Here is a 72089-nt window from a genome sequence, read left to right as displayed (position 1 = left end):
TGCATGGCTTCTGAGCCTTGCTGAGGCATTTCTTCATCAAGATCCTGCAACAAAGAAAAGATGGCACAAAGATTAGACCAAGTGCTCTTCTTGCAACTGTACTGGGCAGGCCTGTGCTTCTGTTTTTAATTTGCATGTGTGTGTGTGGGGGGGGGGGGGCCTTTCCACTCAAGAAATGTTTTCTTCTGAAAAAAATACTGGCTACAATAGTTAACAACTGATTCCTTTGCAATCATCCATCCTCTTCCACTTATCCTTATCAGGATTGTGGGGTAGCAGTTTTGGGGCCTATACCAGCTACCATAGGGCAGTACAACCTGGACAGATCACCAGTCTAACATGGAAGGACAAGCATTTGCATTCACACCAAAGGGCAGTTTTGAATCACCAGTTAACCTAACCCCATAAGTTACATCTTTGGACTGTGGGAAGAAGCCAGAGTACACAGCGAGAGAGCCCATGCACTAAAGCAGTAAAAAGTGCCTAAAACAAGTTAAGTTGTATAGTACTATCTATCTTAATGTTCAAGCCTGAGTTTCAAACCACATAGAAACAAAGCACATGCGGTCAGTTCTGCATGCTGTAGGTCAAACTGTCAAGAAATACGAGAAGACCCCTCCTAAAACCAGAGTGATGTCACCATGAAGCAAACTTTGACGGAGTCTCCCAATAACAGTGTGGTCCTCCTAAGTCACATTTGGGTGGTTAACACACACACACACACACACACACACTCACTCAGATGTTATCCAGACTTGCACTTTGAAACAATGAAAAGGACCTACAAGCCACGGTCCATGTAAATCACATCACACCCAGGTGACTGCCAAACACACACACACACAGCATCCATAAAGAATGATGATAGATTAAATTATTAGTTCATTAAGTGGTACACTGGATTATATTTACCCTTTCAGGCTCTGGATGTTTCAGGTCCAGATCATTGTTTGGAAAGCTGTTTGGTTGCGGCTTTAGGCAGCTCACAGTCTTCTGAATCTGGCTGGTCTCAGTCTTCATGTGTAACAGATAGAGAATGAAGACAAAAGAACAGTAATCTGACAGTTACTAAAAATGCATCACTCAAGAGGATGAATAGACCATTTCACTATTGGCAAATAGCGTAAGGTACACATCGTGCATGAGAAACATTCATTAAAATCAGATCATTGTTTGGAAAGCTGTTTGGTTGCGGCTTTAGGCAGCTCACAGTCTTCTGAATCTGGCTGGTCTCCGTCTTCGTGTGTAACAGATAGAAAATGAATATACAGTGCATTTTTGAAGAGGCTTTTGAAACATTAAATAAACTGTATGAGAAAGATAAGTTTCAAGCTATTGTCTTTAAAATATTCACTGTCATGTATAGAGAATTTAAGGCCCTATGATTAAGAGACAAATAGTCAGTGTGATTTCTTTATTTTTTAAGCCATTGCTAAAGGAGTAAAACAATCACCTGTAGCAGCAACGAACTGTCACTAGGGCCCATTTATCTTCGAGGGACAAAATTTAAAATGAATCTAACTAAAGAGGCTACACAGCAAAATCTCCAGTGTTAAATTAACACTAGAGAGTGTCTATATGGGTCCACACAACACTGTTGAGTGTTGAATTAACACTTTTGACAGTGTTATATGTTTAAAAGTAACCTAGTCAGTTTTGAAGATTAACAAAGACTAACACTGAGCAGTGCTGATTTTCTAACACTGGAATATTTCTAACATTTTGAGTTATTTTCCAGTGTTAGAAAATCAGCACTGCTCAGTGTTAGCCATTGTTAATCTTCAAAACTGACTAGGTTACTTTTAAACATATAACACTGTCAAAAGTGTTAATTTAACACTCAACAGTGTTGTATTTAACACTCAGAGGTGTGGACCCTTATAGACACTCTCCAGTGTTAATTTAACACTGGAGATTTTGCTGTGTAGAATCACATTAAACATCAATCACTGTTAAAATTTAGAAACCGAAAGCCATTTTTTATTTCTGCATACCTGCTGATATTTTTTTAGTGCTTTTAGAGGGCTTTGATGTGGCAGCCATCACAATTGCCTGTTTTCCATTAGTACCTACCCCTGTTTTTCCAGTAGGTTATAGTACCATGTAGTTTTTCAGTAACTACTGCACCAAGGTTCCAAGTGATCCAAAGTGATCAGAAAATTTGACATAGACTGAATGCCACCAGGTGGCTGGTCAATGGTGTCACTCGATAAGTTATGAGTGCGCCTCCTTCGTGAAAATCCAAGCCATCATTTTTGAAACTCTGAAATGTTTGAAATAGCGACCAAAATTAACAACGTGATCCCTGAATTGAACACTAAAGTATAGACTGAGCAGCAGGCATTTTGTCACCTTGACGTCCATGCTTGCTGTGGCATTTATATCACTGGATGCTCGGCTGCATTGCTATAGTTACCCCAGGCACAGTAGGTGATACTCAATTTCAGTGAAAAACTAGATGCCCTAAGTCACGTTAAGCCAATTTGAGTAGGTACAAATGTAAAAATGGCTTAGGGTATGCAATTTATCAGTTCCAAAAAGTACAATTGTAGAAATACCTTGCATCTCCAGAGCCAATCCGAGTCACCATAATTATAGTCTATTTCTTCACCTGGACTTATGTCTCTGCTTGCAAATAAGCATAGATGGGGCTTTCCATTGATATTTAATATTTTCATCTTAGCACTTGTCAACGACAACCACATCAGTCCAAGTCTGCCTAATGACCCATCTTCTTGAGATGCATCCACACTGTGGGGTTAGGCAAAAAAGTATTAGCTTAACTAGTTAGGAAGCTTTTTTTTCATAAATCAAAAGCAATGTGTAATTTAATCTTAATCAAACTACACTGATATAATACGCACCACCAGAGTTTTCCATCAAACTTGAATTCAAACATGAACACCTTCAGGCTGTCATGATAAACTCTGTGTCTCCGCTCACATTCTTCTTTTGTTATGAGTTTACGTCTGTATTCCAAAAGAAAGTCTCCTTTTTGGAATGGAACAGTCGTGAAAATGCCCCGACCTGAATTGCAGAGGCATACCAAGTGAGTGACAAAAGACAGTGACAAACTCCAAATCTAATCCAAACTAAAGACCAACTTACCTTTGAAGGCATTTATGTAGTGGATATCAAGTCCCAGTTTGTCCCTTCCAGCAGAAACATGACAGACTGCATCCTCCCGTGGAGGAATGAGTCTCCTTCGCATGTTCTCCTGTACGATTGGCTGTATTACCAAAGCATATAAAGTATTACGATTATCGTCATCATTGTCATCATCATCAGTAGTAGCAGAACTAGCAGTAGTGTAGTTTACAGCATAAACACAGCTGACTTATTCATAGTGCTAATTTATGCCTTCTTTTAAAATGTTAAAGGCCTAGTACTCAAAATGGCGACATGTGACATTTCTGTAATGGCGACTGCAGAGAGTGATACAAGTACTGAGAAAGCTTAGGCATCAAAACTGTAAGAAGTTTTTTCTTCAGGCATATAAATAAATACACGACTAAATACACTTATACCCTTGCTTTTATTTTAGGGCTGTCAGCAGAATGGACAGACATTGGACAAACTGCCCGAAATTAGCTAACAGCGACATCAGGGATTTTGACTCAGACTGCGCTGGTTTAATTGTTAATCGCGTTAGTCGCGATGTCGGCATTAACACGTTTAAGCCACAATAATGCTTTAACACCGAGTAAATCCTAACACGGGTTAGCCCGCTTTATCGCGTTGACGCGGTTAGTCGTCAGCCCTATTTTATTTACTCAATGACAAACGCTGGGGCTGTTTTACTTCTTCAAAGACTCACTAACAGTCCATAAAGCATAAATTAAACCAGTTTAATATAGGCCTGTGCACCTATAATTTCATATAGTATTAAAGTCATGGTGCATTTTACATTAAAAAAGGCTTACCTTTGTGTTTTTAATCCGTCTTCGTATTGCCGTCGACATACACTTGTTAAAGGGCACGCGCGCGAAAGTTGTGGCGCCGTTTCCTGTAGGTACCGCCTATATATATAGCCTACCAATCACAATGACTTCCGGCCGTGTGTATTGAAAATGTGTATTAAATTGCAGTACCTACACACATCCACTCTAACTCGAAACGTCGCTGTGCAATACACTGGAATACACAAAAATCAGGTGAGGGGTATAGGTGGACTTTTAAGAAAATCAGAAAATCTTTTAATTATAGTTTAATAAATGAATTTACACTACAGTTTAAGCAAATACAGGTCAAAAGATAAATAATGACCTCATAAGAAGTAGAAAAAATTATTATTTAGACACTTAAAAATGCATTTACAAGTCATGTTTTAGGGGGACACATGAATACACAGCAAAAAGTCGAAATGTCCCCGGAGCCCAGGTACAGCGCAGGTCAAATGTCAATCCATACCACATAGACGCACTCACACACACACACACACACACACACACACACACACCTCGGGGGGTCACCACGACCCACGCCCCGAGAACAGGCGGGCGCACAAGGGTTAAGCCTCAGACCTTCCCGGCTGACGCTAGCAAATGCTAATGTTAGCTTCTGATTTGGCATGCTAAAGTAAAGACTTTTAGCTAGCTGACCAGCATAGATTATTTCGGTGGTTAACAGACTGTAGTGGTAATATTATTGAAAGTATAGTTTCACCTCAGCACATTGTTACGTCCCTCTGCAGCCCCTAATCTGCTCAGTGTGTTCAGCTGGTGCTAATTGGCCACACCTAGTCAGGTGTGGATAAAAGCATACCTGAAGCAAGCTTTCCGGGGAGCTCACTAGTCTTTGCCTTGGTGGCACCAGCAATTTTAGCCAACCTGATAGTCCATTTTAAGATAAACCTCTTTTCACCTACACTCTGGTATTCGTCTCCTTTTTTTATGTTGCGGCTTTTGAGCCGGGTCGTAACATAAGTGGGGGCTCATCCAGGAGCTTTGGACATTTTAGTGGAGACTGGATGTCAGTTTGTTTTGCTTTTAAGTGGGTGAGTGATGGTGGTCACTGTAATTGAGCAAACTCCCTTTTAGTAAGTGTGTTTCAGCTGGGTGGCTGTGCTGCCCTTCCATCGAAGCACTTGTTTGTTGTTTTGCTTTTTTTTTTTAGTTTATTGTGTTTGGTGGTTATCCTGGGTGGGGGTACGCTTCAGGGTTTGGTGAGAGACTGTACCCCGGTCTGCTGCCAATCCTTGAGTTTGCGTTTAAAGGTGCCTCGAGCCCGGTACACCACTGAAGACTAGACAGGTAAAGTTTTATTGTTTTTTAGCATTTTACAATTATGTCTGTTTTGTAGCACATAGAAATGTTTAGTTAATATTTACAGACAGACACATTTTCCCTGTAACTGTGTTTTTACTCCAACATTTGTTGAAAATGTAATTTATGAAATGCTGAGCAGCATTTCTAGTATGTGGAATATTTTTGTCACCCCACTGTGCTAATGTGATTAAATACTAATAATTATTACTAAACAAATTCAATAATAAATCAATAATAACTATTTGTTGATTGAACTATAATGTAAGCGCAGTGCTGGTGTGCAGGGGCTTTATATGCCTTGTGGGTAGGGTTGCCAACCGTCCCTTAAAATACGGAATCGTCCCGTATTTCGAAACAAAAGTACACGTCCCGTATTGAGCTAATAAGGGACGCACTTTGTCCCGTAATACAGTGAGAATCAAAAGTAGTCTATAAATGTTTATGGAATTAACACTTTGTTTGAAAACATAATTCCCAGCCCCTCTCCTGCTTTGTGACCAATGAGCTGACAGCACACTTATGACAATTCGAGTATGACAATTCAGATTACCGCTCATCTCATTGGTCGAGGAAAGGTTGCTTGCGGAGAAAATACCGGAAGACAACAGATGACCACAACAACAAGCATGGCCAACAGGGAAATAAACGCCGACACTGCGGTGCAAGTCTCGGATGACAGTACACCTAAAGCTGGGCAGACACTGTGCGATTTTTTTCAGTCACGTTATTCAGCTCCTGCTCAAACTGCACGATTGACTCGCAGGGGTTAGAAGTTCGTAGGTCACGATGTACTCTCACACTATACCGCCCGATGCTCTGATGCGACCTGAGTGCTCACACTGTGCCTCCATAAAATGAAGGTTATAACAGATAATCTGTCGCTTGCTCTCTCTGTCTTTCACTCACACAGACACACCACCACCATCAACTTTGTTAAATTGCTAATGAAAAACAATGATCAGGCAGCTGTGATTGAGCAGCAATGTAAATCCAACTATTTTCACGGTTTTTGTGGTCGTGATAATTTTGTGATGCCACATCGAAAAGGCTCGGATGAACTTTCCAAAGTTCTACAAGTTGTGCCTCCATCGCTTGTGTCCAGATCACAGGCTGCACTGCCGTGCTGCTCCGTCTTTTTCACCGACGTTTACGTTTGCGCGTGAGCAGTGTGAGCGCCTGTGGTGACACCCTCACGAGCGATTGATGATCGGGAGCTGGTCGTGAGGTGTTAATCACTTCTCTTTACCCCACGTATACTACACGACGCACGATGAAGGCCAAAATCGGTCCGATCACTCAAAAATCGGCTCAAAATGGGCCAAAAATCGCACAGTGTAAGCCCAGCATTAGAGCAGCAATGTTTGTTCCCCTCAGAGAAAGGGAAGAATGGGAAAAGGAAAACACCTGGCTGGAAAAAGTTAATATGGGCATGTGCAGTGAATATCAGCGCTATGTGGCCAGAAGTGTGATAATATAACTTATTTTGTGTAATAAACAACTGCAAGGATAGATGATTACAACAAATTGATGACTAATACGTAAAAGTAATACATAGATGAATAATGATGATGAGTTATGATGCGTAATCATGGGAACAAGCGGGTTTACAAACAGGAGCAGCTGATTAGAAAAGCTGAAATAATACCTCAACTGAAGCCAATTGTACTAAATGCACTAAATGTGCACTGTTATAAGAATATTTTTCTTTCTATTGTTTTCTATTATTTTAAGTTAAGCAGGACAGAGTTCTTTTAAAGAAAGATTTACTTATATTCTCAAAAGTTAAGCATGACATTTTAGCTCAAAATGTTGTCATTTTGAGCTAAAAATAAATGGCTAAATGATCATTTGTTTCACATGTATTCATATCACAAAGAATAGAATATGCATCTACTTAAATCAACTTCAAGTCAAATGGTTAAAAAAATAATTTCACACACAAAAAAAGAGCTAGAAAATTCACCAAACTGGGAAGGGTGAAGACAACTGGGTAGCCCGGCCCTGGCCACGAGGTGTCCCTTATTTATTTTTCAGGGAGTTGGCAACCCTACTTGTGGGGGATGCTGACATATTATAAACTGTTGTGTCTATATCAAGCTTTTAGCCAAATATAAGCAGAGATATTTGTATTAGGGCTGGGCCATATTATACCGTTCACGGTAATACCGGTATAATGTTAGGAAACGATAGGAAAATGAAATATCGCGTTAAAATATGAGTAAAACGCGCATGCGCCAGTGCCTTTGTTTTCATACGCACATGGCCGATTGTTGAGTGAAACAGATGAACCAGAATTGGTTTGTAAAAATGGTGCAACTTCAGTGATGTGGAACTGGTTTGGTGTTTGTCTGTCAGATACACGACAAAGCACATTTTTTTGCAGTACATGCAAGCGGCCGTCGTTATTGTCGTATTTGTCGGACTAAGATGCTCTTAAATCTGGGAGTAATCTGGGTCCTAAACCCCCCTCTTCAGGTCAAACGAACACTGCAGCATCACTGAGAGTTAAAAACTGTCTAAATTCTATCATCTTTAATAAAACGATCAGCATTGCTGCTTTACCAGGTGTAACTATGAAGATTAACTTCCAGGCATCCATGAAAACAAAATGTATTACATTTAACGGAGTTAGAAGTTAGCAGGAAGCTAGCGGAAGTTAGCTCGCTAGTTTCGCTAGTTACCTAAGCATGATATAGCATGTTCTGACTGAGAGATTTCTGAAAAAAATCAAACGTACAGCTCTGCTATCACTTCCAACATAAATGAAGACAGGAAACTAAACAGCAGTGACGTTTGTAGGGTTACTGAAGTTGGGCTAGCTGGTATATAATGATGTGCTACGTGATCGCTAGCGACACAGCTATGTTAGCATAACATAAACAGTGACGCTGGAGGACGAACACTAACACTTTTCCACTTATAAAAGTTAACGTTAAGGTAGGGCTGCTCAATTAATCGAATTTTAATCACGATTACGATCTGGGCTTTCAACGATCATTAAAAATGACTGAGCCGATTATTAGCCCCTCCCTAATTTATCCGCGACACCTTAAAGGCCGGTCCGTGAAAATATTGTCGGGCATAAACCGGTCCGTGGCGCAAAAAAGGTTGGAGACCGCTGATTAAGAGGACCCGAGGGAAGCTCGGAAAGCTAAGCAGAAGTTATTTGGAGAGTGACTGCCGTTGGTTGAAAAGAGAGTTTAAAAAAAAAAAAACTTCAGTGGTGTTGCACACTATTTTGTATTATTTTTTTAAAGTCATTGTTAACCCTTTAAAGCCGGTCAGAGCTGCATGCTTCGTTTTGCGTAACTATTGTTAAATCCCTGTAGAACCTGAACCGTGTAAGCTAGCGCAATAATTTGTTTTGCATATGAAACCGGAGGAGTTGTACTTACATCTGATGCCATCAGCTTGTCCTCGGTCACGGTTTCGTTCCACATATAGCTTTGCAAAAATTGCATAAAAAGCATTTGCAGGAACAAAAACATAATATTCCAGAAACACGCTTTGCCGTTCCTATCAGCTGTTCGTAACACTTCCCACAGTGAAATGATGCACATGCTGTTTTCTTTGCAAATCTGCATCATAGGATTGTTTTTTGTTTTTCCTGCAGTATATAAAAATTGCTGTATCTCCAAAATAAAACTATGAAGACACTCAAAATAAATTTCCTGTTGTTGTAAACTATTTTTTTCAACTTTATTGTATTTAAAGTTTTGAGGGATAAGCCTCTTAAATTTCTCCAAGTAGAAATATATGTAAACAAAACAAAAGCGATTTTCAATTTTTTTTGTAGTTTATTGCACTTTTTTGCAATTTATGTAATTACTATGGACTTAATGCATACATATTATTAAAATATGGGCTATAACAGTTGTATTGATGTATAGCAACTTGAAATGCTCCCACAAATGGCACTACAGCATGTAAAAAAATAATATAAGCTCTGGTGGACTTGGTTCTATAGTAGGTCTTAAAGAGTTAAATAAATATCGTCAAATAATCGTGATCTCAATTTCAGTGAAAATAATCGTGATTATCATTTTTGCCATAATCGAGCAGCCCTACGTTAAGGTTCCTGATAGTTAGAGACAAATGCAGTCGCATGGCAGGATGCTGTAAACGGACCAAACTTCAGTCAGGAGAACAACTGAGATAATCCATCTACAATACAAGGTTAGTCATTAATATACTGCAACAACATGGGAATAGAGCAGCTGCCAGAGAATTCAACATTAATGAATCAATGGTACAGAAGTGGAGGAAGCAAGAATGAGTTGAATAAAGTTTGATTTATCTGACTGCTTTGTTTCGCTTAATGTGCCTTATAATCCCGTGCACCTTATGGTCCGAAAAATCCGTACTGCACACTGCAGTTCAATGGTGCAAAGCACCTCTTTTTAACTTCAGTAGATATTATACATGGTTATGCTCAGGATATGTCAGCCCATTTCTACTGGAAATGCCTTTTGGTTAAACTTTCAGCAAGGAATTTGCATTTGCACTGTTACATTTTTATAAAGCTTTAATGTACATAAAAACCAGCTTCTTGTTTAAGTGAAAATAAATGGAAGGTTGTCTTTTTGCGCTAGTAATGTTGTGGAGTTGTATTTTGTCTCGCATCAATTATATCGTCAGTTATATCGTTATCGTAAATTTTCAAATGTATATCGTGATAAATATTTTTGGCCATATCGCCCTGCTCTAATTTGTATCTTTCTTAAAAATCCAGATCCTTACAGATTATTTGAGAAATGGATCAACAGCTATCACTACTTGAAGCACTCTAAGTCCTGCAGTGGAAAATACCCCTTATTTCACCTGTGATCACACAATTTGGTTTTCCAGTGCAGAGCAATGAAAGACTTCCCCAAGTGAAAAAAAAAGATGAAGATACAAGCTGGTGATGATCCAGAGCAGCTGGTCTCAGGAAATGAAGAAAAACCCTGACCACCTTCTCAACACAAGCTGAGTTTAATGTTGTGGTTGATTTCGTTTTTCAAGGTATGTATGTTACTTTAATTATAAACTGCTTTTGTTGCAACAGAATGGTGTTATGTGTATGCAACTCTACGTGAATTATAATCCTTTGTAGGGCTGTGTGATATGACCAAAATCTCATATCCCAATATAAGACATTTCTCTCCTGATAACGATATATATCACAAAATAGTGCATTTTCTGTAAATTCTGTGATTCTCGGGCAACTCGACTTATGTGAAATGTTTTCAGTTGGGCGTCGTGTACCTGGAGTCGAGTGTTTTTACCGATGCATGAAACTATACATTTTTAGACACGAGTTTAAATGGCCACCATTTTCTTTCTGAGTATTTATTACACGCCGTGCTGCGAGGAAAAGCCTGTTCTAACGTTTGAGTCTAAGGATTATTTTGAGCACCTGACAGCTCTTTTTTGCTTTTCATTCGTAAATTCTCTTGAAACTCTTTCATGTGATTCTTGTGTAGGTGGTTAAAGAGGTTTGTCGTTTTTGATTGGTGGTGGGGACCAGTTTGTGGCATAATTTGCATAGTACAGTTTTCTGGGGCATGTCAGACTCTTCATAACCAAACCATGTCCATGCTACAGAGGTAGCCCCTTGTTTAACAATAAGGTCCTCGATTTGTTTTGACTGGTCCTTCTGTTTGGAGCTAGCTGGTTCTGCCTCATCCTTGCTGGCCATGCTGGTATTCTCTGAGAATAATGTATATCATTTCAGTTTATTTTGAAAAGTCTCAACAGACACTTGAGGTTTATGTGGAAAATAAACAAGCGGACGGCGGAGCCACACAATGGTTTTACTGTCATTGTTGTTAATGAAAGTACGCGTAAAAACAGTCACTTGTCCGTGTGGTTATTGTAAGTATAAGAGAAAGAGAGAACTTTAAGAAATAATATAGCCACTACAGTGACCATCAAAATCATGAAAAAAATATTGCCGTAAACAGTTTATTTTGTAACACCACAAAACAAACAATATTGTATAATATGAAACGATAGACATTTTTATATCGTCATCTGATATATATCGTCATATCGCACAGCTCTAATCCTTTTTTTGTTTATGTTGTTTGTTCTAGGTAAAAAAAATTATAAAAATACAAACTTTTTAAAAATGTCTTGTTGTTTCTCTTTTTTTCCTCAGAATAAATTGCGACTAGTCTCAATGGCTGAGATGGAGGAGCAACACAGCGACACGTTAACCCCGACTGCTGCAGTTCCTGTATGAACTGAGCAACTCTGAAAATCCAAGGAAAAGCTGAGTGTATTTTATTCAAAGCTCAGATGGACCTACTTCCGGGTCTAAAGTAGTCTGCGTTTAATATGGCTTTTGTGTTGTTAACATGTTTAATGTTATGTATTTTCTTCTATTTAATCTCAAAAAGCTCCTAAAACAGTCAGTGATCACTGTTGACCTCCCTCGGCTTTTATTACCGCTAATCATTTATTTAAGCTCAGTTTTTAAAACCTTAGGATGTAACTACAACCCAGCCCATGCAGCAGTATATGAATGACTAACCTCGTATTATGGATGGATTATCTCAGTTGTTCTCCTGGCTGAAGTTTGGTCCTTTTACAGCATCCTGCCATGCGATTACATTTGTTCCTGACCACCGAGAACACTCACGTTAACTTTTATCGAGTGGAAAAAAAGTTAGCTTGTTTATATTATGCTAACATAGCTGTGTCGCTAGCGGTCTTGTAGCGCATCATTATATACCAGCTAGCCAAACTTCAGTAACCCTACAAACGTCACTGCTGTTTAGTTTTCTGTCTTCATTTATGCTGGAAGTGATAAAACAGCTGTACGTTTTAATTTGTTTCCAAAACCCCGCAGTCAGGACATGCTATATGTATTTAGATAGAAGCTAGCGAGCTAACTTCCTGCTAACTTCTAACTCCGTTAAATGTCATAAATTCCGTTTTCATGGATGCCTGGATGTTAAACTCAATTGTTACACCTGGTAGAGCAGAACGCTGATCATTTTATTAAAGATGAAAGACTTTAGACAGTTTTTCAACTCTCAGTAATGCCATAGTGATCGTTTGATATATGGACCTGCAGCAGAGTTTAGGTCCAGACACGGCTAGTGACGTCAGACTGTATGACCGGATTGTCTTATTTGTTGTGATTTAGGGTCTGTGCGCACAAGCAGAGGTTTTTGTTTGTAACCGTAACCTTGTTTTCAGAGCCTTGTCTAACATTTAATGGTCATTGAAATATGTCAGACTTTTTCCTCTATTTAAACAGCTAAGAGCATTTGAACACCGTGGAGAAAAAGGTGTGCATTAAGGATTTTGAACTATGATGTTTAAGTGTTGTCACTGCTGAGGAGTTGTGGACACAGATCCTTATTCACTATGCTGCTGTTTACAGTTTAACTTTTCATCAGAACAAGCACTTCTAATTGTACTTTGCTCCTCACTGACAAAACAAGTCCAGTAAATACACTTTTATCTTTAAGTTTGGGACAGTAATCTGTCTTAATTTATTTTGTGTTTTAGTTATCATATGGGGAAAAGTCCTGTGGTTATCCATCCGTCCTGTTCGAATAAACCCAAAGTTCAGGAACATCTTCTTTAGATCTGTTCAGTTTTATTCACGTAGCACCACTTGAACAGTCAACAAATTTTGACTCAAGTATGTTATATTGTAAGGTAAAGAGCCCAAAGAGTTAATCTCAGACAAATGTTCACACAAATGTGAATTACAGTCACTTCATTAATGAAGTGAATGCAATTCAGTAATCAAAGGTGTTTGGCTATAACTGACTACATGTGTATACTGTATCATAAGTGGACAGACATGGATGTAAACCACACCTTAACCATTTGGCTGAGGCAAAACTACCACAAGGCAGTGATTCTAACTAAAAGGTACTCTGGATATTATTCAATGTGAACATATCGTTAAATATGACATTTTTTGTTTGTCAAGTGTCCTGTTTGAAGAAAACACTTGGTAGCCACTTGAATGAATGTAAATAAACACATTTACATGAGGGAAACCTGATTTCAAGGAAATAAAAATGCTCAAATTTGAAAAGCTTGTGAGTTATTTTGTTCATGTATCAGCTATTCAGTCATTTTATGACAAGATGGATGCTGTCGTTATATTTTAGTATAGTTTTAGAGTTGAGGAGAATAAAAGAATATTTAACATTAATTGTACCAATGTTATTGTGTACGAAGCACAAATTAATTTAAGTTTTAATTTATGAATTTTTGAGTACATGGTGTACTAGGTTGTAATTGCATAGAAATGTACGTTTAAGGATATAAAGAACTATATTTAATGAGTTACAGTGAAAAGAAGTGCTTGGAAATAGTAATATAAACAGAAATGTCAATTTTTCTATTAACGGAAAATATCAGTTAATGATACAGAAAATATACTGTGAATAAACGGAATTTTCCGTTTTATAGCTGAAGGAAATGTCCGTAAATAGTACAGAGAGTATACTGTAAATCTACAGAATTTTCCGTTTTATCATTTACAGAAAAGTCCGTCAAACTTCCGTAAAAAAACAGAAAATGTATTGGCAGAAAATTACCAGGACATTTTTCGTTTTTCTGCGGAATATTTTTTTACAGTGTGGTTAAATAAAGGTTACATTTTAAAAAAAAAATGTCTAGTGGCCAACCGTCTTTTAAAGTAACTCATGCGCAGTGAACCACTCCCTGTGTGGACACAGCAAAATCATTATTAAATATTAAATATTAAATTCCTCTTCTCAATCAGTTTTTAAGTACATGCCTTGGAGCAAATGTGTTGGTTTGAATGTTACGTGTGCTTTTTCTCACATCAAGTAATCTACTAAACTTTACTCTTCTTTAATTGTTGCTGCCACATTCCAGAACTTTTTAGAACACCCTGGTTTGATTCTTTCTTCAAAGTGATTAAACTATCCACCTACTCTATCTCTCCTACTCATGCTCTAAAATCTTGAACCAAAGGCAGTAAGGGCCTCTCTGTCCCTCTGGGCTTTGTCAGCCAGCTCCTGGCTCCCACGTTACAGACAGTCCAGCATTTTCCTAGAACTGCCCCGTGGGCAGAGATGCTAATTTGAAGTGTTCCTGGATGAGACAGCTCTGCAAGAATATGAGCCGGAGTCCACAGAGAAGCACCTCCATGCTTTAAATGCTTTACTATCCCAAGCACAAGTGTGAGAGCTGATGTTAGATACTAAAAATACCCTTGTACCTACAAAAAGGTAGCTTTGTGGGTTGTGGCTCCCGAAAACAGCTTCCCAAGGAACTGGGTTGATACATTTTTAATTCGTATGTGTTCTATGATGAGAAAGCTTGTATCTAACTGTCATGTAACAAACTGTTACTTGAGGAATTCACAGAAGACCTTTAAGTCTGTTGACAACATTCAGACGAATTTGGAGGTGAGCTAACTATATCTATATATCTATATATAATCTATTTTTATAGCATAAATAAATAGAACTGGAATTTGGTTTCTTGGGCTGAGCTTTTTAACCAGCTGCTTAAAGCCCATGTAACCGCATCAGTAATTTCCATCCACATTTGATCTTCATGTCATATGGAGTGCTGCATTGAGGCTTGGTGGAGTCATACCTTTACATTTGGGTCACACGTCACCGCTTGTATCTCCTTCTTCGTACTCTGGTTGTTCTTCACAGTGTATTTAACTAATTTGTTTTTTCCACCTTACTGGGAACAGTTTTCCTACATATTTTGCAAAGTGCTGTGCTATGTTGGAGGTTGATGAAGTAGCTCCTCATTGGAGGAGCCGACATGCCTTGTGGTTCTCTCAGACATGCCTGGATTTATTTCGTTTGTGCACTAGGGAATGTAAACACATGGTATTGTGTGTATATATACTTAAAAATTCTAAATATTTACAAAACTTCCTGTGGCTGGTCCGGGTATTACCGGGTATTTAGGATGTTTTCATATGTACACTGTTTAGTCTGTCTCGATATTTGGATTGTTAATTAACTTAAGTAACAATAAACAATGAAATAAACAAATATGTTTTAGGTATTAACCCCTTGTTTTAAAAAGATGAGTTTTAACTGTTTTCAAACAGTCCTTAAACACATCTTATGAAGTGTCTCTCATAAATTTATGACCTTAGAATTTTAATATTAGAACAGTTTATCATTTTAAGTTGTGAGTTTCTTCTTCCAGGAGTTGAAGCTGTATGATGACGTGCCTATTTCAGGACGTCAGTTGGGCAGTTTGAACTGTTGTTGGCAGAGTTGAGACCACATCTGAGGACTCAGAGAAATCATTTCAGAGAGCCGATTGACCCAGAAAGGCGTCAAGCTGTGTCTCTGAGGTACCATTTCCATATCGTTGTATAATCAGTACTGGTGCACTAATGCAGAAAATATTTGCACAACATTTACGTATCCAGTTTGTAAAGGCAGAAAGAAAAAGATTAGTTGGTTGACCATTTGAAATCAGTTTTTGTCTTTAAATATCTTTGGTGCATCAAAACTGCGATAAAACATCAAGACAGAATCAGTCTGCTGTCAGTTTGCTATACGCTTGGTTCATTGGCAATAATTGCCACATGTTCACTACTCTGTCTGAGAATCATTTTATAGTCAGTCTGAGTCAGTCTACAATTATTTGGTGACAGGTTGTCTCCCACCGAGCAACCTGTGTAATCACTGTGTGATTGAATGGGCGACCAGTTGGTCAATGCAACTTCTTGCAGTTAGAAAAAAAATGCAATTGATGGGAAACCATCAATTTTTCCAAGTCACAAAGAGGTTTCCTCTATTGTACTCTTGTGACTGAGGCATAAGAGACAAAATAATACATTAAACAGTTTTACAAATATGTCCACAAAGAACAGTTTCATTCCATTTCTCATACGAAACTGATATAAAGGCACTGATTTTACAATTTATTTAGAAAAGCCCAACTTGACTTAATTACTTTAAACAGGTCAAGCTGCAATCTAAGCATAACCATTTTTTGTATAGGTAGCTATATTCAAGCAACTCTCTCTCCATCACAAATTGCATGTCTGTGCAACTGAAAATGTTCAGCTAAACGCTAATAACAGAAACACATACCTCTGTTCTCGAACATAAAAATACATTCCTAAAAGTCTAAAACTTAATTGTATTTTTCAACCAAACCAACAGAAACACAGAAAGTTGTAGTTTTATTAAAGGCGAATGGGTGGATTGTTTCTTGGCTGGTGCAGCAGCTTATCATAGTGTTATCTATACTGGTCTTCACAAGTCAACTAGCATAGTATCCTTGGAGAGTGAAGCTGACCAGCCATTAATGGACATGGTAAATGGACAGATATGAAAGTGGTATTGATTTTTCATGTAACTTCTAGCAGAAATGTGTAGCTGCATGAAACTGGGATACAGATACGTACAGATATGTCCTAGTGTGTTCTCCTGGTTACCAGCATTTCCTCTTAACATTGCTGAAGAGCACTGAAGTGTGCATGGACACCACTGTATTCATTACACTTTCTCTCCTATCTGGAAAAAATGCTGCACTTTAAACACAACAGGGAAAAACTGGACCCAACATTACTCATAGTAAAAGGGGATCAGGAAGTAGTAAGTGACATGTCAACAATAATATATATGAAGGGGTTGCATGTGTTTTAACAATTACATTATGTGCTGGAAAACAAGGCACACAACAGTAGATATGACACATTCTGTAACACATCAATGTAGTCACATCCTCAGGCTTTTTCCCCATGTGATGATTTGATGTAGTATGACTGGGAAATGATGTGAACATTCTATAGTAATACATCTTCCATGTACTGGTGGTGTTGTCCTCATTACTTCAGAGTACTCTACAGGGGATGGTGACGACAGTATGTGACTTCACTATTTTGTTGAATATTGAATTACTGCACATAGTGTCCCTCTAAGGAAAACACTTTTGACTAATAATAGAAAAGGGAATGAGATAATCCAGACTATCAATGAAGATAAATATCATTGCAGGAAAAAACAAGAAGCGTTGTGAGAGCACAAACCTCCACCAAGGCAGCTCTCTCTTACTTTAAAGGCAAATAGTATTGCTTTTTGCAATTACTCATTCTGTCTAATTTGTTCTTTTTATACATACTGGAAATAAGGACACTAGCTTCTAATATTTGGCCTGTTGAAATCTAATTTATAGTATTGTTATTACTGGAAATAATTATTGTTATTTATACTATATTTTATTAATGTAGATCTACTGCATGTGCAGCATTCATTTCATTTTTTAGGAAAAACTGAAGTAATCAGTAATTAGTTACTGATTACTTTTTTCAAGTAACTTGACCAACACTGTTTGTCACACACACAATCATACACAGTACGACATGTAGTGAAATGCTTATTGCTGTGCAATGCCTGACCATTAAACTACAGTAAAGAAATTTACAAAATTTACAAATATTAAATTTTAAAAGTTTACAGTAACAACAAAAAAACAAAGGTCTAACAGTCCAGACAACCCCTGATTCAGGACTCGAACAGCCTGAGGGAAGAAGCTCCTCCTTATTCTCTCTGCTTTGGCCTTAAGGGAGGTGAGTTAGAAGAGCCCGTTGTTGGGATGGGAGAGGTCCATCATAATCTTTCTGGCTTTGGTCTTGCACCACTTCGTGTAGACAGCCAGCAGGTTAGGAAGTTCAGAGTGAATGATGCGTTCGGCCGAACATACCACTCTTTCAAGATCTCGTCTGTCCTGCTTGGTGCTATTCCCATACCAAGTGCAGATGTTTCCCATCAGGATGCTCTCGATGTTGCAGAGGTTTTTAAGAACCCTCAGCAGCAGGTGGAAGTGTCTTAGTCTTCTGAGGAAGAAGAGATGCTGATGGGCTTTCTTGACCAGGGTGTTGATGTGACATGACCATGACAGGTCCTGAGTGATGTGAACACCCAGGTACCGGAAGCTGTCCATGCTCTCCACTCGGGTATCACTGATGATCAGAGGCTTGTAATTCCTCATCTTCTTTGTTGTGAAATCCACGATCAGCTCCCCAGTCTTGCTGACGTTTAGGAGGAGGTTGTTCTCCTGGCACCAGTTCTCCAGGTTTGAGGTGTAAGTATGAGGTGTAAGGTCGTAAGTATACAGTGAGTACAGCAGGGGACTTAAAACACAGCCCCGAGGCACTCCAGTGCTGAGTGAGATGGAGGAGGAGACATGTTTTCCCAACCCAATCACTGTGTTGAATGCTGAACTGTAGTCCCATAGAGCATACTAACATAATTCCCTCCTAGGAACTCGTCTGTGATGTGTGAAGCAGGTGTGATATGGCATCGTCTGTGGGAACAATTAGTCCGGGTACCCCATGCCAATATGGTCTAGTCTGAATATCTTTTGTTTTTTTAAATAACTACATAGTATTGGTATGACTTTGACCTTAAAGATCAATCTATTGATTAGAGGTCAAATGTGATGAGATATTTAAATCTTAATATGACACTTTCTATATGTTGACAATACACACCACACTAAGAATCATAGTTTCTAAGTTGTTCTTGACAATTTTCAACCAATAAATCATTAAGTTGACCTTGAAGACCTCGGTGGATGTAAGTATTTATTTATTTATTGTCATTGTCAAGAACAATGAAATTGCGTTTGGGGCTTCCATACAACCCAAAAAAAAGAAGAAAATAATAAATACCCCTTAAAACCCAAGTGTACATATTTAACCCAGTGTGACTCCAATGCAATAAGACAATCCTTAGCAATAATGTTCGTAGAAATTCAGACAAAGACCTGAGAAACATGACAAAATACAACAATGCAACCCATTCAATATTATTGTACTGTGAGATATGATATCAGATATGATAGTTATCTATTTAAGAAAGAGGGGGGGGCAGGAGGGGGAAGAGAATAAAGATATGATGCACCAATGCAGACCAGTTCATTGCTATTAAGAAGTTGGATATGGTTATTGTCCGTGAGAGGGGGGCAGAGAGTTCAGGAGCCTCACAGCCTGTGGATACAGGCTGTTGGCCAGTCTGGATGTTCTGGCCTGTATAGACCTGTACCTTCTCCCTGAGGGCAGCAGATGGAAAAGGTGGCGCGCAGGGTGATGTTGGTCCCGCAGGATACTGTGCACCCTCCTCAGACAGCGAGTGGGGAAGATATTACTGATCTCTGGCAGAATTGTTCCAATAATTCTGCCAGCTTCTTTCACCACCCGCTGGAGTGCTTGCTGATCGGCCTTGGTGCAGCTGGGGAACCACACTAGAAATCCATACGTCAGAACGCTGCTGATGGCACAGTTGTAGAAGTTCAACATCAGAGATCTGGGAATGTGTGCGCTCCGCAGTCTCCTCAGGTAGTAGAGGCGCTGTTGGGCCTTCCGTACAACTGAGGTGATATGGTTGCCCCAGGACAGGTCCTCGGTCACAGTTACCCCCAAGAATTTAAAACTGCTCACCCTCTCCACCGCGTCACTGCCAATGAAGAGAGGCAGATGGTTGTTATGGCCCCTCTTCCGGAAATCTACAATGATCTCCTTGGTCTTTTTGGTGTTTAAGACCAAGTTATTGTCGTGGCACCATGACTCTAGTTGTTGCACCTCTGTCCTATAGTTTGTCTCATCATTGTTGGATATAAGTCCGAGCACTGTAGTGTCATCTGCAAACTTAACAATGAGATTGGATGCGCAGGAGGAAATACAGTCATGGGTGAAGAGAGTGTATAGCAGAGGGCTCAGAACACACCCCTGAGGGGCACCGGTGTTGACCACAAGGGTGGAAGAGGTGTTCTTACCCACTCTGACACTCTGTCTACGGTTAGTGAGGAAGTCCACAATCCAGTTGCACAGAGAGGAGTTAAGTCCCAGTTGGTGGAGTTTGGGACGGAGTTTGTATGGCCGGATGGTATTAAAAGCCGAGCTGTAGTCTACAAAGAGGAGCCGTGCATAGGTGTTCCTGTGTTCCAAGTGCTTCAGTAATGTGTGCAGCACTGTGGCGATCGCATCCTCGGTTGACCGGTTCTCCCTGTATGCAAACTGGTGCGAGTCCAGGGATGGTGGAAAAGCAGCTCTGATGTGTTTAATGACCAGTCTCTCCAGGCATTTGGCGGGAATGGGGGTGAGTGCCACAGGTCTGAAATCGTTCAGACATGTGACATTTGACTGTTTTGGGATGGGAACGATGGTTGCTGCTTTGAAACAGGATGGTACCAGTGAACAGGACAACGAGGTGTTATATATAGAGGTGAAGACGTCCGCCAGGTCCGCAGCACAGTCTTTTAGCACCCGGCCCAGCACTCCATCCGGCCCGGCCGCCTTCCTGGTGTTAATGCTCCGGAACACACGCCTCAGCTCATGAGTGCTCAGGACCGGAGCAGGGTCGGTTGAGGGGAGAGGGGACAGGACAGGGTCGGTGTTCTCCCTGTCAAAACGGGCATAAAAGAGATTTAGATCCTCAGCCAGAGTAGAACTGTCGGCTGAGGGTGATGGTGTTCTTCTTTTGTAGTCCGTGATAGCCCTGATGCCCTCCCAGACCTGCCTTGGGTTTGTGTTGTTCTCAAACCTGGCCTCGATACGCCTCCTGTGCTGCTGCTTGGCAGTCTTGATGCCTCTTCTCAGGTTGGCCCTGGCAGCACTGTATGCCTCCTGGTCCCCGGATTTGAAAGCGTTGTTCCTTGTTCGAATAAGTTGTTGAACTCCGTGTGTCATCCAGGGTGGATTATTAGGGAACACACGGAATCGTTTCCAAGTTGTTACATTGTCCACACAGAAACAGATGTAGTCCAAGACAGTGGAGGTGTAACTGTCCAATGCGACACGATTGTCAGTGTCCTGCACCTTGAATACATCCCAGTCTGTGCAGTGGAAACAGTCCTGAAGCATCGGAATAGCGTCCTGCGGCCATGTTCTCACGGTTTTGGTTGTAATCCCAGTGCTCTTGATCTTTTGTGTGTATATTGGGTGTAGCAGAAGGGAGAGAGAGATGTCAAAGTCAAATTTTATTGGATTATTAATAATAAAATAATAAAAACCTTTTAAGCTGTCACTACAGACAGAATGACTCATACGCAAATACTACTGAAAAGATAATCTCCTTGGCAGGAATAAAAAATCCTGTAACTATGGTAATGTAATGTTTTCTGCAAGCAGCCTAAAACAGACTGTTTTAGTTCTTGCTCATTTCATTTACATGTTTTCTTGTGTTTCTTAGTGTTTTTTTTTTTTGTTCTAATTGTTTTAAAGGTGAATTTAAATTGTCATAATTTACAACATGAAATAACTAAATTACACGTGTAGTCTATATATGTATATTTTTTTACAAATTAGGGTTTTTTGGGGGGGTTTTGCGCACCAAAATTTTGACTTGGTAATACCAATCAGTTTTTTTCACACCTGCACTGTTTATTCCAGAACACACACATGAATTTTATCTTTCCTTGTTTTTTGAATAACCTGGATAAATTCCACAATTTATTTTTATCAGATGTAGAAAAAATTATACAAACTGACACATGACACAACTGATATACCTTTAATTATAACTACATATTTCCTGTGGAATCAATAAAATTTTCTGATTCTGATAACATTGTTGACGTTACTATGTTTAAAAGAAAAACAAACAAAATAACAAAATGGGGAGCATTCTGGGGAAATACAGAGTTTCTCCAGTAAGAGATTTCTTTGTGAGAAAAACCCTGTTTCTGACCAAATACAAGTTCACCTCAGCGTAACATGAAGTTTCTGTTACATCCTAGCATGTTCAGAGTCTCAACAGTAAACAGTAAACTACTTCTGTGCCTGAACATCCACCGGCTTGCGGCTGTGTCGCATTTTTGCCCCACTAGAGCTGATCACACCCACTCAAGATAATGCTTGCAATGCCACACTGGAACATTTTAAAATGGTTCTTTTTGTTCATTTACGGCAAGAACCAAATTTGATTCCAGTTAAAGTCTAGATAATCAGCTGCTTATAATCACATTTTTGCATTTTGATTTAATGATTGCTTCTCAGAACATTGAATTGCTTTAAGTTAAATGTATCTTTCCCGAGAATTTTCCAAATAAACACTGACAGTTCTGCACTTCTTTTCATCATTTTTTTAAAGATTAGCACCCACGCTGGCAGTTGATAACAAAAAAGCAAATAAAGGTTGTGTAACTCTGCCCTATCTGTAAAAGCATAGCTCACTGTAGCTGTCAGCTGGACTTAACTGATATGGATCAAAGCCTTCAGCCTGAACATATAACTCATCAGGAACCTTAATGGTGGAAATTTTTAAAAAAGCCAGAAGTTACTAGAACTGCTGGTCATCGGTCACACGGCTGTTCCTCGTGGATTCAGCAGGAGAACTTTGTAAGCAGAGCTTTACTGCTGCTTTGTTGCTGCTTTTAACTTGTAAGATTCAGTATCTCTATTATTAGCTTTATCTTCAGCTAGCAGAGTGATGAGACTACCATGCGCTGTCAGTTTTCAATTCCTCCACTAAGTTATCTGCTGCTCGATTCAAGGTCAGTTCATGCCGACTGTGTGGTATCTACTTTGTGTCTCAAAATCCCTTCTGAATGTGCTCGGCTTTGACGCCTTAGATGCATTTTACACTTTCTTCATACAGAACAGCAGAGGAAGCAGAATGCCGTGTGCACTCTTTACAGGTATATTTGGCACAGACAGAGTTGGGGTTTTTTTTAACTCTTGTAATCATTTGTTTGTAAGCTCTGCCAACTCAGCTCAGGGCAAGCTGTTGTCATAGCAACACCTGTCCCCTCAGATTATGGAGGCTGTCACTGGAGCCACTTCAGCAGAGGGGATTTTAACCGGGGTAACAGTTGCACCTACTTTACTGCAGATGTGGCATGGAAATTGACAAAGAAAATTTGCTGCAGACAGGTGGTCTTTGTGAAATACACGTACGAAGTTGCAGCCAGATCTTTCAGCACCTACTCTGGCATATGCTGTCCAGGCTGTGAGGTCATGAGTGATGACCCTTGGTTTAATTATTGGCACCTACATAGATCATTAGAGGCATAGCGCATTGGGAAAAGGTAGACATCAGCATCCCCCCCCGAGACCCACACACAAAGCTCTGTAACACACAGATTTGCATAAAGAACATAATGTGTTGTTACTCTGCTGGGTAACTATGTAAACTCTGACATTTAAAGAACTTAAAACACTGAACTGTGAATGTTAGACCACTTTAGCGACAGAGGTTGGCTCTTCTCTTGTATATTTAGGAGATCAAGTGATATTCTCTCAGTTTGGTCATGTGACTGCCTAAACAGGAGTTTCAACAACAAAACAAAGGTAAATTAGAAGGTACATATTTACTTAAAAAATGAGTAACTACTCACTGGGAATGTTAATTACTTCCCTTTTGTGTAATGATTACAGTAATAGGAACAGTATCCTCTATCATATCTGTTCTGGTTCCATTCACATGTCATTCAGTGAGGCATTGTTCGCATTAAACTGGATGAAGAACAACTAATTTGCTGCACGGGCACAGGGAGTGGATGAATTTCAAAACAATGCTTGTCACTCAATAAACAGTGGAGTCTGGAGTACTTAATCTCATGCATATTTATGAGGAGATATTAAAAACGTGCTCAATCGTATTGGGTACACTGAGCCATGCGCTGCTGCTATTTTTAGACCCTCCTTCGACTGTTTCTGGCTCCGCACGTGAGGCTTTGGGAATGTCAACAAAAGGCTGCAGATAACAAGATGGAAAATGGGAAATGTCAGAGATGACAGAGCTGCTGTGAGTATCTGTGCACATTTTTTCTAAATATTGTCACCATGATTAGCGTCAGGCTTAGAGGTGAAACATTGGCCTTTTGCCTGTCAGGCAAAGGCATGCTTATTTAGGTTTAATGCTTCTTTTCACTCAGTGGGAAGATGTTTTGGGGGAATGCTGCTGTTATTTATAGTACAGTATAGTCACGTGTGGAATAAAGGAAGAGATAAAAGGAGAGAGACAGAAGCAGTGAGAAAGACAGAGTAAATGATTAAGAAAATAAGGATAAGAATTTAATTGTGGAGGAGTAGGACTCAGTTTCAACCCAGCCATGTTCTACTCCCTCCAGAGCCTTGTTATAAAAGATGACCTTCTTGAGATATGGAAAGGAAGTTTGCAAAAAAGATTACAAAGAAAAAATCTGCACCATGGTTGCTCAGTCATCGCTCACTTAGCAGAAATTTCACATTATTTTGGCACGCTGTGAGTCTCATGTGTCTCTCTCTTATAATGTCTCAGTAAAGACAAAGTTCAACCCTAGCTGTTTTTGCTAGGGTTAGTTTTTGTTTTTGTTGTTGCTTGTGTTTTGCTATGCACTAACTTTCCTTTCATTTCGTGTGCAGCCACTCCCACCTCTTCACTCGCCTCATTAGCTTCTTGGTGTACAGTATGTACCAGTGGAGCACAGTGTGTGTTCCTGGTAGTTTTCAGGTCTTGGATTGTGTCTGCTGGTTGTTTCATTTTCTTTAAAAAAAAAATCTCTTTCAAGCCTTTTATTGCATTGTTTGGTATTGCCCTCCCTCTGACACATTGTGAGGTTAAAGAACAACATAGATTTCTCCTAGCCAATCAGCAAAAATCAGGTTAGGGACAGGTATTGTGACATTGTTGCATCTAATCAGTCAGTAAATGTCTGGAGCATTTTCAAAATTCACTGTGTTTCCAGCATTCAGGGAATTGGGTTATTCACCCCTATCTACTCCCACGCTTGTGACCATCACAATTAACAGTGGTAAGTAAGTTGATGAATGTCATGCGTTATATAGTTCAGTTGTTATTCTAAATGTTCATATAGGCATCGTCAATGTTGGATTTCTATAAATTAGTGAAATTTGTGGCATAAAAATGGTGTAACCTTAGTCCCCTGTTGAGCTAAAACTAGAATACATGATGGTAAATCCATTTTTAGCCATGCATCAGATCCCTCTAGTGAACCATACTTGTGATATTTCTAAAAAATGCTCTATTATAAACATAGGTTAATTACATTAAGTGACATTGGATTTTGCCACATTTCCGTACATCCCTGTACAGTGATTCAGAGAGAAATGTAATCAATTTATAGACGTTTTTAGGCTCTAAATATTGAAATATGTTGTTTTGGATGTTTTATGACCTGATAGCTTTATTTTTATGTTATGTCTTACTAGTGCTAAAATGAATTTAGTAATTCGATATTTGTTATTTATCTAGTTTTGACTGAATAAATTGTTGATGTTGATTTGCGACATAAAAAATAAATTATTAGAAAAAAAGTCACAAAAATGCTATATGTTCCATGTTACTTTACCCAGTAGAACATCAAATTGCATCAAACGATGTGCTTATTAGGGTAGTGACTATAAAGGTATAGCATGGTGGTATAGTGCTTACATTCACAGCAAGAAGGTCCAGCTGGCTAGAGCCTTCCTCTGAGTTTGTTTTTTCTCCTTATGCTTCCGTGGTTCTCACTAGATCCAAAGACATGCATGAGAGAATTTAATTGGCAATTCTAAATTTGTTTTGAGTGTGAATGATTATTTGTCTTAAATCTACGAGAGACCAGTGACCTGTTCAGGGTGTACCATGCCCCCAGGATAGCCTCCAGCCCCCCTGACTCATCTGGATAAAAAAAACTGAGAAACTGAATGTATCCATCTTGAGTGACAGATAAGGAGGTAAGACCTAATTAAAATATTATCATTGTCAGCATTGTTGTAAATACATGTTTCAACCACTCTTTTCAGTAACTTGAAAGAGACTCAAAGTGCTTTTACTGTGATATGATCTTTTTCAAATAAGCGTTCACGTTTTTAAGCCCTTAAGTGTTCAAGATATTATGAATTTCTTAAAAACATACAATGACTTGGACTCAAGGATAAAGTGATTGCAATCTGGTAATCAAAAGTCAGGATCCAGAGGACCTTATTGTGAACACTTTTTTGGCCATGACTTCAAATTTCTATCAGGGTAAATAAATAGCATTCCTAAAATTTCATATCTAAAAGAGCAAAATTCAACATGAAGAAAAATGGCAGCTTCGCTGATTGGTGGAGGCAGTAATTCCAGCGTATTTCATGTTTCACATGGCAGTGAAATTTAAAATAAATCAGTGGATAAATACATAAAAAGAATGCATTGTGATAGTTTAGGGACTTCTTTTTCGCTCAAACAGCTGATAATACACCCAAGTGTAAGCAGATCATTTGTGCTTTAAATGACACTGACAATGTACATTATTTTCCTATAAGGAGTGAAATGTCTTTTGGCCATTTTTCGCCTTCTAGTCAGACTGCTCTGATATGATATGATGTGATGTGAAATGAAATCAAATTGACTGAGCGGTGATGTCATGATTAGTGTGTGTAAATCAGCTTGACCTGTCAATCATCGTGCCATCGCAGCACCCATCAATACCCCGGAGAAATGAAAGCCAAGGGCACAGTGATAAGACTGACAGGGGATAAAAACAGGAGGATGTGTTGGGGTGGTGGTGGCCTATAGTTGGGGGATGGTGTGGGTGAATAGAGAATATGAATTCATATATAAATAAAGCTACTTCTGAATCTATGTAATGTATGTAATATGAAACTGGCTTTCCATTTTATAATTTTGCACTTACTAAGACTGCGGAAACATAATAGTATCCCTGGAATGACAAGTGAGCTTTGCTTAGATTGCTTTGATTTTGATGGCATCGACATGTCTCAAAATAGCTGGGACAGGTCCGTGTTTACCACTGTTCATCTCTTCTTCATTTAAAAACATTCTCTAAATATCTGGGAGCAGTTCTTGGAGATTTGGGAAGGAATATTGTCCCATTCTTGTCCAATATAGCATTTTAGCTGCTCAACAGTCCTGGGTCATCTTTGTTGTATGACGTTTACCATTGTCTTGATGACATATGAAAGCATTTCCCTGAAAAAGAAATGATCTGAATGGGAGCATATGTTGCTCTAAAACCTGTGCATACCTTTCAGTGTTGATAGTGCCTTCCCAGATGGGCAAGTGAATTCCAGGCACTAATTCACCCCCATACCATCAGAAATTTAAGCTTTTGAAATGAGTGCTGATAACAAGCCAGTTGGTCTTCTCTTCTCTTCATCCCGATGTGGTGTCTGATTTCCAAAAGGAATTTCAACTTTCAATTTTCAATACATCTTATCACAGAAAAGTTTTCCCTATAAGATGACGGCCTTTTTGGATCGCGTTCACATGTGGCTGCTTCTTCTTTGCACAACAAAGCTTTAACTTGTCACGGTTGATAGCAGGGACTCAAGCGCAGAGCAGGTTGACATTTCCAAACACAGTTTATTTACAACATCAGTGCAGAATATATACAGTGAGGGGGGAAATCCAGGGTTCCAAAGGTCCAAGGGGAAGCTCTCTCACACTCGTTCTCATCTCCGCGTCCAAACTCACACACGTTCACGGAGCAGGAAGGTCACAGGTCCGGGGAGGAAAACTATCATACAGGAGAGGGAAATTACTCACAAGTCACAAAATACTTAAGCACAGATTCACGGGAGCTGAGAGAATCACTAACGTGTCTCGCACAATCATCCAGCGATGAGATGATCTGCGTCTCGGCCTTAAGTAGTGGACAGGTAATGACAACTGATCGCGAACAGGTGTGTTGGCAAAATGTGGGAGCCTGCAGTGAGCTCCGCCCAGGCAGAGCGATAAAGGAGAGAGAGAGAGAACACAAAACACATGTAGCCTTGCGGGGCTGGCTGGGTAGACACGGGGACCATGACGGTACCCCTCAAAAGGAACCTCCCGGCGACCCACCAGGTTTACCTGGATGCCTGCGATGGAAGTCCCGAAGCATATCCTTATCCAGGATAGCCGCCTGAGGCACCAAGGGGCGTTCCTCTAGCCCGTAGCCCTCCCAATCCACCAGGTATTGAAAACCCCTACCCCGGTGTTGGAAGTCCATGATGCGGGTGATGTTGCAAACCATGCGCATGTTGCGTGGCAGTTTGAGAAGGACGGACACAGGATTGACAATGGCGTTTATGGGAAAAAGACCAATAAACTGGGTGACGGTTTTTTGGATTTGGTCCGTAATGGCATAAAACGAGTAGACAGCCATACCTGTTGTCCAATGGTGTACTCTGGGTCTGATGACGGTCAGCGAGAGCCTTGTTTCGTTCTGCTGTGCAGAGTAGAGCAGCCGGAATCGCACGGCAGGCACGGCGGCACCTACGGTGGTGAGCCTACACAGAGGGGACGGTGTGCTTACCTTCGCCAGCAGCAAAGGTGGTTGGTAACCCAGGGACACTTCAAAAGGAGACTTGCCCATGGCAATAGAGGTGTGGCTGTTGTGTGCGTATTCAATCCACGGAAGCTGTTCACTCCAGGTCGATTGATTATGTGAGGTGACGCAGCGGAGGGCAACTTCAAGCTCCTGGTTTGCCTGCTCTGATTGTCCGTTACTCTGCAGGTGGAATCCAGAAGAAAGACTGACCTTGGCCCCCAGCGTGGAACAGAATTCCCTCTATACTCGGGATGTAAACTGCGGCCCTCTGTCCGAGACGACGTCCTCGGGGATCCCGTGGAGCCTGAACACATGGGAGGTGAGGAGCCGAGCCGTCTTCAGGGTAGTGGGGAGCTTCGGGAGGGCGACACAGTGTGCAGTCTTGGAGAAACGATCGACAATGGTAAGTATAGTGTTGCGCACATCGAACAGGCTGATACATACTCTCTGGCATCCTTAGCCATAGTGGGCCACCAAAAGTAACGTCAGAGGAAGGATATGGTGCGGAGGGTCCCTGGATGGCATGAAAAATGGGCGGTGTGAGCTCACTGGATAACTTGAGGGCGGATGGCCGAAGGAACAAAGGCTACGTTCACACTGCAGGTCTTAATGCTCAATTCCGATTTTTTGATCAAATACGATTTTTTTGTCTGCTTGTTCACACTACAAATAAAATGCGACAGCAAACGCGCTCTAGTGTGAACACTCAAAGCGGCCCGCATGCGCAAAAGAAGACTTCACACACAACGCGCTCTGTTTCGACCCAGAGCAAACAGTATTGTTTGATAGATGGCCCTTAATATAAAGAGTTCGGACTTTACATTTCCCAATTTTTGCTTTAAGTTATTTTGTTATTTACATAATAATGTAAATTATTACATTTATGTAACAATGTAAATTATTACGCCCACCTGTCTTGCCGGGAATTGAGATGTCTGGCCGAACGGAGGTACTCCAAGTTTTTGTGATCCGTCCATACGATGAACGGCTGCGCTGTTATTTACATAATAATGTAAATAACCTAATAATGATCCTTATTGCTGTTTTAGAGAGGAGCAGTGCTTCAAAGGATAGCTGCAGATTTCTGTCAGAATCTGCAGATTATACAGTACAAATAAAATGTTCACGTTTCTCCAACATTGTCTTCCCAACAGTTTCACTGATATCTACACGGGATGGCCAGAGAAGCATTCGCGATGTCTTCTCTGGCGCTTCTCTGGCGCTGATAATTGGCGTCTGTCTTGTGTCAGTGACGTAAAAGACGGATTTAATGCGACCTGACCGTTCAAACAGCAGTCGCTTTCTAAAACATCGGATATGTATCGGATTCAGTACCACATACGAAAGTGACCCAGATCGGATTTGAAAATATCGGATTTGTGCCGTTCACACTGTCACACCATGATCGGATATGGGTCGCATAGGGTCAAAAAAATCGGATTTGATGCGCTTTCGCCTGCAGTGTGAACGTAGCCAAAGAGGCGGCCGGGCGGACCGGTCCCTGGATCCGGTTCGGTTTCTTGCGCCTCCTGGATGAGTGACTCGATCTCCCACGAAACAGCTCCAATCACACAGGTGGCTGGGAGAACAGGTCCGGGGTCCGATTCCTCCCCAGACAGACAGAGAACTGCCGGGACAGGGCATCTGGCTTCACGTTTCGTGATCCCAGCCTGTAGGTAATGGTAAAGTCAAAGCGAGTAAAGAACAGCGCCCACCTGGCTTGCCGGGAATTGAGATGTCTGGCCGAACGGAGGTACTCCAAGTTTTTGTGATCCGTCCATACGATGAACGGCTGCGCCGCTCCCTTCAACCAATGTCTCCACTCCTCAAGGGCAAGCTTAATGGCCAGGAGCTCCCGGTCTCCGATGTCGTAGTTACAGTCCGCGGGAGAGAGACGGCGAGAATAGAAGGCGCATGGGTGAAGCTTACCATCCTCCTCTTGGGTTAGGACCAGTACGATGCATCCACCTCCACCACGAACTGCTGTGTGAGGTCCGGTTGCCGGAGAATGGGTGCAGTGGTGAATCTCTCTTTGAGCAGGGTGAAGGCTTGCTGAGCAGTGGAATCCCACTGAAAAGGAACTTTTGGAGAGGTGAGTTTAGAGAGAGGAAGAGCGATTCTGCTGAAGTCACGAATGAATTGTCTGTAGAAATTTGCGAATCCCATAAAGCGTTGCAGTTGCCAGCGATTAGGAGGTGTGGGCCACTCCACCACTGCTCGCACATTCTCCGGGTTAGTCCTTAAGTTCCCCGTCTTGATGACATAGCCCAGAAACGTGGAACTCGCACTTCTCCCCCTTCACAAAGAGCCAGTTTTCCAAGAGGCATTGCAGGACCTGCCTCACGTGAACTTGGAGCTCTGCGAGTGTCTTAGAAAAGATCAGAATGTCATCCAAGTACACAAAAACACAGCGGTTGACAAAATCACGAAGCACATCATTAACCATGGCTTGAAACACAGCAGGAGCATTGGTCAGACCAAAGGGCATCACGAGATATTCAAAATGGCCTAAGGGTGTATTGAAAGCCGTCTTCCACTCATCCTCTCTGATGCGCACCAGATGGCAGGCGTTGCGCAAGTCTAGTTTGGTAAAGACAGTCATGCCCTGAAGTAGCTCAAAAGCAGAGGAAAGCAACGGCAAAACATATTTGTTCTTCACAGTGATCTGGTTAAGGCCCCGATAATCAACCTACTCAGTTGCAAAATGTTCTTCCAGCTTTTTCTTTTTAGTACCAGTAATTTTTTCACCCTTTTGTTACTCTCTCCTAACCTTTTTAGGTGTGTTGAGCTAAAATTATTCATGAAATACTGGAATGCCTCAGTTTAACCTCCTAAGACCCGAACTCTTCCACGGCATGCATTTTTAATTTCTCTTTGAAATTTGGGCATATTGGGGGACGATGAATGTAAAAACAAAGAATTACCAGATTTTTTTTTTTACCTTATTTTTGTTTTTAAGAAAAATAAGAGCCACATATGAGGATATTCGTTTAAACTTTTGATAAAACAGTAGCAGTATAATGTCCTCGTAAGTGGATATCAGGCCCTTGTAGAGCAAAATTGAGTATTTTGGTCTAAATAACCCAAAATGTGATGTCCACATATGTGGACGCCAGGTTCTAGGAGGTTAAACATGGGATATATTTTATATGTGCTACTGTGGATAAGAGATTTGCAATTCATTGCATTCTGTATAAATTTAACAGAATGTTACAAAAACAGCCAAGAAATCTGTTTGTGGTAAAGGCAAGGGGAAAAACTACTGTATTGTGATTGCAGTTTTTGAATCTTTGGGGCTTTTCTTTGCTGTCAGTCACAGTGGGGTTTAGCTCCTAATCTGATCCCAAAAAAAGAACCTTAAATCCACTAATTTTTATTCCCCTGCTCATCACTAATGTAGGCCACTAAGGACAGACACACATAGTGCTGGCACAAATCTTGCACCGATTACAGATGTCTACTAAAGCTTATTCATCAGCTGGAAACACAACGTTTCTGTCAATGGGTAATTTGAAGGGCAATAAAACAAAGGATCTGCATTTTTTCCCACTCATTTCCAGAGTATCTGTTCTTGCCCTGAGTGCCCGCACATCTCTGGCTCCATGCCATTACCTACATGGGCGGCCACAGCGGGAGACAAAGACCTAACTCAGCATGAGGCACAACTTGTGGACGCAAGGTGACACACGCATCAATTGGGATGACACTGCAGTTGCAACTGGGAAAGCATTATGAATAATGCAATGCAAAAGAACAGCCATTTCCATTTGGTAATATGTGCATACTGCATACTGCAAATGTCTCTACTGTTTCCTTATGCTTAATATATTACCATAGATCATAATAAATATCTTGAGTGATCTTGAGTGATAAAGTCCTTATTGATTAGTAATTTAAAAAATTGTTGGCACATTGATCATTTGCATGCATTAATGCAAATTGACTAATCATCTGCTTTTTTCAATGATGATCCAACACAAAGATCATGTTGGAATTAACATTGTTAGAGACAATGATATGATCAAAGAAGAACAAGCCTTACTGTAGATGGCCATCTAACTAGAATAGTATGAGTCTGATAAAGTAATAGTCTTGAAAAATGGTTGACCACAGCCAGCTGTTACAGTAAGTTACTGTATAGCAGGGTAGAAGGGAGAAATCTCTTAAAAATAAATCACGCAATATTTTCTGTTATGTTTCAGACTACTTGATTTTCTTTGCAGACAGGCTGTGATCAGCTCTCTCGTACTCCTATTGGTTCTGAGATTGTTTCCTGCGCTTTTTGGATTTAGCCAATTACAGTTAAGTCCATAAATATTTGGACAAAGACAACTTTTTTCTAATGTTGGTTCTGAACATTATAACAATGAATTTTAAATTAACAAATCAGATGCAGTTAACGTGCAGACTTTCAGGTTTAATTCAGTGGATTGAACAAAAAGACTGCATAAAAACAAAAGTAAAGGAACTAAAGTAATTTTTTCCACACAGTTCCTTCATTTCAGGGACTTAAAGGTAATTGGACAAATGAAATAAATAAAAATAAAATGTTCATTTTTAATACTTGGTTGAAAACACTTTGCTGGCAATGACAGCCTAAAGTCTTGAACTCATGGACATCCTGTTATTTAATGCTCTGCCAGGCCTTTACTGCAGCGGCCTTCAGTTGCTGTTTGTTTGGGGGCCTTTCTGTCTGAAGTTTAGTTTTCAACAAGTGAAATGCTCAGCTGGGTTAAGATCAGGTGACTGACTTGGTCAATCAACAATATTCCACTTTTTTGCTTAAATAAACTTCTGGGTTGCTTTGGCTGTATGTTTTGGGTCACTGTTCATCTGTATTATGAAACGCCACCCAATTTGACTGCATTTAGCTGGATTTCAGCAGACAGTGTGTCTCTGAACACCTCAGAATTCCTGTGTTACCATCATTAAACACTAGTGTCCCAGTGCCACTGGCAGCCATGCACGCCCAAGCCATCACGCTGCCACTGCCATGTTTTAGAGATAATGCTGTATGCTTTGGATCATGAGTTGTTCCACACCTTCTCCATACTTTATTCTTGCCATCATTCTTGTAGTGGTTGATCTTGGTTTCATCTGTCCATCTGTGTGTCAAGGTGAACAAGCAGACTCAAGCACAGGACTCTGAAAAAGTTTTGATTCAAGAGAGTTTATTTAAAGAGGTAACAGGTGATATATACAATAGTGTGGGGAAATAGAGCTCCGGGGAATCCAGGGGAAAGTGACCACGTACACACTCCTCTTCTCACTTGCCAGTCACTAACTTGTCCTTGCTCCCACTCCACATTACCGTCCGCTCATGACGAAGTCCAGGGAAACATGGAAGGGCCCAGGAAGGTCTGTACACAGGGAGATAACACAGGTTAGAGATCCACAGAACACGACAAAGGAAAGCACGATAAACTTGAAAGAGTCGGGGCTGCTCTCACTGAAATAGCACAACCATCCAGCGATGACTGCGGTGAATCCTCTGTATTTACCTTCATGCAGTCTTCTCTTTATGTAGACTTAGATATCAACACAGCTGCCTCCTGGAGAGTGTTGTTTACTTGGTTGGCTGTTGTGAAGGGCTTTCTCTTCATCATGGAAATTATTCTGTGATTATCCACTGTGGATATCCAGGTATTTTTGCCATGCTGAGTTCACAAGCTCTTTCTTTGTTTCTCAGGATGTGCTAAAGTGTAGATTCTGTCACTCCTAATATTGTAGCAATTCTTTTTTTTTCTGTTTTCACAGCTTAAGGATGGCTTGTTTCACCTGCAGCTCCTTTGACCTCATGTTGTCTGTTCCCAGCAAAATTCCAAATGCAAGCACTACACCTCAAATCAACTCCAGATCTTTTATTTGTTTAATTGATACCGACATAACGAAGGAATTGGCCACACCTGCCCATGAAATAGCCTTTAAGGCAGTTGTCCAATTACTTTCTGTCCCTTTACAAAGTGGGTGGCACATGTCAAGGAGCTGAAACTCCTAAACCCTTCAAGGGCCAATTTGAACATGGATACCCTCAAATGAAAGCTGAGTGTCTACACATTATGCTCATGCATATGCAAATTAAATAACTGGAATAATTTTCAGTTAACAGGTAAAAAACAAAACTTGCGTTAGTGTCCAAATATATATGACCATAACTGTACATTCTACAATGTATTCTACATTGTATTCGCAGATGTTGCATAAGTCATTATAGCTGCTATCCAGCCCCTAGCCAGATGCCAACACCTTATAAAGGTGAAATTTGGCATGCATTAGTGAAGAAACATCACCAGCTAAAATTTAAATAAATGACTTTTTCTAGAAGCAAGTCATCTTACTCAGTGGCCATATTAAAAAGCATCTGAGCTCTTACATGTGCAATCATTTTGAAGCATTACCTTAATTAACTTTAATTTCATTGGTTGATGAGACATAAAACTGCATGTATAAAATATCCAATAAAATCTGATTTAAAAAAATCACATAAATAAAGTCAGTCTGCCTGCTTCCAGTCCACTATCTTGCCTAAAGCATTCACTCAATCATCCAAATCATCAACTTCAGGTGTTCCTATCACTTCCATAGCCAAAGGTGTATGAAATGAAGCAGTCTGCTTTGTGAAAGAATGGGTCACTCTCAGGAGCTCAGTGAATTCCAGCATGGTACCATGATAGGATGCCGCCTGTACAGCAAGTCCAGGTGTGAAATGTCCTCGCTACTAAATATTCTACAGTCAGTGAGTTGCTATGATCCCCAATCACTTTCACTTTGTTATAATACCACTAAGTGGTAGGCCACATAAATCAGATGCTGTGGTGTAAAGCACACCGTCACTGGACTCTAGAGCAACGGAGACAATGTGAGGGATGTCTATTTTCTCATTTACATCTTTCTCTTTGTCTGAGAGTAAAATTATCACATATTAACATTTTCTTCTTCCCTGGGACAGCCACTGGACCTTTAGTAGCTGACAGATTGTGATCCAGAATGCACAGAAACAGTTTGTCATATTTGTTGAAATGTTTGAAAAGAAAAAGTTACTCTGGCTTGCATCACTTGTTTAGCACTAGCTAGATGCTTAAGTGAAGTGAACACTTCAGCTTTATTGATATTTCAACTATGAATGCGTGACAGGGATGAGACTGAAAAAAGGATGAGGTGACTTAATGGTTTCCATGGCATTAGCTGAAAGCACCACCAGACTCAACAATAAACTGGCTTGACATTATTTTGTATTAACCTGCTCATTGCATTTCATAACTCCTTAACTGAAAGGGCCAGACAGCTGTTCATTCGAGCTTCCATGAATAATTATTGGGCAAAGTTCATGTGACATCACATGAAAAATATGAATAGCCTTTAATATGTGTGACTAAAATATGAATAACAACTGCACATGCAAAAACATTGTCATTCATGTATATCAGCTAATTTTCGTCTTACTGTCATTTATATGTCAGTGGATTATAATTACTCTTAATAGACGAGTGTTCGCATCTATATGAGGATGCATTTTTAGCTTCAGGAGTTCCATAGAAAAATCTGTCTGCTGAGATGGAAAAAAAGCAGAGAAATTTCCAACTAAAGAAACAATAGTGTCTGAAGAAGCATGAAAATGCATATTTTTCCAAAGTGTTTCCTTGAGAATATAAGCTACTTTCATTTGCTCCCTAATTCAAAAGGGGTCACCGTAGTGGATCGCACCAAATGGTTTGTTTGGCAGATTTTTTTATGCCAGATTTTCCAGATTCAAACCCAGGTGTAATGACCAAAAGATAAGACTTGGGTTAAAATAACCAAGGCAGTGAATGTTGTTTCCACTGAGACAGACTGTGCCTCAAGTTAAAAAAAAAAAAAAAAAAGTGCATAAACTGGACAAAGAGCGGCAATGCCTATGATCCATAAAATCTTCCAGACAGGGGCTATGCAAGTCATTTTATTTAATATTTTTATTATAAGGACAAGTGAGGTTTGTCTGAAGCGAATAAAATTCATTCATTAATGAGGTGTTTCGTTACAAGTATCCCATTTGTCACACATTAAATGAATGTTGAGTCTTTCACACAGCAGACGTGTAAAAAATGTATGTGAGAATAAAATGCATCATTAGCACGATGATGCAGCTTCTGTGCTTCTTGCTAAGCTTTTAATATATTTAATGAATGATGCAGAATTGTGACAAAACTTACAGACTTTGCATTAAAAAATCACCAGTGTGAAAATTCCCATTCCTGCTTCAGTCACTGTGGAAGCCTGATCTGAAGGTTGATTGCTTCTCTTCGGATTGCTCTATACAAAATCATTTAGACTTTGATTTGCAGAGCTTACCCTTCTCCTGTAACTTCTCTCAGCTGCTCCCTTCTCCCTATCATTTCCCCACAAATACCACTGAATGTCTCTCAACAGTACATTCTCTGGGGCCATGTCAGTCTGAGAGAAAGAGAAGGGATCCTGACATTTTCTTTTATCCTCCTAAGACCCGAACTCTTTCATGGCATGTATTTTTAATTTCTCTTTGCTATTTGGGCTGATTGGGACCTGATGAATGTAAAAACAAAGCAGATTTTTTTTTACCTGATTCTTGTTTCTGAGAAAAATGAGATCCACAAATGAGGACATTTGCTTTAAATTTCGAAAGAATGGTGGCCGTATGTCCTCGTAAGTGGCCCTTGTACAGCAAGGCATAACCTTACGCCTAATATCGTGTTGGCATCCTTTTTGTTGCCAACACAGCCCTGACTTGTCGAGCCATAAACTCTACTAGACCCCTGAAGGTGCGCCTGGGTATCTCACACCAGGATGTTACAATAGCAACAGATCCTTTAAGTCCAGTAAGCTGGAGGTGGGGCATCCATAGATCTGACTCGTTTGTCCAGCATATGCTCACTGAACCATTTTTGTTTTCATTGCCAAAAGCATCACACTGCCTCCACTGGCTTGTCTTCTTTCCATAGTGCATCCTGGTGACCTGTGTTCCTCAGAAGAAGTCGGCCATCTGTGTGCTGTAAAAGAACATCAGACCAGGTCCCTGTCTTCCATCGCTGCATGATCCAGTTTTGATGCTCACTGTTTGTGCTTTGGCAGTGGACAGGGGTCCGCATGTGCACCTTGTCAGTCAGGGTCCAACACGGCAACAAAATGCAATGAAATGTGTGTTCTGACACCTTTCTATCAGAACCAGCATAACCCTTAACAACAATGTGATCACAGTAGCTCATCAGTTGTATCAGACCACAAAAGTTAGCCTTCACAGCCCATGTGCATTGCTATACATGTGCTTGTTTGCATGTGTGTGTGTGCATGCATGTGAGAAAGTGTGTTTTTCTTGTCTCCTTTCTTGACGTAATTCAAGTCATTACTTTTAGCTAGATGGCCAAAAGGTGTCATCACCCTTGAGTTAAACACCAAAAACCAGGTTCACTAAAAAGTTTAAAGTGACAGTTTTTTTGGTCTATTAGAGGACTTGGTGGATAGGTGTGCATGTTCTCTTCAGACCAGAGCTTCAGATACTGAACTGCTTGTCTTGTCTTTATTCCATTTGGGTCAGTGACAACGTTCTTTAGGGCAGTGATCCATGACTGATTTCCTTCTGGAAGAGCAGAGCGAGGAGGAAAAGAAGCACCGTTAACCACAGAACCTGAATATTGGCTAGAAGTAGTAGCCCTAGGAGGTTAGAGACTCTCGCCCATTGTTACACAGAGTGACAGAGTCTTTGTTGTGGGATGATAAATTAATAAATCAATAGACATGTAACAAGACAGCAGTTCATTCCATATGAGTAGCTGTTTCAGGAATGTAAACAAAAACGTAGGCATGATTCAGCTCCTTAAAAGTAAGAACAAACATGAAAACATACCTGATTTAATTTTGACGTCTTCTGCTTGAACACTTCTGCACTGCTTCTTGTGCTTCTTGCCATTTTAAATTGCTCCAGTACTTTCTTACAGAGAGCTTGTTGGGAGCCTAATCAATCTGACTATGATTACTGCCCAAAAAAAGTTTTATGTTTTTTTTAAAATACATAAAGGAAAAAGTTAGATAATCACCTGCTGATACATAACTGGCAAGCTTTAAAAGCCTGAGGATTGCTTAGTGGGGACTCCTGCAGAGCATACATCTGAATCTGTTAGTTAAACAAATAAATGGCTGCATGTATTCTAACACATTTCACTCGTGGCCAATGTGAATCAGCTCAGCCAATATGAACAGATGCATTCTCTGCAGGAAAGCATTCAGATGTAAGAAGCACAGACAGCTGTCCAGGAGCGGGTACTGCTTCAAATGGCACATACACAGCAAAGCAAACAACGACAAGCCACCTGAGCACTGTGATCTCTCCGGCCTTAGACCATATTATACTTGATCAGCATGACCTGCATTTTGGCTTTGAGCAAGTTATGACGCTTTTGTGGGTTTCACACACCATGGGGCAGATGCAAGGACAAGAAAAATGTATTTCAGTATATATCTGCTCCAGGCCCAAGGACAGACTTTTCCTGTATGACTGAGGGGCTCACCTGAGGCGACTGTCACCAGGAGATGAAGAACTTGTATTGCTTTCAATGCTTTCTATGGTTACAAATTGCTCTGATGGTCATATACCAAATGGTGCTGGCTTTGAGGTCACTTCTATCTGAAAGAGGAGGGGCAGAACAATGGATCTCGATCTTCTTAAAGCATAAAAGGATGCAGAATGTGTCACTGGATGAGATGAGCTGGGGGTTAAAAATACCAATGTCAAGCTCAGCAGGCTTTTTTCTTTGAACAATCATTTGTCACTGAGCCTGAGATGTAATCTCCTTTGTCCTTAAGTTTCTGCGTGTTTTTCAGTCTGGCACAGTGTGAGTGTCATACTCTCACACCCCTGTAACCACACATCATCGTCTGTCTTTCTTAAGTATTTCTGCTGATTGTCTACGGTGACCCACCATGGGATATCAAATATTTTGGAGAACTCATGAAGTGATTGGCGATATATATACCCTGCAGCATATCATTACAGAAGAGGCTCAAAGCGAATGTGCAAGTTTTGTGTTTTGCACTTCACTCGACATTTAGCTCAAAGTGTGTGTGATCCAAGCTGCACTGAATCACTGAATACAAAAGGGATGGATTCAGAGCTGGCGACTGCTGAAGTTCAAATGTTAAGACAAAGGAAGACGTGTAACCTAAAAGCCCAGATCAACTCGACACCTTCACACCTGTCAAAGAGCACAAGTGTGACACTTTAACAGGTACAGACACTTCATACTGAGCTTTCTTTACAAAAGTGCTCCTTGCAAAACAGCTCTTTACAGCAGGAGAGACATCCTGACAGACCGAGTGTGGTTCAGGGCCCTGACAGGAAAGCACAAACATCTCATGCTAACCCGTGCAGCAGTTTGGAGGACAAAGAACCTCTGTCAGCCTCACAGCAGATGTCTACATTAGGTTTCTGTGCTTGGCACAGCCAAAGGACAAACAATTACATTTGGGGTTGTTGGTTGGGATTGGGGAAAGGTAGACGTATGTATCTGCATGTTTTCCATGTGTTGTAAATGCATAAAAAACAAACATCCTCACATGTATGAATTCTATAGAGTCATTATCATTTGACATCATAATTATTCACCACATGTGTCCAGAGCCTGTGATTACTCTTGCAGAACACTAGTGCTAGTACTCCCAACGAGTAACATGCTAAACCACAGCATGGAGAATGAGATCCTGCAATAGACCTCAATTGCTAAAAACATGCATGTGTGCTTTTTAAAATATGTTATTGAATTATTCATAGTGCTATTTTTAAAAAGGATGCCAAACTTAAGTTGCTGTGTGCCCCTATGTTTAAAAAAAGTCTGTATCCAAAGTATATTTTATTCTTTTTCTCCATTCAGATACCGTGAGAATCTGCATGGAGAAAGAGAAGACAAGGAATCACATAAAGAATTCACAGCCCCGGTGGGTCTTGTATTTGATGACCCTTTGCCCTTTCTCATGTGCCAGAGGTGAAAAGACAAATAAATATGTAGGAAAGAGAGGAACATCTGCAGCCAGGCACATTTTCCCCAAATGTGTTTGTTTGCATAAGATTTTAACACTAATGTTAAGATTCTATTAGAGATACCATATGTAAGACAAAAAAATAAATAAAAGGGCAATATTATGCCAAAGCCTTTGGCACCTCAGTCATCTTAGGCATTACTTAGGAATATGTCCCTCGTGTGGTCTCCCATGTTCTCTTGATAGACAGCCCCAAGACATCACAGTGACAATCAGAAAGAAGACGAAGTGACAGGAACATTCACTTTGTGCAAGAATGAATACACTGTCTCTACATATCTGTCTGTTTCTTTCTTTACTTAAAACAAGCTCCTAAAACAATGACGGGAGCGTCATTTGAGTCAGGCAACGATCCACAGGCCAGAAAGAGACCACGTTTGCTTAGAGCAATGTCAAGATCACTAAAAGTAAGAACAAAAATTAACACTATATTTGTGGCTGCATGGACTGAATATGTCGGGGTTAATTAATTTGACAAAACAGAAAAGGTTTTTGTGAATGTTCTTGCTGTTGTGGACAAACAGGTAAGAATAAAGTGCTCTTGCACCATATGCCACCTCAGGTAAGGTGTAAGGTGGAGACAAAATAGTGCCCCAACGATGCCCCAGAGATGAAATGGTTCTTTTAAACATCCGATCACAAATATGCAAATAGGGCTTTTCAAAAATCAATTAATGCAGTTGAGAAGAATTGGTGTAAATAATTACATTTAAATGAGGGATGTAGCCCAATTAGATGGCCCCGTTTCAGAGCCCTGTTGCTGTGCATGCACGCTCACTGAAATGGGACAATTAAATGGAGGAGAGCCATCATTAGTGTCTCAACACTTTTAACTTGTTCGTTTTAAAACGCTGCGCTACACCCTGCTGAAAATACTGCATGGGTTAGTCCTTAATATATTCTCTGGCTTGTTTATTCCCTAACAACCTCTTAACCACAGGATTTAGCCACATGATATTTTCAGGGCTGGAAAAAAACATTGAGTTTGGTTAAAACAGCAAATCAAATTAATTTTACATCCAGTCCAACAGTCACAAACTAAAGCCACTATCTTGTTTTTTTGTTGTGGTAGTTTTGTTTTTCTTTCCCTGGAGCCACTTTTTTTCTCTCACTAACACTGAGCATCATCATAATGAGATGTATCACAGTTTCTAAAGTAGTAAATTTAACATACTATTTAACCATAATGATGTTTAGCTGATGACCACTATAGATGTAGGAGGTAACGGATTTTTGACCAGGGTCTGGTTCATCTTTGAAGCTGGATCACACACAGTACATTCACATGTATAACCCGTTTGTGCAAATCCATTGACTCTCCAGGCTATAATTATACATACAGTTTTTTCGGGCCCCACTGTAGAGCTTTGTTGAGCTTGGTGTTGTTTTCAACCTTGCCTAACCTCGAGCCTCTGTTTTTAAGGTGCTTCCCATTTTGCCTGTAAGTGAGCCTTGTCTAGAACTTCTCCAACTTCACCTTTCAGCCAGAAGTTCAGCTTTCTTGGCCTGCTACAACTCTCTCGTCAGTGAACCTGCTCTGCCAACCGCCTGCCAGTCTGCCTTTCACCTGCCACGTACTTTCCCGGATGAGCCACGCACCCCTGGGAAACTTCAGTGCAGCTCACCATCACTCGCTTCAAAGTGTAAACAAAGCTATTTCTGTTATCAGCTTTGGTCTGAGTACTGCCTTTTGTTTTGTTTTGTGTGGCATGTACATTTTATATGCATAAAATCTTGACACCTATAATGACTATTTTGGCTTGTTAGGCCCCTGTGGTTGTGTCTCAAACCCTCTGCAGTGTTAGATTTTGACTGCTTTGTGCACTTGTTCACGTGAATGCTTTTACTAAGTAAGACTGGTAAGACTGATTATGCTCTCTTTGCATTTAACCTCCTAGGACCTGGCATCTACATATGTGGACATCACATTTTGGGTTGTCTGGACCAAAATACTAAATTTTGCTCTACAAGGGCCTGATATCCACTTACTAGGACATTATACTACCACTGTTCTATCCAAATTTAAAACGAATGTCCTCATATGTGGATCTCATTTTTCTCAGAAACAAAAATAAGGTAAAAAAAATCTGGCAATTCTTTGTTTTTACATTCATCAGGTCCCAATCAGCCCGAATAACAAAGAAAAATTAAAAATGCATGCCATGAAAGAGTTTGGGTCTTAGGAGGTTAATACTGTGTCACATGTTTTTAAAGTTTTAGCAGTTGAGTTGTACATGAAGCTTAAGAACTTGATTTACTCACGTGCAGCACCGCTGGAACCTCTGTTCACACTGCATTAAAATCATACATATGAAAATGTATATTTCAAACTGAAATGTTTTATCTTTATGTAATTTTAAATGCTGCTTGCTTAATTTCTTTGCTGTTGTTAGAATTGTATTCAGCCCATTTAATCTTTGATTTATGCACTCATGTACACACCAATCACTGAATCTTTTTCTAAATTATTATTTTTACTGTCCTAAGTTTCAAGTTGTGGCAAATCTTCTACCCACCCAGTGGCATGGAGTTGTTTCCAGTAGTATCAATAATAACTAGGTGAAAATTTATACACAGGGTTAGGACAAGGACCTAAGTTTAGCTTTAATTAGTTGGTTGGTATCAGGTACGTAGCCAGCTGGCTACTAATGAATGCTATTCATGGAGATATAGAGCAGAGATACAATTATGTGGCATAAATGGCAAAACCCCACTTTTACAAAAGATGTCCAAAAGTCAAGGTTTAGCTTGAAAAAAAAAAAACCCTCAAAAACCTCTCAAAAAAACAAACAACCCCCCCCCCCCCCCCCCAAAAAAAAACCCAAAAAACAAAATTACTTGGCTAATAATCTAAAGAGTCTGAAACAGTATCCAGTCAGCCAATGATAAAAGAAAGTAACACTGAATGAAGTAACATAATTTCCATGAAAAAAAAGTAGAATTAAGTATACACATGTTCAGTGTCATAATTATCATGGCAAACAGGCTACAGTCGTGCTGTTTTGTGTTTTTGTGGATAGTAGAAATTCATGGATTTGAGGTCAGAGCAACCAAACTGGGAGCCCTTGTAGATGATGCGCTCTGCCCCGCTGTCGCTCAGAGTTTTGAGAAAATATTTATTTCCCTTTTATTAATGAATGTTTTTACAGTGGTTTACAGGTATTCTCTGTTGTTCTGGAACATTTTTTTTTGTTTTATTACACTTTTTAAGTTATCAGCTGATACATTTCTTAGAACAGCTCAAACATACAGAACAACCTAGGCAAACAAAATAAAAATAAAAAACAGGCAGGACCTTTACATTATTTGTCAAAAAAGATGTTTTACATAAAAAAATATAGTAATTTCCATCAAAATGACAAACTTCTTTGACACTGTACAAATCTGGACATGTCGCTGTTTAGATGTTTGACAGAATGACAGCAGTTTCTGAGATTTTGTTTCTAATCTTCTAATTTCCTGAAAATGTCTCATCTTTTAAGTGACCTAATTGCTTTTGCAGACAGTGAATGCTTCCACTATTAGTGTTGCTTGACTCCTGTTATGTATTGAAGAATATTTATCACAATCTGAAGATGCTGAATTGTTTTGCATTGTTCTTTAAAATGAGAAAGAGCTGTTGTTATATTTGCACATATTGTGAGTGGGATAAACATTTTTCCTGCAGCGATTACACAACACAGTCAGCTACTTAGAGGAATATCAGTTGAAAACAGATTGTCATCAGTATCGCACCTCGTGCTCTCCCCTGTAGTGTTACGGGAAGAACCAAGCGGATCCAGCAACTATATTTAACTGTTATCAGAGCAGACTCCTCCATGTTCACAGTTTGTTTTAACTGTGTTGTGCTCAAGTTCTATGAATACTACGACAAAATGTTACAACCAGTCATATCACTGACTTACACCTGTGTCCTTGGCAGATTTTGACAGTTATGTGGTTGTTTCTGCATGCAATCATCTACACAGCGAAATAATGAAAGGATCTTTCATGGTGTAAAACTATTTTTAGCTGATAGAAACATTAAATTGAACATTTGTTTAAATTATAGACAATGTTGCATCATAGTTTACCTAAATGCACTAAAACAATTGTAATGCTAACAAAAATGAGGACTCCTCTTATGATAAATGCATCGCCTGCAGAATGAGAGAATGCGCCTGTGCTCCTCTTAGCTATGTCATCTTTTCATTATAAATAAAAAACCATTTAACAATAATCGTATCTGTACAAATGACCTCTCCGACCTCAAATGAGGTTTTAGGATGAAACTGATGACAGACAACAGCAGTGTACTGGGCTGGAAATGTTAACTGAGTTTATATTTTTGATCAAAGGGAAAACAGAATCATGTATAAATTTTTATGATTGTTTTTATGATTTTACAGTGGAACAGTAAAAAAAAAAAAACTTCATTCAAAGCATAAATTACATATTCCTGGGAGCGCTTAAGGTAATTATTATTGCATTTGCAAACCAAACTAGCTAGCTACTCTTCGCTAATGGCTCCTGGGCTCTAGACTCTCTTCTAAATAGAGTACAGTCCTATATATTAATAATAATAATGTGGTGACAATCAAAATGCCAAACGCATGGCTTCAAATGTTATTTGAAAAAGTCACATCTGTTCCTAAACAAGTGTAATTACAACTTAAAACTAATACTGAAAATCCTTGAATAAATCTTGAATATTCAGTTTCCATTCTTTGAACTAATTGCCGCATATAAACACATTCATGTTTAAAATAAAGTACATTTAATACAGGGTATATCATTAAATAAAGACTCACTGAATGTGGTTTTAAACAATCAACAGACAATGTTGGAATATTAGTTACCTTATAACAACACCCAATGCTGTGTTTTCTTATAGCTATACACATAAGATGTATAACTATGAGTCTATATATAATCCAAATAAAAAAATTATATACGCACACTAAAGCCCAAATGATGTGTTTTTGTTGCCAAAAACACCAACCCTTGTTTCACTTTTATTTAAACTTAAATACGAGTAAAAATACCTTCTTCGCCAGGCTCGAGTCAAAGGAGGGTGATAGACAGATACAGCCCTGACAGGTTTACAAAATGTTGCTTCACACATTCAGAAAGAGAATTTGTAACTAGTAAACACAACCCAAATATATTAAATGTTTTATTTTAAGTTGAAACTCTTCTGCAGTGCTATGCATTGATATTTGTATAATCCCTGCAGTCACTGGGGATGAATGGTGGGGATAAATCAAATCTGATTGGTGCCTCAACTTTCAGCTGCAAGTGCACAATGCCAGGGTCTGCTTCTCTGTATATAGCTAGTGTGAAATCATCCCTCTGTTTCACCAGCATGTCCTCTGATGGAGACTGCATAACAAATAGATGCACTGTCTTTCACGACACACATGTATTTACAGGAAGACCGGTTCTTAGCTACTAAAGGGCAGGCTCTAAGCCGTTAATCACTGTAGTGAACGAGTCAATCAAGCCAGCATCGTCCTACCAGACAGTGAAAATTGATGCATCTGGCATGCTGTAAACCAGGCTAGACAGACATGCATACACCTCTGAACCATTTCAGATAGAACAGGCTTGGGGCAAGCCCAGGGAGGAACAGCAGACCAGCAGAGAACAACAGATCCATCTTCTTCGTCTAGAGAAAGGTAGTGGATGCAGGGACAGCGAAAGGTGGGGATGCAGTGACATTACACAACCCAATTCACAACATCAAATCCCTCAGAGATAAAACCACACTAAAGGGCAGGTCACAGATCAGGACATTTTGACTGGCCGACTCATTTTGCCCACACAGTGGAGATCACAGGTGTACTGCAGCAGGCAAATAACATTCACACAAACTTTCTTTTAAAGACAATTTCTTTAAAGAAAAAAAAGTGTAGTAAAGTGACGATTATGTTCAACAAAATAATAAATATTAAAAGAAAAGTTATGCATGTGTTGCAGCTTTAAGGCAGGGATGACTCCGGGAGTTACTTTCTCACTGCATATGCTTTATTTCACAATCAGATCGATAACAAAAACATACAGCAGTTCCTCTCCAACTCCTAGCCCTTTGCTGCGGTGGAAAAAGAATGACTCCAATCCCCTTCAAGGAACATACGTACAAAAGAGTTTTCCTGACACACCAATGGGGCGTTCAATGCCATCTTGTAAATATGAGTACTCTGGCAGAATAACAGTTCAAATGAAAAATACACCAGAACAAACAAGCAAACAAAAAAGAAGTGTGGGGTACCTTTGAACCAATGAACAAAGTATAACAATTTATACTTTTTAACATAACCCGGCCCCGTCAATATGTGTATCTCTCACACATGGCCTTCGAAAAGCACTTTAGAAGCAATTCATTCATGTTCTCATTCACATGTTGCCATAGCAGGCACGCTCATGCATCCGTGCAATGTTCACATTCATTGATAATGGGCGCTCACGTCCACGGGCACACTGTCAACGAGGAGATGATTGCTTCTGTTCCACATTAGGCAGCGCAGTCGGAGTTGGAATTGTGTGTCTGACGCTCAGTCTGCCCAATCTCCATGTGAACATTTATTCCTCCGTGCTCATGTTTTTTGTATAACAATCTCACTTCACTGCAGCATGCACATGAACAAATGTGTAAACGCAAGCAGGCGCTTCTGTGAGTTGTTAATGTGAAAACAATAACGGAGCACAATGCACCCTGTCGGAAGAATAGTCACTGGTACATTTGTACTTCATCTCTGCATGATGCCATTATGTATGTACATATGTCCACTGGTGAAATTTCTATTTCCATGTAAGCAATGGTGACACTTCACAGACTCACCAGCCTGCAAGTAAAATCACGTTTTTGGTACCAATAGTCACATTTCAATATATTAGCATTTTTTAATTACAATCTTAACACTTTTATCTGAGAAATCTTGTCGGTGTAAATATGTCAAATGCAGTTTTAACAAACTCTTCTCCAAACTCCTCCTCTTCAGCTTCTTCAAATTTATAGCCATGAAGAAAAACCACAAAAGTAAGTCATTTCAGCTGGGATCTGCATGATTGGTAGCTAGATCGTCTGCTCCATCAGAAAATTTTCCATCATCAATACATTACATCAAAAAAGAAACAAAAGTATTAGGCCACACCTTTATCTGTGAATTCAGGTGTTTTCAGTCCCATCACTGCAGGTATATGAAGTCATCACCCAGCCATGCAGTCTGCATTTTCAAACATCCGTGTCTTCCAAAAACCTCACAAAATTTTAGTGTGGTGCTGTAAAATGTCACCTCGTGAAATTTCTTCCCTCCTTGATATTCCAGGACCAACTGCAAAGTGAAAGCATTTCAGGAGCCACGGCAACTCAAAGCAGTAGACCACTTAAAGAGGTGCGTAGTGTCTCCAACACTCTGCTGACTCAAAACCTCCTCTGGCATTAAGATCAACAACAACTGCGCACCATACGGTGATGAGATCTTTGGACTAAAAATGGGTTTTATATATAGTAACTTAAAATATATATAGTAATTATATATAAAGGAATGCATTGCAGCGTTACACATGATTTGATCCTTGGAGCTTACTGTATCATTTTACACTGTTTGGTACTATCTTCTACATTGATCTGAAGCTATGTTTTATTTCTTCATGATTCAGTTAAGTGTTTCATTGCATTACATTTTCTTACAAAATTAAAGGGGATTTTATTTCTTTCGACTTTGTTCCCCAACTTTGCCAAATAATGTTTGCTACAGAAAATGTATCTAACTGAATCTAATCTCAAAGAATGAGGAGATTTAGAAAGTGCATGCCGTATGTCCTTGTAGACAGGATTGTAGAAGGAAATATGAATATCACTTCAACTAGCTCACACAACAAACAACGCCTGTCCTCCTCTGGCATGGCATTAAACAAATGGTAATGTTCCTGAACGTACCGTAACTGTGCACATAGAAAACTGAGCGCTTCTTTAAATGTCATGTGCTCTTCAAGATGGGATATTTATGCTAATCAGTGTAGGACATCACAGCTAAACTAAAGTCAGACATGACTGATCTTCTCCATAGTAGGTTTAGTAGAAAATGTTCAATTATCTGATCATCAGCTTAAACACGTAAACTAGAATCTTGTACTTGATGACTTAAATCATCATCAAATTGTTAACAGAAGACACAAAACACCTTCATGCTTCACATCATACTGTTCGGGACACCGTCCTCTTTATTTATTACCCAGAACAGGTAACAGGTACCCGATAAAGAGATTTAACGGCATAATACAACTTCCAGTACATCTATCAACACCTGAATTTACCAGTCTATAAAGCAGAAGTTTCCCAAAAGTGAACTCAAATGTCTTCTTTATATGAGAAGCAAATGTAGGCCTGCCTACCTATATTTCTCACATATAATGGAAGTGACTGTATATACATGATCAGTATATACCTGCTCTAGCTTTTCTAAATCCATCTTGCCCATCCCTGAGCAGGTCTGTCGTCTTACAGTTATGAACACAGCCAAGAAGACTGATGCTAATTAAACAAAAGCACACATTTTGTGCGTGTGCATCTCTCTCTCCAGGCCCCAGAATGTTGCTGCATAAATAAGAGAGACTGATTAGCAGATATACACCAGCTGTGCCAATCACCTTCACCTGGCAGTGCTCCCTGAACCACTCTACCCCATCTCTCCTCCTGCAGCTGAGCTAAACCACAGCTTAATGCCACACATTTCTTTAACACTTAGGAATATGTTTAAAAACAGCCCCTCACTGTAATTTTAGGTATTCATTGTACCAATCTTTAACTTGCTTGCATCTACTTTGGCTATAGTATTTTACTCCTAGTTCAGTTTTACTTACACACCGACACACTCTATTTGTTTACACTGCATAAAATGATGTGTAAGACACGGCAGTCTAAACCTATACCTATACAAAAGCAATACAAAATCATGGTGGTGGCTCAGTTTTTACCTGTTAGCTTACCATGGTAACCTATGGTGAACACATGACGTGGTCTGGACCAGCTTATGTTCAGAGTTTTGATTTAAAGTCATCTGAAAGCTCCAAGCTTTAACAGATTCTTTTTGTTACAGTGTTCTTTAAGTGCAATATATATTCTGCTGATGCAAAGTGATTTATATATGCAACTTGTAGAGCTGAATAAGGTCCAGTTAATAAAGTTACAGCAGCACAAACTGTTTGTTACATGCTTCTAAATGTATTCAGATTTCGATGGTAATGCAGAAAATGTCTAATTTTAATATGTTTGGTCTCAGTCTACTCTGAAGTCATTCAAACATTTATTTTTTTTTTTGGCTATGGACCACAGGCAGAGCCATGCACACCTTTAACCTTTAATGCTTACGTTTAGAGTTTCAGACCTCTAAATGTGTGGCTGAAATAAACAGCAGAACTAAGAGTGCACTGAGGAGTAATATTGATAGTTTAGTATATTTAGTCATCTGCTTTCAGGTTTGTGATGATAAAATCACAAAACTAACAGCTGTCTTATTTTATTTTCAGAACCAGTGATTCAGTTCAATTCAATTCAATTTTATTTATATAGCGCCAAATCACAACAACAGTCGCCTCAAGGCGCTTTATATTGTACAGTAGATCGTACAATAATAGATACAGAGAAAACCCAACAATCATATGACCCCCTATGAGCAAGCACTTTGGCGACAGTGGGAAGGAAAAACTCCCTTTTAACAGGAAGAAACCTCCGGCAGAACCAGGCTCAGGGAGGGGCGGGGCCATCTGCTACGACCGGTTGGGGTGAGAGATAAAAAACAGGACAAAGACATGCTGTGGAAGAGAGACAGAGGTTAATAACAGATATGATTCAATGCAGAGAGGTCTATTAATACATAGTGAGTGAGAAAGGTGACTGGAAAGGAAAAACTCAATGCATCATGGGAATCCCCTGGCAGCCTACGTCTATTGCAGCATAACTAAGGGAGGATTCGGGGTCACCTGGTCCAGCCCTAACTATATGCTTTAGCAAAAAGGAAAGTTTTAAGCCTAATCTTAAAAGTAGAGATAGTGTCTGTCTCCCGAATCCAAACTGGAAGCTGGTTCCACAGAAGAGGAGCCTGAAAACTGAAGGCTCTCCCTCCCATTCTACTTTTAAATACTCTAGGAACAACAAGTAGGCCTGCAGAGCAAGAGCGAAGTGCTCTAATAGGGTGATATGGTACTACAAGGTCATTGAGATAAGATGGGGCCTGATTATTTAAGACCTTGTATGTGAGGAGCAGGATTTTGAATTCAATTCTAGATTTAACAGGAAGCCAATGAAAGGAAGCCAAAACAGGAGAAATATGCTCTCTCTTTCTAGTCCCTGTCAGGACTCTTGCTGCAGCATTTTGGATTAGCTGAAGGCTTTTCAGTGAGTTTTTTGGACATCCTGATAATAATGAATTACAGTAGTCCAGCCTGGAAGTAATAAATGCATGAACTAGTTTTTCAGCGTCACTCTGAGACAGGATATTTCTAACTTTAGAGATGTTGGGCAAATGGAAAAAAGCAGTCTTACTTATTTGTTTAATATGTGCATTGAAGGACATATCCTGGTCAAAAATGACTCCAAGGTTCCTCACAGCATGACTGGAGGCCAAGGTAATGCCATCCAGAGTAAGAATCTGGTTAGATACCATATTTCTAAGATTTTCAGGGCCGAGTACAATAACCTCAGTTTTATCTGAATTAAGAAGCAGAAAGTTAGCGGCCATCCAGGTCTTTATGTCTTTAAGACATTCCTGCAGTTTAACTAATTGGTGTGTGTTATCTGGCTTCATGGACAGATAGAGCTGGGTGTCATCTGCATAGCAGTGAAAATGTATGCTATGTCTTCTAATGATGCTGCCTAAGGGAAGCATGTATAATGTAAACAGAATTGGTCCTAGCACTGAACCCTGTGGAACTCCATAATTAACCTCAGTGTGTGAAGAGGACTCTCCATTTACATGCACAAATTGGAGTCTATTAGATAGATATGATACAAACCACTGCAGTGCAGTACCTGTAATACCTACAGCATGTTCTAATCGCTCTAATAGGATATTATGGTCGACAGTATCGAATGCTGCACTAAGGTCTAGCAGGACAAGCACAGAGATGAGTCCACTGTCCGAGGCCATAAGAAGATCATTTGTAACCTTCACTAAAGCTGTTTCTGTGCTGTGATGAGCTCTGAAACCTGACTGAAACTCTTCAAATAAACCATTCCCCTGCAGATGATCTGTTAGCTGTTTGACAACTACTCTTTCAAGGATTTTTGATATGAAAGGAAGGTTGGAGATTGGCCTATAATTAGCTAAGACTGCTGGGTCTAGAGATGGCTTTTTGAGTAAAGGTTTAACTACAGCTAGCTTGAAGGCCTGTGGTACATAGCCGATCATTAGAGATAGGTTGATCATATTTAAGATCAAAGAATTAATTAATGGCAGGACTTCTTTGAGCAGTTTTGTAGAAATGGGGTCTAAAAGACACGTTGATGGTTTGGAGGAAGTAATTATTGAAGTTAACTCAGAAAGATCAATTGGAGAAAAAGAGTCTAACTTAACATCAATGGTACTAAGAGTAGCTGTAGATAATATTACATCTGTGGGATGATTATTGGTCATTTTTTCTCTAATGATTAAAATTTTATTTGTGAAGAAGTTCATGAAGTCATCACTAGTTAACGTTAAAGGGATGGTTGGCTCAATAGAGCTCTGACTTTTGTCAGCCATACAGTGCTGAAGAGAAACCTGGGGTTGTTCTTATTTTCTTCAATCAGTGACGAATAGTAAGATGTTCTGGCTTTGTGGAGGGCTTTCTTATAAAGCAACAAACTATTTCTCCAGGCTAAATGATGATCCTCTAAATTTGTGACACGCCATTGCCTCTCCAGCTTATGAGAACCAGTGGTGTAACGTGTAACTTACAACTAACTTAAGGAAGGATATATGTGTTTGGTATGATTATTTCTTTATCATAATGGTGCTTATTGACATTATTTTTTATACTGTTAGCAAGCCTGTTTATTCCCCCTTAAATGGTACCAGATTACTAAGGAAAATGCATTTGTGCGTTTGATATGAAGCAGGAGGACAGAGAAACTTGAAGTCAGTTTTTGAAGTTATTTTGCATTTTCACTGACGGAAAGAGGAAAAAATAATAAAAAGAAGTTCATGTTTATATGTTTATATGAAGAAGATAATGGATGAAATAAATGAATAAACTCCCCTTTCAATAAATTAAAAAAATGATTAAGGCATAGTTAAATTAGAATTTTTTTATTGATTGATTATGATTTTTCTCCTTATAAAATAAAACTAAGCTCTATGTTAAAGGTGATTACAAAAGCAGAAGTGGAAGCAGGTGTACCAGGACTTTTAGCAGCACATCGTTTAACTGACATACAGCTCCCAAAAATGGGCTCAAGAGTTAGGGCTACTGCTCTGACATTTCCATAAATAGAGAATTTCACCACTTTGTTGCACCGCTGAGATATTTTACACATAAAATGTAGCAGCTGTCATCTGTTATTGTTAAATCTGGATCTAAGTCTGCATTCCTGTGAGTAATCCGCTGAGTGGTAACCAAGAGGGCTCTGAAAGGCATTACCCACACTCCTCTAGTAACACATTATAAACTAGGGCTGGGCCATATTATACCGTTCACGGTAATACCGGTATAATGTTAGGCAACGATAGGAAAATGAAATATCGCGATAGAATGGGAGTAAAACGCGCATGCGCAGTGCCTTTGTTTTCATACGCACATGGCCGATTGTTGAGTGAAACAGATGATCCAGAATTGGTTTGTAAAAATGGTGTAACTTCCGTGATGTGGAACTGGTTTGGTGTTTGTCCGTCAGATACACAACAAAGCACATTTTTTTGCAGAACATGCAAGCGGCCGTTGTTATTGTCGTATTTGTCGGACTAAGATGCTCTTAAATCTGGGAGTAATCTGGGTCCTAAACTCCGTATGCTTCAGGTCAAACAACACTGCAGCATCACTTAGAGTTAAAAACTGTCTAAATTCTTTCATCTTTAATAAAACGATCAGCATTGCTGCTTTACCAGGTGTAACTATGAAGTTTAACTTCCAGGCATCCATGAAAACAAAAGTTATTACATTTAACGGAGTTAGAAGTTAGCAGGAAGCTAGCGGAAGTTAGCTCGCTAGTTTCGCTAGTTACCTAAGCATGATATTGCATGTTCTGATTGAGAGATTTCTGAAAAAAATCAAACGTACACCTCTGCTATCACTTGCAACATAAATGAAGACAGGAAACTAAACAGCAGTGACGTTTGTAGGGTTACTGAAGTTGGGCTAGCTGGTATATAATGATGTGCTACGTGATCGCTAGCGACACAGCTATGTTAGCATAACATAAACAGTGAAGCTGGAGGACGAACACTAACACTTTTCCACTTATAAAAGTTAACGTGAAGGTTCTTCATGGTTAGAGACAAATGCAATCGCATGGCAGGATGCTGTAAACGGACCAAACTTCAGTCAGGAGAACAACTGAGATAATCCATCCACAATACGAGGTTAGTCATTAATATACTGCAACAACATGGGAATAGAGCAGCTGCCAGAGAATTCAACATTAAGGAATCAATGGTACAGAAATGGAGGAAGCAAGAAGAATGAGTTTAATAAAGTTTGATTTATCTGACTGCTTTGTTTCGCTTAATGTGCCTTATAATCCCGTGCACCTTATGGTCCGAAAAATGCGTACTGCACACTGCAGTTTAATGTTGCAAAGCACCTCTTTTTAACTTCAGTGGATATTATACATGGTTATGCTCAGGATATGTCAGCACATTTCTAGTGGAAATGCCTTTTGGTTAAACTTTCAGCAAGGAATTTGCATTTGTACTGTTACATTTTTATAAAGCTTTAATGTACATAAAAACCAGCTTCTTGTTTAAGTGAATATAAATGGAAGGTTGTCTTTTTGCGCTAGTAATGTTGTGGAGTTGTATTTTGTCTCGCATCAATTATATCGTCAGTTATATCGTTATCGCAAATTTTCAAATATATATCGTGATAAATATTTTTGGCCATATCGCCCTGCTCTATTATAAACCTTCTCACAGCTCTTCAACAAAAATAAATAAGATGGTCTCCATAAAAATAATAATATATGCCATGTTTGTACAAGCATGTTTTAAGATGGTACATTTTATTGTTATGTCCTCTGTTGCAGTTATGAGACTGAATCAGTCATCAGCAAGTGCCACAAAAATACATGTGTTTACTCGTAAGAAATAAAGCGATGTAGTGCCCATAATTAGGTGATATTAAAAAAAAGGCAATATCATTAAACTACAGAGACTTGATATGACAACTTTGAACCCTCTGAACTTAAAGTTCTTTTTTCCCCCGGTAACAAATATTTTGCTATCTCTTAACACGCATTTGCTGTAGCATTGCCTTACCATGGAGTGTTAAGTATCTACCTTTCAGTAATGACTTTAAGTTTATCTGTGGCATATCCCCTGCAGACACATACACTTCCACGGGTTGTATCGAAACATACAGATCATCTACACAGCTGTTACAGCTGGAAGACTTGTGAACTAGTGATGTGCGATACCACTGATTTCCTTTCCGATCTGATACCAAGTAATATTCAGGGTGGTATCGACGATACTGATCCGATACCGATACTTTGTACTAAAACTTATTTTATTTATTGTATCTCAAATTATAGCATCATAACGATTACAGGACATCAGAGTACTTGTTTCCAACAATGACGGCAGCTGCTTAGTTTCAATATTACTCTTATTTCTCTTTCTGGGTCGCAAAAAAACTTTTAACATATTTTCAGGTGAGAATGTAGCCGTGTAAACTTCAAATATCTGAGCCCATCGACACATTGTTTTCAAACCCCGCAGTCTCGCTGCTCGCTAACATGATATATAAGTCACTTTGATAACTTAAAAATGTTATTGTTTGGCTTTTTCAGTGTTTTATTTGTTGGTGAGTAAATCAGTTTGGCTGAGATTAAAGTTATTAGATTAGATTAAATGAAATTTAACTTTATTAATCCCTCAGGAGGGTTCCTCGGGGTTTTCACACAGCTGAATAAACTTCAAACTGATTAAACAGAAGTGTGAGACGGTGGAGAGTTTGCGCCAGCGCCCGGTTATATTTTAGATAGCAAGGAGCAGACGGCAGTTTCACTCCACCGAGGGAGCTCATGACGTACTACCCGGCTTTCTTTAGACCGCGAAGGCCGGGTCCTCAGGTGGAAGCAGCCTCTGAATTTGGACACCCCCGCTGTTTCCGGACATTTAACGTATTTTATCCGATAAATAAACACTGTAAAATGTATTTATCCCCCCCCCCCAACAGCCTTTTTGAATGTCTCCCTAGTGTGGCCACAACACCTCACCTTTTTTCCACATGCATCGCAAACCACGTCTCTGTTTTTGTGGAGGTAAAATAGGTTCGCACATGACTCCAATTACGCTCAGTCATTGTTGTGAGTGTGCACGCCAAGGGCCTGCGAGACAGACAGCCTATTTCTCAAATGACTGTGAAAGGTGGAAGAGGAAGTAGTTCCTTTGAATGTAGACAATCCGAATGTTATAGTTTCTTTCCACTGTGTTTCTATTAATGATAAACTACAAATTTACCCTAAATTACTAAAATATCGATATTTTTAATGTGAGAATCGATTCTAGAACATAAATGATTGGTATCGGAGGAATCGATATTTCAGGATCGATCCGCACATCACTATTGTGAACTAGTTGATGCAGTACAAACAAAGTACACAGTATTTGTAGATGCCCTTACCATGAAATCATGAGTAAGACTCATATTGTTCTATCACCTAAAAAAAAAACTAAAAGAAACAACTGTTAGCATAAACACTTTCCATGTAGAGAACTATAGTGCTTTTATCTTTGACTGTTTCTTTGTCTGGCATATGATACAGTCCAGACGACCTTTGGTAGGGGCTGCTTTTTCCTAGTAGGCATAGGGAACTTATATGTGTTTGGACACATTGTTTCTTGTTTTACTGTATTTTTGGTGTATTAGAGTGGTGAAAGCATTGTGCTTGGGAACACTGGCTGGGTGAGTTGCCATTATGCTGGTTGGTTAATTGAGTGACTGAGTTCAACTTTATTAAGAAGAATGTAAAGGAAAGCACAACTTTGAACAATAATAATAATAATAATAATGATAATAATAATAATAATAATAAGAAGAAGAAGAAGAAGAAGAAGAAGACCCCTTTATAAAGTTAAACATTAGAAAGCTCATTTCCCACTTATCTACTCTAAAAAAGTTCCACTGCATCTAAAGGTGACACACAGGTAGAGGTCAATTAACTTGATAGCAGAATTCAAAGTACGGTTTTTATGTGTCTGGCCAGTAAAACTATATGGCTCTACTTCACAGTCATCTTACTGCCAAGAATTTTTTTTTGTCACTGATTTAACAGGGACGTAATCTCAGACATCACTATTCTCTACCAAGAGTGTCCCATCACACAAATTTAAAGGAAGTCAGTAGCACCTGAAATGTATTTGTTAATTCTAATGTCATCCTCCACCTCTCCACCACATTTCTGGAAATTCTGTCAGGCAGTATTTTACTTTGTCCTCCTGACAGATGGTAGAAAAAAGTGGTCATTTAGATGTTTTGGGGCAATGTCTCCAGAGGAACAATGTCAAAACATGCTTATTAAACTCAAGGTCTCTGATGCTTTCAGAATAATGTAGATGTTGAGAAAGAGGCCTTGGATTAACTCAACACCTCTGTACTTCAAAGACAATGATCACGTGGCTCTATTTGTCATTTTTGCCCTCCTTGCTAAATACACACGATCATAAAGAGAAAGAATATCTTTGCACAGGCTCTGTTAAGCAGGACTGGAAACTGCTGACCCTGCTTGAGAATCTATTTAAGCCATGCGACAGTCCTTTTAGGAACTCCTGAATGTCACCACTGTTCTCTGAGGAGAAAGCACAGTTTAAAGCCTTAGGGGAAAGCTTCATCTATATCCTTTCCCCTTTCGGGTCTCTGAGATACTTAAGAAGCTTCTCAGCAGCACGGCACAAGGGATGAAGTTTGCCCTGAAATACTAAAAGTGCTGAACATTGTGGGGCTGTCTTGGATGAAACACATCTTCAATGTTGCATAGAGGTCAAGAACAGTGTGAGCAGAATAGCAGACTGGACGGATGGTTTTCATCTTTAAAAGGAAGATCAGAGGGCATGCTCCAATTATCCAAGTGTCACACTGCTCATCCGCCCTGGAAAAGCTTATGTGATCATTCTCTGCTGGAAAACAGTGGACAACCCTCCATGCAACCCGAGTATCTTAGGGTATTGTTCACGAGTGATCATAAATCACTCATGAACAACAGGATTAGTGGATCCTGTTGTTGGTGCAGCATCAACAGTAATGTCAGATGCTTAAGACTAAAGACACTTAAGGTGGTTTTTAATAAGCTAAAGACCCTAGAATAATACAAAGACAAACTCAACAATCACACGACCCCTTATGAGCAAGTGCTCTGGCAACAGTGGGAAGGAAAAATTCCCTTTTAACAGGAAGAAGCGTCCAGCAGAACCAGGGACGTGCAGCCATCTGCTGCCACCAGTTGTGGATAAGCAGATGAAGACAGGACAAAGACATGCTGTCGAAGAGAGCCAGAGTTGAATAATAACCAATAATTAAATGGCGAGTGGTGTGTAAACACATAGTGAGTGAAAAAGGTCACTAAAGTCCACTGTCCACTGTCACATACAAGACCTTGTACGTGAGAGTAGAAGTTTGAAACATTAAATAATGGTAGGAGTTCTTTGAGCAGCCTTGTAGGAATGGGGTCCAGATGACATGCTAATGGTTTGGAGGAAGTAATTATTGAAGATATCTTTGAAAGATCAATTAGAGAGAAAGACTGAAGAAGTAAAATTATTAACAAGATAATTGACCTCTGTGGGAGTAGCATTCAGGTAGCTGCTTTGTACTTTATGTTGACACAGGGCATTGAAAAAGATAATAGTGGATGAATTATATTCTTAAACTTAGTTACAGCTCTTTCAGAAAGACATCTGCTGTGATGAAATCCGTTCCCCACTGCTGTGTAATCAATTATTGTAAATGTAAATGTTATTAGTAAATGATCAGACAAAAAGATCCTGGAAACACTGGTAAATGTTCAGTTTCTATGCCATAAGAACAAGCTCTAGAGTGTGATTAAAGTGGTGGGTGGGTTCTTTTACATTTTGGAAAAAGCCCGTTAAGAATAAAGGATTAAATGGTGCGGTGACGCTGTCATTTTTTAGCATCTACATGGATGTTAAAATCCCCCACAATAAGGATTTTATCTGAGCTCAGCGCTAAATCCGATAAAAAGTCTGAGAAACCAGACAGGAACTCTGTGTAGGGCTCAGCTAGACGATAGATATCAAGAAATAAAACAGATTTTTGAGTTTTCCAGCTAGGGTGGACAAATCTAAGCACCAGGCTTGCAAATGGATTAGAACTCTGTCGAGGTCTTTGGCTGAGATCAAAGAATAGGTTAAATAGTGTGCAACTGTCTCAAAACACCCCTCATTTCTTTATAATCGGATAGTGATTTATTGAAACATGTGCAAACATAGCAGGGATACAGTATAAGGCAAAAAACTGTACAATTTTAAAAGCAAACTCCAGAAGTTCAATATGTTTTACTAGTAATAAAAATGTTTTTCACTAAAAATACATGATAATCCTTATAGAAAACATAAATATAACATTTTAGATGGCAACATGAAATGATGTGATTAAAAGTGCTAGCTGTCAAAGTAAGTACAACATATCCATCATTAATAAAACAAACTAGACTTGCTCTGTGTGGAACTGACTTTATGCATCCATTCTCAGTTACCTTGGAGCTGGTTCCCCAAAAAAACTTGTAAAGACAAGTGAGCTCAGTGGAAAGGTCAACAATTATTTGTTTGCACAGTGAAGGTCACTCTATTAGTTAGATCAACAAACTCCCGTCCTCCACAGTTAGGACATATTGAACAGAAGGCACACAGACAGACCCATAAAGATCAGCAACAGATTGGACTGCATAATTGTGAGCTAAATCAAGAATAACAGGTGAGAAATGAAACCAAACACTGCTTCAGAGATTAGTGAGAATTACCAGATCCATCTCTGTTCGCAGACTTTACAAAATACAAAGAAATCGGAAGAATGACAGTCATACACCAGGGACCACTTGGGAAATAAGACAAGATTAAAACAGCTGAAGTGCAGCACTTAAGAAACTCTAGGAAACTGCTGCTTTCTTGGTCACCTATCTGTGGAAAAAGAATTAGCTTAACCGACTAGTCTAAAACTAAGAGACACTCAGCTATTAAGTTACATTTGAGAGCTATTTAATGGAAAATGTCAAAAACCTTTAAACCGTTTATCACATTCACGAATTATGCCACTTAACTGTGCCACACCTTTCATCTTACATTATCAACATTACACGTTATACTCCAGACAGACAACGAAGAAGAAACATGCAAAATAAACCGATGTTAAATATGATATGAAATCTACTACATAATATCTTTGTCAATTACTAAAATATGACCAGTTGGCATCCATAAAACGAACAAATTGCAACTGAAAAGTGTGACGCATTGTTCCGTGCATTATCAAAGCTTGTGTCCGCCAACGCATGCCAACAGTGTTAACAAAAAGATGAGACCTAGATTAACAGAGTTATGGCGTTTTTCAACAAGCCATCTGGTGGCAGATGGCTGCTTAACATTTCAGAGAAAATAATTTACTGGCATCAGGCATCAATTAAAATTTTAACAATTCGATTAAATGACTAGTAAGTCTGATAATGACTAGTGACAAGAACATCGATTAGTTGGCTACACGACTAGTCGCTTAATCCCAAATATATACATATGTACATACCATCTGTACATACCATAGTATTTAACTTTTACTTTTCTCATTTATTTTTTATTTTTATTGTTTAAATAAAGGGATACAATTAAGTCTATGTGTATATCTAGTTATTAAAGATATATTTTTTAATTTACTTATTTATTCATTTTTAATTTACTGTAGTCATCATCTTTTGCGAAGCCACTGCATTGGATATAAAAATGCTTCCTTTATTTTAGCTTTATTTTAGTAGTGGAGAGATGTTCACTAATGTGTAGCATCCCTTGTCCCCTATACAAACTATTCTCTCACTTTCACTCCCTTCTCTGCACAGGTTTATGTGTTAGCCTGTTTGTCTCCTCGTGCATTTGACCTGAAAGCTGCTTCCCTTGCTGTCTATGTCCAATGAGAGCCAGTGAGGCATGTAAGGATGCGCTGTAAGCAAATTGCCTGCAAGCTGACTAGGAACGAAGGTATATGCCTGCAACCAATCTGCAAATGTTTAATGAGACATGCAGAGCTGATGGACTGGCCTAGTTGGTGAGTGAGAGTTCGAAGAGCGATTTAGAGAGGCTACCTTTCAGCTTTGACTACTGAGACGGGAACAGTACTGTGAGCTGAGACGCATCACAGCCAAAGGAGTGAGTGGAGACAGTGAGTGATGGGGTGCTTGGGACTGCAGTAAGCATACTCTACCTTGCGCAAATGATTTATGGGAAAGATTTAACTTACTAGCTAACAGGGATTATGAACCAGCGTGTGAATGACCGTATCTAAACGTCTGTCTGAGCATTTTATTTGAATTGATTCTCACGAACTGTGTCCCATCACTTTTGATAGGTGTAACTGGCCTCTTTACAATAAATGCCACTTTTTTTTTATTTGTTATCTGTTGTTAAGTGAGAAAAATTCTAATGTTTTTTGTGTATATCTTCACCTAATTCAATTGTCAGTTCATTTTTACCTTTCTTTGAGATTTAAATGTTACTAACCATCAAAACAAAGAGTGAGTGACACTTTTGAAAGTCAAAAATAAAAAGGAATATCAAGCGGATCTATCATGTGTTTATGGTTGGTGGTAGGGGCTTATATTACTTTTATTTCTTCCTTTGGATAATGATAATATGATATTTAAAATCTGTATCCTAACCAAGACATGCAGCAGTACAATCAGCTATAGCTGCATAGCACAAAGGCCCACACACAGCAAAGTAGACTAAAATGTGTATCGAAAGTGTGTAAAGTATTTCACAGAAGAATGAAATACAAACATTTTAAATTAATTATTAAAGATGTGCATTTGAAATAACAGAGGTCAGCATATGTGCAAGTCACTCCAGTTAGCCAACAGCTCAGGCCTCAGACTTCTTTATGCAGTAGTCACACTAGGAAACACCACAATTTCAGATTGCAACATGAACAAAATTACTGTGACTGTGCACAGATGATTCGGGATTGAATGGGATTAACCAGAGGTTGAGGGTGCTGCAAGCTCTACTTCTGGGTGACTAGTTGGTGACTGCAGCTACAACATGAAATCTTGTTTTTATTCTAGTGTGACTTACCCTTTAAACACTTTGTTTATGAGATTGTTTCTGGTATTGGATCTATATGATGTCAAAGAGGGTGGATATGCCTAATTTGGTCATTTAGCTCAGCAGCCTCTCTGACCTGCTATTCAATCCTTCTGTTTGTGAGGGGCAGCTAATAAGAAAAGCTGTCTTTCCAGGCAGAGGAGCTGAAAGGGCTTTTTTCAAACAGTGGATGAAATGAGGGACCTTGTTTAAGACAGACATGGATATTTTTGTGAATCATGCAAAGGTACTCCAGTAGAGACCAAGAATAAAAAATAGAGATGGAAATTGACATAATGGTTACACTCTAAAATTCCCTGTGAGTGCAGTATCATTCACCCTTAGGTTGCACATCTTCTACATCCGTCATGTAAATCTTATCTATCCAACTATCACATTTTTAACCCTCTCAGGCTCAAATTAAGTTTTTGTTGCTAATGCACAAAAGAATACCTGCAGTGGTACTGCTGAGTAAAAAAAACTGAGGTTGTTAGCTTTTAACTGTTGCAAATCTGCAACGCCTGCCTTGAGAGGGTTAAGACATTTTGATAAAGACATAAAGGGGAAAGAGCATATATGGTTAAATGTGCTATTTATAAATACACCACTTTGTCCTTTAGATAGCAAAGATCTGACCCACTTCTATTTATATGCACTCTATTTTTAGTCACAATGGTGCCACAGAGGCTGACAAAATGAAAAGCGCTGCACGTGACAGACTTAGCCTCTACAGCGCACTGCTTCCACTCCCTTGTATGCAATTTCCCTCTGTCATTCACCTCGTTCACCTCATTGAGAAGTTTATATGTTTTTTTCCTTCTCCCTCTCTTACATTATATCTGAATCCTTTTCATCTCCTCACTCTTCCTTTACCTGCCCGCTCATTCAGTCTCTTTGCTGTCTTGCGCGCACGCCCCTCCCCCTCCTTTCCATTCAGTCGTGAAACACTGACTACACAGTCACGTTTTGCTTCATACTCTCACAAACCCCTGAAGGCAAGCCATTTCAGGATATTTCACAGCAGAGTAGCACACCAACTCTGTCACTCTCATAGATGTGGGCACACGAGCCAGCGTGCAGACACACACAGGCACGCACCACACACACACACACACCCACACATTTCTGAGCATGGACACACTTTCTTCTCCTTCTTCTTCTTTTTTTTTTTTGCTCTGCATGTGAATCCTAAAACCTGCCACAACTGATAGGGTTTTACCACACCATGATGTTTTGTCTGCCGTTTGCAAATAAGCCGAGCAGCAACAAAAGCAAGGATGGGATTTGCTGAAGGCAGAAACAGCACAATTCATATAGATTCATGAATGTATGAATGCAGCAGAGATAAAAATAATACCAGGTTTATTTATTTATTTCCCCCTCGACCCCCCTTTAGCCTCCCTCCCCTCACTCAGAATCATTCAGCTCATGCTTCTGCTTTGCTCGGTGCTAAAAAAAGAGGTGTTTCCCGTGCATGTTCCAAAATTATTTCCATCAGTCTCCGAGCCTCCCTTCACCTCAGTCCTTGTCACATGCACGCTTTCCATTCTCTGGGATTCATCTGTCAGATGGATATGCGCACACACATACACACACACAATCTTAATTTTGGTTATTCAGAAGGTAGTGTTAGTCATCCAGATACGTTTACACAATTATATGTAAGAGAATTTAATTCAATTTGCAATTAAAGGCAATTTGTGTTTCATGTCTGGAACAACCAACAAGTAATTCCCAAGTATCAGAATCAGATCAGATAAAAACTAATTTCTTATATGGTTATGATACAGATAAATAACAAATAAATAACACTGCAGTGTTCTGTTGTCATAGCGATGCACCAGCTGCACAGCAGTGAAACTAGTGATCATTAAAAACATTGATGAAAAAATCTGAATGTTAATCTGGGAGTGGGAAGAGGTGGGTAATGAAAGACTTCATTGGCCAATAAACATCTCCTGGCAACCGGGAACAGATTTATGGTATAGCCATATACCGAAGAGCGCTATCGGTTCAGTTTGCAATCGTAGTCTGCAAAATTATCATCTAATTTACCAATGCAGGAATCATTACAGAGCCAGCTGCTGCAGCTGTGCTTGTACATATTGAAAGGTTTGACCATCTAATGCAAAAGGTTTTAATTGTCACACTGAAATGAAAAATGCATGTGAAGAGGTCAAAATGATCATCGCTGGTATTTCTCCTGTATTTCAAGCAGTTCAATTTCAGTATAAAGAGTTCACAAATTCATACTGTAGGACTTTCTCAGAACTGCCCTCATACCTGACTATCTCTATAGACAAGATATCCACTGAAGTAAGCATTGGTGTTTTAATACTATATGTGTGAAAGCTAAGGTGTCTAACTATAGAAGTGTGTGGGTGATAAGTGGCAACCACACATACAAATCAAATAACACAATGGAAAAACTGTCTGTTTAGAGCCTATGTTTAAAAGATCCTCAGAGTGTAAGAGGAGGCATGCGGGTGGGGTTTGTAAAGAGAAACTGCACAATGTCAGAAATGAAAGTAGTGCAATAGGTTGAATCCTAGGGAACCTAACTGTAGCTGTGCTCTTTTAAGTGCTGCAGAAAAGTATCATCATGGGAATAACAACTGATTCTTTGTTATAGGTCTTTAGATGAAAATATTTTAAGATGAATATCGTTTGAAAGGCAGAGTACTTGGTCGGCTGAGTGATTTATGTCATAACATTATGTAAAGCTTCTTTTATTTATTTAGACACTTTCTCACTAATTGATCTTTCTGACTTACTTCAATAATTACTTCCTCCAAACCATCAGCGTGTCATCTAGACCTCATTCCTACAAGGCTGCTCAAAGAAGTCCTATCATCAATTAATGTTTCGGACTCAAATATGGTCAACCTATCTCTCTTAATCGCCTATTTACCACAGGCCTTCAACCTGGCAGTAATTAAACCATTTTTTAAAAAAGCCATCACTTGACCCAGCTGTTCTTAAAAGAGTGGTTGTTAAACAGCTAACTGATCATCTGCAGAGAAATGGTGTATTTGAAGAGTTTCAGTCAGGTTTCAGAGCTCATCACAGAACGCAAACAGCTTTAGTGAAGGTTAGAAATGACCTTTTTCCTGACAGCAGACTTATCTCTGTACTTGTCCTACAAGTTCAGTGTTTAATACTGTTGAGGATAATATTTAATTACATAGACTAGAGCATGCTACAGGTAAAAAGGCATTGTGCTGCAGTAGCTTGAATCATATCAAAAGGATGATATTGGAGTTCCACAGGGTTCTGTGCTAGGACCAATTCTGTTTACATTAAACATGCTTCTCCTGGGCAGCGTCATAAGAAGGCATACCATACATTTTTACTTATATTCAGATGATACCCAGCTTTATCTATCCATGAAGCCAGATAACACTCACCAAATTGTAACCCAGAGTAATTTCCTGCACTTATTTCCTGCCATTGAACGCATCACAAATGCATGACTCCAACCACATGACTTTGCTCAGCCAATCGGATGGCATGTAGGTCATAGTAAGCCTGTCCCGGCTTCCTCCCGTCAGATGTGTGGAGGCAAGCCAGGTGACAGAGCTGTTGCAGGTGTGTATTGGCAAACATTTGCTTTTCCCGTTTTAATGCATTTTTTTAACACCAACTAACTTATGCAACTTAGATGCTGATTACTGTGAGCCAGAGCCATAATGTTGTTGTGCACTGAACAGAACGGAATTGGTGAGTTTGAACTTTTAATTGACTGTTTGTATTGCTACCAGCTGACGCTAATCGGCTGCTGCCGGTCCAAACAATTTGATTTTGATTTGACTGATAGTTGTTGAATAACAAATGTTGTGGAGCTACATAGTATGTATGTATGTAGCAGTTGAAATGTTTTCAGTTAAATCCTTATTGGTTAGAAATATTATATTTAACCAATACATTGTTTGGTTATTTATTTATAAATTGTGTACACAGGAACAAGAATAACTTAATGTATTTAGCTTAACTGGCTGACATTTTTGTATTCTTGTGATTTCTTATTGGCCTTGTTTATTTAATGCAGGCCAGGTGAACCTTTTTGGGGTATGAAAAAGGATGGCGAGCCAATGAACGGCTAGGAGCAGGACACATTCTGCAATTGACGCTTCCACCGGTTGGGTAGGAAGCTATCAAAGACAACGCTCTGTCCCCATTTTCCAAATACACTGATTTCTGCAATCATACACACCATTCCCTTCATTTATGGACAATAGCGCTTGGACATCTCTCATGGACATTCAGATTAAACTCATGGACTTCAGTGTGGATCAGTGGATTTGATATTAACATGTGGTGTTTATGGGGGAACTGTTTTTTGAGAACCTGTGTTGCTTGGTATAAGCCAGACAAATCTGTTTAGTTGTCTTTGTGTACCCTCACTGGGTTTTTGATTAATTGGATAGCTGCAGCAGGAGTGATTATTTAAGTTTTTCTTTTCTTGTTATTCTTTTTTGGGGTTTGGTTAAATACATGGTACCTGCAAAACCATTTTTTTGTGTTGTGTGTATTTATTAATTACTGCCCATCAGCTCCAGCAGCGTCCCTAAATCTTCTGATTAATAATAACCATAAAATTACACTCAATCCCTAGCCTGTATTAATTCATTAGCGCTACATCAGTGTTACAAAATGGTTAAACTGCAGGAATGTCTTAAAGACATAAAAACCTGGATGACCTCTAGTTTCCCGCTTCTAAATTCAGATATTGTGGCCTCCAGTAACACTGTGGGAAATCTTGGAGTCGTTTTTAATCAAGATATGTCCTTCAATGCACATATTAAGCAAATATGTAGGACATCTGTGCGGTCAACAAAAGTTTCTGTCTGTCATGGTTCTGGATCTCAGTGTTTTGAGTTTGTTGTGGACTCGTGATACTTTCTGCTACATTTAAAAGATGACTTCAGACTTAGTTCTGTATAGTTTAGCTTTCTCTACTGCATCTGGGTTTATTATTAGTTCTGGCTTTTGTTATTCCTAGTCTCATCTGTGTCTTGCCACCTGTGTTTCCTTTGTAGTCTCCAGGTGTTTTGTTATTCGTTCTGAGTCCCCAGTCATGTACTGTGGTCTGTCTGTTTTCTCCCTTCAGGTTTGTATACTTCAGCAATAAAACTGAATTAAGTTCAAGTCTGTAGCCGGATTTCTGCACTTGGGTCCTCAATGTGCCTTCCACACAGTCAAACTTTGACACTCTCATCAAATCAAATATAAAATTTTAACATTCAACCCATTTTTTCCAGCACTGCAAATGCAAATGACCAATTCCTCAATTGCTGTGATTTTTGACCATTCAAGGGTGTGCTAATAATAAAATTGCTGCTCCATGAAGTTTGATTATCTTGGGAGAAATACGTCATAACACTTAACACTACTAATGACAGAAATCCAAGTTTTGGGATTGGCAGGATAGAACACTATTGTTTTGGGCTCGATTTACTTACAGTCCAATGCCCCCATATTGAAAATGAATGCATTGAGGATGAGAATGCAAACAGTTGCCGTTGGTTGCATTGAGGAAATGCATCCTGCTCATCAGAGCCTGTTGTGGTGATGGTGTGTTTATAAAGTGTATATGTGACCAACCACACAATGTGTTTGGGAAAGATAATCCAAATTATAACTGCTGGCAAGTCTTCAGATTTACACAGATGCAGCGATCAGTAGATGGGATATGATTTGTGTGAAGGTGATAAACATTTATGAAATCAAGGGGGCAGTTATACAACAAGACAAGAACAAGAAGTCACACTTTAGATGTTTAGATAGATAAATAGCAACATGTTATCCAGTCTGGTGGTTTTGTCAATTGTTTATTGACAAAACCACATTAATTAAGTAGCAACAGGGTCAATGTTTAAGGGTCAAAGATCAAAGATTCTCAAATCTTTTTCATTATTCCTCATTAGCTGACTTAACAGTGAGTAAACAAAGTACATAACACACTGCCTAAAAATGTGTAGTTGCACCACAGGATAAGACAAATATGTCAAAAACTGCACACCATACTTGCCAGAACATCAATTGCAATGAGAGTAGAATAGATCCAATTAATGTTGTAGTAGTCACTCCTGTAATAATTTTCAAGCAGTTTGGTTTCTCACAGACGTAAAAGAGGTCTTTAGGGAGAAAAAGAACGAAATACTTTATTTAATACTCTAATAACCCCGATGTTTGCATTCAAAACAGCTGAAAATGTTTGTACAAGAATAATTGTAGCAGTTGAGGTATTCAATTAGAGGTATTGAGAAGTTTTAGTTGGTTTAAGTTTCCCAAGGAAGTGAAATAAAATATAGAGTCGACTCCCGATATTCACAGGGTTTAGGGATCATAACTGGCTGTGATTTGCGAGCCCCTCTAAAAATGTTTTAACTGCCTATTGATATTTTGCCTGAGTTTAGATTAATATTAATATTTGAAAAGTAGTAAAGAATCTTTTAAGCATAGAAATGTATTTAGCCACAACAATAAAACGAAAACAATTAGTGAATATTTTACATGCTTTATCAAAAAATCAGCAAATAGGCAAATTTTTGAGAATAATTTGAATAACAAATAGGTGAATCTGGGAATACTGAACCATGAGTAGGCGGGGGTCGACTGTATATCCTTGCTGACCCCCTTAAAGAATGTTGTTTTTTTTTTTTTTTTTTTAACCTTTTGGTAAAATTTAAAATGTCTATTTTTCCATTTCACAGGACAAGCACTGCTTGCCTTTCTTGCCCTGACAACGTGCCAAAGTGGAAAAATCTCCTTCCTTGCATCTCCAATGCTGTTCTTACCCTTAAATTTTCGCTTATTGCCTATTTGCTAATTCCTCTGAAAGCAGGTTTGACTCTGGCTGAGTCCGGTCCATTTCAAGGACTTGTGTAAATCCTGTTATGAAAGATTTGATCTAAGCCTCTGATAAATCTCTGGTTTCTAGCATCCTAGATAAGAGTAGCAGGCTCAGCTTACTCTGAGATAAGTTACAATCTGTGTAGTGTTTGGATACAGAGACGGCATTAGCAAACAAGCACTCTGTAGTTAATCACTGTAACAGATACGTTTCCTCTTACTAACCGCCTGACCAACATGTGGTCTAAAGGAATTGGCATCAGAATCTGTTGGAAATCTGAATGATATGTAAAAGACCCAAATACAGACACACAGAGGCGGGGTGATGTGAACTGAAGGTGAGCTGTTTTATTGACTGATTTCAGAATCCCCCAAATGACCTTGGTACTGGGTCCTTTGTACAAAGACCGTCTTGTAGTGTGAAGAAACTTTTAAGTCATCTAGCATATTAGTAATAAATGCTTTGATGAATGTCATCTTCTGCTATGCTAAGCAGGTACAAATCCAACCAGCATATTTAGCGAAATTAGGTAGTTAGTTTAACTAGCTGTTTTACCAACACAACACCTAAATTGTTCTTTAATATTTTTAATTTTTCCCTGTACCCAGTGTGCCCAGTGTAAATTTGTCCGTACATTATATATTAGCATGTTAGCTAACCATGCCGTTAGCTAACATGTTTCTGTCTGTAACTGTTGCTGTCCACCACAGCTCTTTGCTATGTCATAGCAAAAAAAAACAAAAAAACAATAGTTTTGTTTACAACACTTTTTGCTTCTCCATAAATGAACCAAAACTACAGATATGATAGAAAGTTCTTCTCAGGAAAAAGGAGTAGGATAATTCTTGGTTGGTACTCTGGTAGGATCACTGTTAGCAAAAGATAGATCAGAAAAACAAAGCAATTATTTTTAACACAGATTTATACAGTTTATATTTTCATTTCAATTCAGTATCACTAAGATGTCTGCCTAAACACTTTATGAAAAGAGAATTATATATACCATTCTTTCACAAACATTTAAAAACTGCATTGTGACATAACTTCATAAAACCGTCATTTACATTCATAATGTTAATAATAATATATATATATATATGATCTAGACTTCATGTTTCAGCAGATAAAGCAAAAACTTCATTTCTGTGTAGAATTTACTGACTGACTGTTACTGACTGTTTTCAACGTCACTGAATCAGCGGAAATGTTGAAATTACCCATCATAATAGAGTGAATGCACAGTGATGTGATTTTGCTTCTTAGAAACGATCCAAGAAGCACAATTACTATAATGTGCCAGCTTTGGAACAGTTACACATTTGATTTTATGATACTTCTGTATGGAGAAGAGAGAAAATGCATCTCACTGTCTTCCACTTTATAAGTCTGAGGCATGTTTAGTGCTAGTAGTAAAGTTGCAACACAGTAACCTGACAACAGTCTTTGCTGGGAGCTAATGGAAATTCTGTGTCATTGCTAAGTCGATACCCATGAGGAGATATTACATGCTGTGAATGATGGGAATGCACAAGCAGGAACCCTTGATGTGTTTCACATCGACATATATACTACCTTGTATATCTCTCTCACTCACTCACACACACACACACACACACACACACACACACACACACACACACACACGTGGTCACAGAGATAGCACAGGGCTATTTCACTGTAAGATGGCTGAACAAGTGACATTTTTTTTTAGACTATTAATAGTAATAATGATAATGATGATTATTATTTTAGTAGTAGTAGCAGAAGTACTAACACCTGACCTGTCCAGAGGGTCAGTCAATGAGCTCGTCAATAGCTTCAATGTTAAAATGTTAAATGTAATGGACACTATTGCTCCCATTAAGGTGAAGGTTATCTCTGGAAGGAAAAAGTCTCCATGGAGAAACTCCACACTAGTGAAAAATGAAAAAAGAGAGTGTAGGAAAGCTGAGCGCAGATGGAGAAAAACAAACCTCCAGGTTCACTATGACATCTATGAAGAGAAACTTCACAATTATAATTTACAACTGAGGAGTGAAAGAAGGTCCTACTTCTCTGACATCATCACTAAAAACAGCCATAATGCTCGGGTCTTATTTTCTACAGTTGACAGGCTAACAAACCCTCCTGTGTCAGTGGCAGCTGAACTTCATTCGACCATGGCCTGCAATGACTTTGCCAAATTCTTCACAGAAAAAATCCAAAAAATTAGACAAGCAATTGGTACATCAACAGCAGATCCAGAATATGTACTGTGTCCACCGAAAAACTGTTTAAACACCATGAAACAGTTTGACCCTATTAACAGCAAAGACCTGGAGGACATCTTAGGTCAACTGAACTCCTCCTCTTGCTGTTTAGATGTCCTGTCAACAAGTTTTTTCAAAAAGGTCTCAAAGACTTTAGAGTCAGACCTGTTACAGATCGTCAACTTTTCTTTATTATCAGGTGTGTTTCCAGAATCACTAAAAACTGCTGTAATCAAACCTATACTGAAAAAGGACAATCTTGACAAGACACAAATGAACAACTACAGGCCGATCTCAAATCTCCCATTTTTAAGTAAGATCATTGAAAAAGCAGTTTCTCAACAGCTCAATTACTTCTTAACACAGAAGTAATTGTAATGAAGTAATCATAACTGCTATGATGCCTTCCAGTCAGGTTTTAGACAGAACCACAGCACTGAAACCGCTCTGACCAAAGTGTTCAATGACATATGTCTGAATACAGACAGTGGAAAAATGTCAGTCTTAGTTTTACTGGATCTCAGTGCAGCATTTGGTACAGTTGACCACAACATATTACTCAAACGACTGGAGAACTGGGCAGGTCTTTCAGGAACTGTACTAAACTGGTTCAAAACATACTTAGAAAACAGGAAATACTTTGTATCAATAGGTAACTTCACATCTGAGCAGACAAGTATCACATGTGGAGTTCCCCAAGGTTCCATCTTGGGACCCCTTCTGTTTAACATCTACATGCTCCCACTGGCACAGATTATAAAGAACAACAAAATAAACTACCACAGCTATGCAGACGACACACAAATATATATCACAATGTCACCAGGAGACCAAGGCCCTGTACAGGCTCTTGGTAAATGCATTGAGGAAATTAATGACTGGTTGTGCCACAATTTTCTCCAGCTAAACAAAAACAAAACTGAGGTAATAGTCTTTGGCGCCAAAGAAAAACGATTACAGGTCACCAGAGAACTTCAATCTATAA

The 72089-nt window shown here is 39.3% G+C and overlaps 1 protein-coding gene and 1 long non-coding RNA gene across 2 annotated transcripts in view; one reads left to right on the top strand and one right to left on the bottom strand.

Moving 5' to 3' along the window:
• Positions 1-4451, bottom strand: part of LOC146572369 (uncharacterized) — an 18382-nt gene extending 13931 nt beyond the window's left edge. The window contains exons 1-5 of the mRNA XM_085278485.1: positions 3924-4451; positions 3109-3229; positions 2865-3027; positions 2559-2751; positions 913-1014 (exon numbers count right to left, since the gene is read on the bottom strand). Coding sequence (XP_085134611.1) covers positions 913-1014; positions 2559-2751; positions 2865-3027; positions 3109-3229; positions 3924-3962 — 618 coding nt within the window. The 5' untranslated portion in view covers positions 3963-4451. The remainder of the gene's footprint in view (positions 1-912; positions 1015-2558; positions 2752-2864; positions 3028-3108; positions 3230-3923) is intronic.
• Positions 4452-37485: 33034 nt separating this feature from the next.
• LOC146572368 (uncharacterized) lies at positions 37486-44004 on the top strand. Its single transcript, XR_014892915.1, has 3 exons — positions 37486-37505; positions 40358-40421; positions 41947-44004. It is a non-coding gene; the product is annotated as an uncharacterized LOC146572368 (long non-coding RNA).
• The last annotated feature ends 28085 nt before the right edge of the window (positions 44005-72089 follow it).

The sequence above is a fragment of the Mchenga conophoros genome, linkage group LG6 (genome assembly GCF_057382185.1).
Source record: "Mchenga conophoros isolate Kocher_MC1m ecotype Shallow Benthic linkage group LG6, M_conophoros_male_GT1.1, whole genome shotgun sequence".
Taxonomy (NCBI): Eukaryota; Metazoa; Chordata; class Actinopteri; order Cichliformes; family Cichlidae; genus Mchenga; species Mchenga conophoros.
The sequence above is the reverse complement of the archived record's forward strand: the minus strand, read 5'-3'. Positions and strand labels throughout refer to the sequence as shown.